This window comes from Eschrichtius robustus, chromosome 15 (assembly GCF_028021215.1).
Source record: "Eschrichtius robustus isolate mEscRob2 chromosome 15, mEscRob2.pri, whole genome shotgun sequence".
NCBI lineage: Eukaryota > Metazoa > Chordata > Mammalia > Artiodactyla > Eschrichtiidae > Eschrichtius > Eschrichtius robustus.
Window position 1 is genome coordinate 55620535 of NC_090838.1, and position 62465 is coordinate 55682999.

The 62465-nt window shown below is 44.2% G+C and overlaps 1 protein-coding gene across 1 annotated transcript; it reads left to right on the forward strand.

The window, feature by feature from the left end:
* The first annotated feature begins 35332 nt into the window (after positions 1 to 35332).
* On the forward strand, positions 35333 to 59591 carry SLC1A4 (solute carrier family 1 member 4). The gene is made up of 8 exons (XM_068564012.1): positions 35333 to 36154; positions 46329 to 46371; positions 48306 to 48368; positions 50055 to 50221; positions 52468 to 52701; positions 54244 to 54438; positions 54741 to 54875; positions 56706 to 59591. Exons 1-8 carry the CDS (start codon positions 35628 to 35630, stop codon positions 56932 to 56934), a joined length of 1593 nt encoding a protein of 530 aa, XP_068420113.1. The 5' UTR covers positions 35333 to 35627; the 3' UTR covers positions 56935 to 59591.
* The last annotated feature ends 2874 nt before the right edge of the window (positions 59592 to 62465 follow it).

Consider the following 62465-nt stretch of genomic DNA (forward strand, 5'->3'; position numbering starts at 1 on the left):
ATTCTGGAAAATGACACTTGGGTGAGAGAGGTGAGGATTCCTGACTCCTTGAGCAAATAAATGCTCTCTACCCTGCTCCATTTCTCCAAAATGTTTGAAACCCCGTTTGACATCCTAAAGCTGAAAATGGCTCTCTCTCATCTTTCTTTTCTTTCTCTCCTTTTCCCTGGCCTGGTGTTGACCCCAATGACACCAACCTGCATCCAGGCTGGGGCACTGATGCCTCCTCAGGCCCCATGGATGCATCCAATAGCTGAGCCAGGGACTCTAAATTGCCCAGTGGGGCTTTTATAAGGCACTTAATAACTTACCCATGGCTCTGGTTCCTCCAGCTCCAGGCTCCTGGCCAAGTTCTCCAAATTGTTTTCATTAGCAATGAAAGGCCTTCTTAGCCTTGCAGCAGAATGCAGTGGCTTTTCTCTCTTTTCCTTGCAGGGCTGTGGAGTCCCTTTCAGGCTGCTGTTCTCTCCCAGCCCAGGTCACCCAGCAGAAAGTGTCCATTCCCAAATGTGGGCCTGCTGGGCAAGAAGGTAGCTCCCAACAAATTCCCCAGGAGGCTGCAAGTTGGCAGCACAGGCATCGTGGATTATCTGAATGTATTCTGTTCCTAAAAATACGCTGGAGATTTTAGGGTAGCAAGTGTCTATATTTCATCATTCAGTTATATACATTCTTTTTCAAATTCTTTTCTATAATGGGATGATTTTTGATTCAGATAGTGAATTTTGAGTAAAAATGTTGCCAAGTCTTTATAGCAAACACTAGGAGAGTGAGAGTTCAGATGGTGATGGATATCTCAGGATGGAGAGAAACGATGGGTCTCCCTCTTTGAGGAAACCATCTCCATTGGATAGATGGATACTGGCCTCAATTCTGGACCTGCCCGTGTCCAGTGGGCTCATTTCAGGAGCTAACTCTATACTCCCTGAAAGGATTACAGACACTCCCCAACCATTTGTTCATGGAATTCCCCTGGCAGTTGTGTCCCCCGTCCTCATTTCAGACACAGACATCACAAGTGCACCCTCCCCACAGGTCCACAGGGAAGTGGTGGGCAAGGGTTTTATCTTTTATCTTCACTTGGGTGCTTAAATGAAAGAAGTCAATTCACTGAGTCATTACAGAGTCCTGTAGTGGTGTCTGAGTGTGGGAGGACAGAGGTGATTCAGACTGGGGACGCTGACTTTTGTGGGCTTACAGTTTAGAGGAGTTGGAATAGAAATTTTGAAAACTCAAGTCTTTTGTGTCCTGGGGAAGGCTGTGTGCACCATGTAATACCTCTCATTTGTTATGAGTTGAAACAAATACTAACTATGATTTAATACTTAACCATCATAGACAATGATTATAAAGAATGCACTGCATACTTAGGACACTTTGTCCAAAAATAACTCCCATGCTCACCACTTCGTGTAGGAAGCTGCATGGTGAGGGGGTCCTCACCCTGACACTGCTGCTGTCAGGTGACCGCTGCGGGTGAGGTACTCCGCGAGGGGGTCTCCTCATTCCCAGTCTGTGGTCTGGGATCTGGGATCTGGGTGGACGCCTTTCTCTGCTTTCTAGGGTGGGAAAACTGTGAGGGGCTGTGCAAATGAGTGGCACATTTCTTGGCAGCTTCTCTTGATGAAGAAATCAATAGTGTCCAGTTTCCAAGACTCATCAAAGAATAAATGGTACCCACGTTTCTGCCTGCCCACACCCCTATGGCTACATCCTGGAACTAGAAGCTTCTCTTGCCTTGTGAAACAATTAATAGGCCTTTGTTTTCTAAAGCTCAGGTTCGGGTCACAGGGGGGTGAGGTGAGGCTACAAAGCTTACAGGGTGGATCTGACCTGAACAGAGGAGAGACAAGCGCTCTGGAGATGGAGGACTGGGGGGAAGAAGGGGTGCCACAGTACTGAGGCCTGCATACACCCTCTCCAAAGCCCTGAGGGCCTTGAGACCTGCAGGAGGTTCCTTGTGAGCCCCGTAAGTCCTAAAGAGTTTCTCTGAGCCTACTCAGGTTAGCAAGGGTGGGACCAGCTTGGCAGCTGTGTCCTGCAGCGAAGTGGGTAACTGTACTGCCGACCGTTCCCCTGGACCAAGGATCAGGGTCCTCACAGCTTCTTGACGTCACATAAGCTCCAGGATCTCCATCTGGTCCCATGGAGATGGGGGCCAGCTCCAGTAATGGCTACATCAGACTTCTCATCAGTTGGCAGGCAGGTCTCACAGCTGGATGGATTAACTGGATTTTTTTAAAAAAGAAGAAATATGATGCTTTCACACTGGAGTGTTGCGAAGAAAATTTATACCTATGAGACTTTTTTTTCTCCCAGCTTTATTGAGATATAACATTTTGTAAGTTTAAGGTGCACAATGTAATGATTTAATATGCATATGTATGGCAAAATTATTACCACAGTAAGGTTAGTTAACACATTTATCACCTCACATAGTTACATTTGTATATGTTTGTGGTGAGAACATTTAAGGTCTACTCTCTTAGCAACTTTCAAATATGCAATACAGTACCGTTTGTTTTTTAATTAATTTTTACTGGAGTATAGTTGCTTTACAATGTTGTGTTAGTTTCTACTGTACAGCAAAATGAATCAGCTATACATACACACATATCCCCTCTTTTTTGGATTTCCTTCCCAGTCAGGTCACCACAGTGCAATAAGTAGAGTTCCCTGTGCTATACAGTATGTTCTCATTAGTTATCTATTTTATACATAGCATCAAGAGTGTATATGTGTCAATCCCAATCTCCCAATTCCTCCCACCCACCCACCCCCCTTTTCCCCCTTGGTATCCATACATACACCTATTAGACTTGACCATAGGTAAATGTGACCCTGTAACTTCCTGGCAACTCAGAGGCATTGCGGGAAGGGCCACAGGGAAGGAGCCCACAGAGACTCAGAGAACAAACCCCTCAGAGGAGGCAAAGAGACTCTCTCCTTGGCCAGGAACAAAGAGGGACACACACTGGGAACAGGCAAAATGGAAAGGATGCCCTTTACCACAGGAAAGTCTGTCAGTGCCGTGTGTGGTCTGTGAGATTCAGAGAAAGTAGGGCAAGCGGTCAGGGCTGTGGACCAATGACTTAGAACATGAGGGTCAAACAGGGAGCATCTGCTGTGCTCCCTCCGGGCTGGAGCTCGACAGAAGACTGGGCTGGAAACAAAACATTCCAAGACCATCCATGTCTTTGGCCGTGGTGAGTGAGGTAACAGGCTCTCCCAAGATGGAGGATTTGGCTGTAGAGGAGGAAGTGACCCTGACACATCTCCCAACCATGTAATTCATACCACTGTAGATTCTTCTATGTTCACTAAACTGAATGTAACTGTGTGCCAAGAGCTTGAGGGAAGAGCATTGTCTGGTTTAGTGGGATGGATATTCCCAAATGTTAAGACACTGTTTGAGGTATATGCTCAGCAGCTCCTCTCTCAGAACCGGCCATGTTTACATCACCCCTTGACCAGGGCTGATTGGACCAGGGGAGGTCACCTGACCCAGGATGTGCCAATCAGCTTCCCTTTCTTGGGAATAGGGAATTAGGAGTGAGAGACTGCAAGTTATTCTCAACACAGGAGTATAACAGGTCAAGTAAACTTGGGAGTCATGGAGAGAGGAAGGCAGTGAGCATATTCCATCCTGTGAGCCAGAGAGACAGAGAAACCAGGTTGTTGAGAGAATGAGGATGAAGTAGAATCACGGAGAAAAGCAGAGACAAGGAAGAGTCCCAATGGCCTACCAGTTCCTGACTCTAGTCCTCCGAGATCTCTTAGCATTCCTGCCCTTGGGTTCTGAGATATACCTCCTGCGTCCTTGCAATTCTCCTTTTTTCCCTCAAGCTAGCTGTTACTGGTTCTATAGCTTACAACCAAGGAGTCTTAACTGACCAACAGGAATAATACGTACCAAGCCAAAAAAGTCAGTGACTCACCATATTCTTTTTTTTTTTTTTTAAATGGTGGTCAAATATACATAACATAAAATTGATCATTTTAGCCATTTTTAAGTGTACAGTTCTGTAGCATTAAGTGCATTCACACTGTTCTACAATCATCTCCACCATACATCTCCAGAACTTCTTGCCTTTTCTTAATCAGGGTCCTTATGACGTAAGTGTTGATCATCGCAGTTGAGGAGCATGGGCTGAGGTGGTGACATACACCAGCACTGTGGGTTGGCTTTGGGGTTCATTTGTTTTAGTTATATTCCTAATTGAGTTTATTGTCAGGTGACTTGCTTTTTCCCATAATTTTAGCGTTTAGAAAAAAAATTGTGGTTACTTGAAGGTTCCAGTTAACACAGTGCTCATTATAAAAAATTTGTTGTTGATAAAATTCATTAACAATCACTTTGATTTAATAGCCTTTTGCTAAACATCACAAACAGTTTTACACCTAGATCTACACCCAAATGATCCCCATTTTATATAACAAAGAGTTTATAGGCAGTTCCTTAATTTTCTGCTCCTTAAAACTATGCTGAAATATACAAAATGTGTATATTTCCAGGAATTTCAAAATAATATACAAAAATAATATTTAAATATTCTCAGAGATTTAAGAAGTATAATATCCCTTGTCTTTTGAACATAATTTTGAGGATATATACCCACCATGTGTGATGGTTAATGTTATGTGTCAACTTGGCTGGGCCATGCGCCCGTGTAGGTGGTCAACATTATTCTGGATGTTTCTGTGAGGGTATTGTTGGATGAGATTAATATTGAAACCTGTGGATGTTAAGTAAAGCAGATTGCTCTTCCTAATGTAGGTGGGCCCCATCCAATCAGTTGAAGACCTGAATAGAACAAATGATTGAACTTCCTTGAGCAAGAAGAAATCCTGTCAGCAGATGGCCTTCGCATCTGAATGGCAGATTTTGGACTTGCCAGTCTCCATAATCTCATGAGCCATACCTTAAAATAAATCTCTCTTTATGTATGTGCATACATCCCATTGGTTCTGTTTCTCTGGAGAATGCTGATTAATATACCATGTTAAACATTTTTTTTCATTTTTTCTCTTTTCCTTCATAGTTTAACACACAAGTCAACTACCAGAAATAAAACAAATATCTACAACAAGGTTAACTCTTCCTAGCATTCAGTATACCTAACAATCTCCACCTTTGCCTTAACTGAGTCAAGTTTGAGCTCTTTATTTTTTTTATCAGCAGGATGAACATTTTCATTTTTCCCACTCTTTATATTAGTTTTATAAAATAAACACTGCAAATAAAATAAAATATTTAAGTAGTTGTCCCCAAACTGCCATGCTGACAAAAGTGATGAAACTGCAGAACAGAAAGATTGGCTGGGAAGCAACTCTGCCGTGTGACAGCTGGAGATGTTCGTTATTATCAGCTGAGGCAGGAGGGTCTGAATTTGGCATATAACCCTCAGTTTGGGAGTGTCAGTTAGCATGTAAAAAGAGCTTAGGTATTTTACAGCCCAACCGTTAACGTTGAGAACAACTTACGCTGTGTAGTGAAGTATAATAAGTACACAGCTAACTCTAAAGCCAAATTTGACAAGTAACTGAAAGGGAGACAAGGAAGGACAGCAAGAGGCTGGAGCAAGGTCAGCTCATGTCCGCTTTCAGGGGGAGGGGTTGTAGGGATGGCATTTGGTCTGGCCCTCACAGGATGCAGAAAACTTTGACACGTAGATAGGGATCATTAGGGTTTTAGGAAGTCAAAGAAATAATACCCCTCTCTTCTCCCTGTTAGACTTGAGTTCTAAACTATTTGAGATGCAGACACAGGAGCCTGGCAGATGAAAATGAAAATATCACTCTTATTATCCATAAAGCAACTAAGATAACATGGCTAGGGTCTGTGGCCAAGTGGGTTTACGAAGGCTTAACCTCTGAATTAGACGTATTCCCCAGTCCGGGGCCCAGCTGGGTGAGTGCTTGACACTGCACAGCAGAGATGTCAGCCAGAACACAGTCGTCCCCGAAAAGAGGACGGGAAGGGGCCAGCACGCCCAGAGCTTTCTCTCAGAGCCACCTACCAGATGTCACTTGTGAGAGGAAGACTGTGGGAGGAAGAAAGGCCGGCAGTGTGGCTCCAGGTGGATGCTTGCACAGGAAACTTGCAAGCCCCCATACTAAGATCTGGCGCTCTGTTCTCCCAATGCTTTGGGTTTCTCTATCAAGTCTGCCATCAACTAGGGATGTGACAAGCCCCTTCTTATGCAGGAAAGAAGAAACAGCAAACTAGCTAGATGCCCCACCTTCACGGTCCTCTGAGCATCCTTCCAGGGCTGCTGACAGGCAGTGTACATTTTACCCCCAAAGGCTCTGGGATGGGTCAGATGAATACGTTAAGTCAACCATGTTCCTGTTATCTGTTGCTGCCTGATAAGCCATTCCAAATTCAGTGTCGAAACCCAACAATCTAGTACTATTCTCTCCCACGGTTCTGAGCTGATGAGGCTTGGCAGGCAGGCGGTGCTCATTTGGGGTCCCTCTCAGGCAACAGCTGGGGCCAGAGTCATCTCAAAGCCTTCCTCACTCACGCGTCTGGCATCTGCGCTGGAAGGACTCACGCAGCTGGGGCTTCTTGGGCATCTGCGCTGGAAGGACTCACGCAGCTGGGGCTTCTTGGGCATCTCTCTCTATCTCTGTGCGACTCACTACGTGGTCTCTCCTGCAGTGTGGCTGCGGCAACACTTAGGGCTCCAAAGGTGCAGGTTGAAATACACAGAGAACTGGGCAGAGGCTGTAACCTCTTCTATGACTGAGTCTTGGAAGTTGCACAGCATCACTTCTGCTGTCTTCTGGCCAAGGCAGTCAAAAGAGCAGTCACAAGGCAGAACACAAAAAGTTCAAGGGGATGGCACGTATAAACTCCACCTCTGAATGGGAGAGTAGCAAGGTTCTGAAAGAGCACGTGGGACTGGAAGTAGTGTTATGGGACCATTTTCTTTCCCCCCTTTTTTTTTTATTGTGGTTAAATATACATAACATAAAATTTACCATTTTGACCACTTTCAAGTTTCCAATGAGCAGCATTAAGTACATTCACATTGTTGTGGAACCATAACTACCACCCGTATTCAGAACTTTTTCATCTTTTCCAAATTGAAACTCTGCACACGTTGAACAATAACTCTCCATGCCCTCCTCCTTCAGCCCCTGGTAACCTCTATTCTACTTATTTCCTGTATAAATTTAACTATTCTCAGTACCTCGTATAAGTGGAATCATACAATATTTGTCCTTTTGTATTTGGCTTACTTCACTGTGGGGTCATTTTTATAAAATATAATCTGCCACATGCTCCAAAGTCAAGTTGTACCCACGGCTTGAAAATTCACTCTTTATTCTATTCCCCGTCTAAAATTATGTCCAGCCATGCTGTCTAACACTGTCTATCATTGTTTCTGCAATGAGATTATATAATCACAAAAAGATGCTGCAATAATTACATGCCAAAAAATAGAGAGGGCCCAAATTTGAGTTAAACATTCCTGGCATTATCAATTTCTTGGGTAAAAATAATTCTCTTAAAAATTAATTCACTTAATTCAGTCCAATGAACCTAAGTCCAAAATTAAGTTAAATTCTAAAGGAATTAGAGTCTAAAATCAAATCATTATGCCATTGTGAATTAAAGTCCAAAATCCTGAAATGAAACCAAAGTTCAGATAAATCCCTCCTCACTTTTGGATTCTGCTCAGAGTCATTCAAAGAGGTCTTTGATGCCTGGATAAAGCTGGGGCCTTAGTCACTCCAGACTCAAGATGTCTCTCCCAAGGATGGACCTTAGAAGTTAATAAGACACAGGAGATTATTCTAGCACCACCTATAACGCTTTGGGCTTAAAAAATGTTCCCACGCAGAATGATGTTCCCAGAACCAAATATTTGGTAGAATTTAGACTCAACTACTTCGTCAAAGTCTAGAGCAGGAACTCAGGGTGTTCTGGGGGAGGAGAGTAAACAGGGAGAAGGCCTGGTAACACTCAGTCACCCCGGGCACTGATATTCCATGGCCTGCAGTGGCAAGACAGTTACGTAAAATTATTACCTTTAGATACCTGCAATCAAGTATCCATAGAAGGCGTAAATCAGCTTTACTTCAATTTAAAAAAATTAAATTAAAAAAAGTATCTATAGAAGGCAAGGCTCTCGGTGATGTAGTATTTGATGCCATAGAGTATTTTTAATGAAATAAGGAGTATAATTCTTCTAATTGGGTTGGAGAACATAGGAAAAGAAAATGATGAGCTTGGACTTCAAATCCCCAGCTCCAAGGTCCACGTAAAGAACCTGGAAGCTCCAATGACTGCCCTTAAAGAAGTCCTAATCTCCTATAGCCAGGAAACTAAAACCAAAGTCTAATCCTGTGGGTGGCTGAATTACAACACAGATTGAATTCCCAATAGTGTAGTACCTCTTTTGTTAAAGTTAGTCATTGATTGGGATGGAATGGGGCCCTGAGAACTGGGATGGGGGAATATGAGCAGATTCCAGTGAGGCTGGGGACTTTGAACCCCACATTCTGCAGAGCCTTCTTTGCTATAGAAGAAGCCTTTCCACCATCTGAGAGGTTACTCTCCTCTTGCCTGAAGACCTTGTAGTGAGCCTCCAAAAGACCTACCCCCATCACCATTCCATCTTAGATCTATAACTGAACTCAAGTCTCCAAAGCCCCAGAAGGTGAAATTATGATCCATGGGGAGGGGTGATAAACACCAACAGAACTGCATGATTTTACCAACTGGATCTGGTTGAATTTGTTGATAGGGGCTCAGTATATAGAGATTCTAGATTCAATGTTAGCTCAAGGGGCTAGAAATAGCTTTAACAATTTGCTTTGTTAGTTGACTGAAACCTGGACCAAAATGTTGCCCACAATCAATAAGGTGAAATGGCAGAACTTCCTTGATATGATTTAAAGCAGGGATAGGCACACTTTTTTGTAAAGGGCCAGATAGTAAATATTTAAGCTTTGGGGGCAAAGAAGCAAATTTGAGTATATTATGTAGGTACTTGTATAACAAGAGAGAAAATTCCTGTCCCACCCCTCCTGGTTTGCCTGGGCTGAGCCATCTCAGTGGTGAGCAGCTTTATGCCCATCTGCCCATTCAACAGAGACATTCTAGGGAAGGAGAGCTGCTGGCCTCGGGCAAGGAGTGTGGGGTTGCTGACCTGTCTGCCCCCATCCCTGCCTCCCGGAGAGCCTGGCTGTGGCACCTGGGGGCACCACACTGGAGATGAGACAACTTGCTGAGCCACCGCCTTCTGAACTGAAATTCTACTGCTTGTTGCCCAGCAGTTACCAGCAGTAGAGTCCCCAGTATATATAGGTGGTGATCAGCAGGCCCCAGAGCAGCAAGGTATGACCACCAGCCAGGGAGGCAGGCTCTGGGAGTAGACGGGGGAAGAGGAACAGATGGGGATGCAGTGCTAGCTGGCTCTAGCAGTCTCCACTGGTGAGGACTAGATTTGGCCCGTGGGCTTTGTTGGCTGTGACTTGAGCGAGTTAATTAATCTCTTCAAGGCTCAGTTTTCTCACCTGTAACATGATGATCATAAAGGTGTCTATCACATAGGATTGTTGAGAAAATTAAGTCGTATAAAACTTGATCCCTTGTACATTGTAAGGACCTGGTGAAAGCTAGTCATCATTATTCATAGCTTCGATATGTGGGCCATGTTGGAAAAATGGTTAAGGGTTTAAAGGTTTGCTGTTTTATGGGATACCATGTCAATATGAAATAACAAATGTGGTAAGATAACTAAGTAACAAAGAAAAATAGGTTAAGATGGATCTTTATTCAAATCTTCTTAAACTATGATGGCTAATAATTGGATAATAGTTGAAAAATATTTAAGAAATGGTTCAGTAGAGATTCCTCAGAGGGGCTAAGAACCAAAATATCAACGGTGGAATTCAGAAACGTATTGGCTAAAAATGCCATCAGCATTTTGCTGCTGCTGAGTAAGGAAATGTAAGTAAGTCCTGGTCGGCATAACACTCCACTTGGAATCACATCCCCTCCTCTGAGAGTCTGATATTATGATAACGCTCTATGTAAAAGGCACAAAACAGGAAGGTTTCTCTCCATTCCTGCACAAAGCCCCCCGTTACTGGGCAGGTTTCATTTGCCTGAACCAGGAAGCCACACAAGCATAGGGAAGGACCTCAGAGCACAGAGCACTGGGGCTGAAGCAAGAACTTGATAAGCCTTGAACCCCAAAGGAGTCTGAATTCACTGATGTGCTGAACCAAACCCCCTCCCCAACACCACCACCTCATTTGCCCCTCATCTGGAGGGGGATGTGATGTGAGACGCAATTTGCATGATCAAGTTTACTCCTCACAAAGCCCTAAAGCTTAAAAAGAAAATCCAGTCACTTTGGATGAATTTTTCCCCCTAAAATGTCTTGCCTATTTCCTCGCCATCTTAAACACGCCACAAGAAACTTACTCAATTTCTTGTTGATGTGGCTGCGTCATCACCTTGAACATCCATGCCATCAATACAGGAGGTGAGATTATTAAACTATCTCCCATACATGAAATGGGCCCAGAACAGTGCTGGTTCAGACATCCTTTTCCTTTGTTTATGCTTGTGATCATTTTACTGTGTCCTACTTTGTTGCCACCCACCAGTTACCATTTTCTAACTTAACCAATACCCTGGCATTCATTCTATCCTATTCCCATATTTCAATAAAATGGCGACATCTTGTTTTATTCCTCTTCATTGAAGATGTATTTTCAGGATCACAACAGACTCCTGGACCCTGGTGTAGGAGTGGGATTTTATTCCAACCCCCATTCCCATGGTAACAGCTGTGTGACATGCATTAGCTGTTTAGTGTTTGCCTTTTTGTTTGTCAAGGTTTGACATGAAGGGGTATCTGAGGCTCCCAAATGTCCTTTTTGCCTGAGTTGAAATGACATTCTTTCCCTGTATTAGTTTCCTATTGCTTGTTGTAACAAGTTACCAAAAATTTAGTGGCTTAAAATAACACAGATAAGATATCCTACAGTTCCGGAGGTCAGAAGTGCAAAATGGGTCTCAGTGGACTAAAATCAAGGTGTCGGCAGGGCCGCGATCCTTTCTGGAAGCTTAAGGGGAGAATCCATTTTCTTGCCTTTTGCAGCTTCTAGAGGCACCTGCATTTCTTGCCTTGTGACTCCTGTCCAGCTTCAGAGCCAGCAATGACCAGTCAAGTCCTTCTCACAGGATGTCACTCTGACACTGTGTCTTCTGCCTCCCTCTTCCACATGGAAGGACCCTTGTGATCACATTGCTCCCACCTGAATAATCCAAGATAATCTCCCTATTTTAAGGTGATCTGATTAGCAACCTAATCCCATCTGCTACAATTCCCCTTTGTCATGTAATAAAATATTCACAGGTTCTGAGGATTTGGATTCAGACATATTTGGGGGCCATTATTCAGCCTGCTACAGTCCCCTTATTTTATGATAAACATCCTAAGGTGAATCTTTTTTTTTTTTAATCGTTTATATTTTTAGAAAATATAGTGATGGCCCAGTGGAAGGGAACAATGATGCAACCCACATCAGACCCCAGTGGCACTCATTCTTTGTAACATCTGTGAAGTAAGTTTGATTTCCATGAGGTCCATTTGCCCACCATCTTTCAGAATGAACTTGAAAACAACAAGATGCCTATAAGTCCTTGTATACTTTCTAATTTGCTATTTTTATCTGATTTTGTACCGTTTTGGAAACCAGATAATTTATTTTGGAATTGTATCAAAAATGAGAATAACACATATTTACACAATGCTAAGTGCTAGGAGTTATTCTAAGTGCTTTCATGCATCATTTCCAGTCCTTCTAACAACCTTAGAGGGTAGGTTTGTTTGGCCCATTTTACAGACAAGGAAACCGAGGCTTTGAGAGATGCATCTTGATTGAAAGGGTTGAATAATAGCTTGAATTTCTTCAACAAAATGGGGTTGTTTAGAAAAGAACAAGAGTGGATGTGGTGTAGACGGTCAGCAATATCTTCTATCTGTACATTTTTACATATTAAAAATATACGTGCAAAAAAATATGAGCATTCAAAAACTGCAAGAATATAAATAATGTTAACAGTTATTTATGAGAGGGAACTTTGTGCTAGCTAAGATATAAATGTTTGTGATTTTTTTAATAATGAGCTTGTATTATTTAAAAATAATAGCAAGTATTATTTTTACATTTAAAAATGAAGTCATGACACTATAAATCAACTATACTTCAATAAAAAATTTTTTTAATGAAGTCATTCAGAACTGAGTGCAGGAAAGAGGATTTATTTCACTCAGGAAGTGGACCAGTGTCAGTAAAAAGAGTAAAAGAAGACTTTGTGACAGTGGCAGGGAGAGAATACCCAAACAAGCGGATACTAAAAAGATTCAGATTAACAAGTGCACATTACTGTTTCTAGAAGAGTTATCCAGGAAGTGTACAATGTGTTACTATTTATCCATTTGGAATTTGGAAATGAAAAATTGTAGACCTAAGTAGTATACAATAAGTTTTATGCTGAGATATATAAATAGATTTTTTTTTTAATTTATTTTATTTATTTTTGGCTGTGTTGGGTCTTCGTTTCTGTGCGAGGGCTTTCTCTAGCTGCGGCGAGCGGGGTCCACTCTTCATCACGGTGCGCGGGCCTCTCACTGTCGCGGCCTCTCTTGTTGCGGAGCACAGGCTCCAGATGCGGCTCAGTAGTTGTGGCTCACGGGCCCAGTTGCTTCGCGGCATGTGGGATCTTCCCAGACCAGGGCTCGAACCCGTGTGCCCTGCACTGGCAGGCAGATTCTCAACCACTGCGCCACCAGGGAAGCCCCATATAAATAGATTTTTAAATCTTAATTACATTAAGAATTTTTTTTTTTTAACTAAGAGAGGGTATGATTTAAAGAAAACTTGAGGGTTTTGGTTTTCTTAATGTAAAATATATCTGTCATTTGGAATGGGTGATTTCTATGACTTAAGGCCAGAATTTCCTAAACTGTGCTCTGAAATAATGTAACATGTGTTCCATGAAAATAATTGATGCTGATGCTATTTTTTTCTACAAAAATTTATTCTAGAAAAACATGTATGTAAAAAATCGACTAAATAAATATTATTTTAATTATGTAGTAAGCTGCCTTTAGCAGAAACAGCTGGAGCAATCCCTGGAAGACATTTGCTCTGTGCTTTGATGCAGAGGCAGCATTTACCACCAACTGATTTTTTTTTTTTTTTTTTTTTTTTTTTTTTTTTTTTTTTTGGCAGTGTTGGGTCTTCGTTTCTGTGCGAGGGCTTTCTCTAGTTGCGGCAAGCGGGGGCCACTCTTCATCGGGTGCGCGGGCCTCTCACTATCGCGGTCTCTCTTGTTGCGGAGCACAGGCTCCAGACGCGCAGGCTCAGTAGTTGTGGCTCACGGGCCTAGTTGCTCCGCGGCATGTGGGATCTTCCCAGACCAGGGCTCGAACCCGTGTCCCCTGCATTGGCAGGCAGATTCTCAACCACTGTGCCACCAGGGAAGCCCCCACCAACTGATTTTTAAGCTCCTGGTGGCCAACCCTGAAATTGCCTACACAATGTCCATGCTCCCTGCCTTCCTTACCAGTAGAAACCTGGTTTTGTTCAGGGTGCCCAAGGCCCAGGTACAAGACTTGATTTTTCTCAGCTTCTTCACAGCTAGTAGTGACCATGAGATGTAAGGTGATGTCTGCTAAATGGACTTCCAGAAATATGTTTTTCTGATGAAAGGGAAAGACTCAGCTGCCTTGTAAGACCTTTTGCCTTTTGTCTTTGTCCTCCTTTCTCCTACATGAGACACAGACTTGATATCTGGAGCTGCAGCAGCCAACTTGTGACCTAGAGGACAAAAGTCACATGCTAAAGATATTGACCCAAGGAGCCAGTCAAATTTGGGGTCCTTGATGACACCACAGAGTTACTGTACCAGTTCTGGTCTGCTCACCTCTAAATTCCTTGTCATAGAGGGAAAGAAATCTATTTAGTTAAGCCATTGTTGCCAGATTCCTGTTACCTGCCGCCAAATACAATCCTGTTGTATACCCATGTGCATCATCTTTTGATTGATTACCATAATGTTCCATACCTAGTCACATAATTTCAGCATATGTCCATGATATTAAGCAATGTTTATTCAGTATTAAACAATTATCCCACACTAACATGTTCTCTCCAGATCTATGGCTAAAGTAAGAAAGCTTTAAATGAAAAGAAGTTCTTGGGGTTCTAAATGGTATCTGAACCAACACAAATTTACTTAAAGTACTTTAAAGTAGAGATGAGTAATCTGAGCTTTAACTGAGCTTTAACTTTAAAAGAAAAAAAATCTAGGGGTCTTCTCTGGTCCAGTAGTTAAGACTCCAAGCTTCCACTGCAAGGGTCACGGGGATCCTGCATGTCGCCTCGTGGTACAGGAAAAAAAAAAGTCTAAATGTGTGTTGCCCAAGATGAAACAATGAACACTATTTGGAGTAGCCTAACTTAAGAGGACACAAATATCACACAGCATGTAGCTCACATCCTTTGCCCCTTTGCGCCAGTGTATCTGGGAAGTAGGACTTTTCACTGCACACCGCACTAAAAGTGCAAACTGGGGGCTGAATCTGATGTATCTCTCAGCCACAGCAAGGCTGTTTCCAATAGAGAGATAGGGGATTTTTAAAAGACACAAAAATATTTAAAACACAAATATCTGAAAGACACAAAATATACAAAAATTTTAAAACAAATATACAAAAGACATGAAATACATACAAACTACCTTAAAAGTTTTATAAGAACAGGTGAAGTAAAAAGATGTTTTGCTTTAATTTTTTTTCTGAAGGAAATTCATCTGTGAGACCCTTTACCCCTGTCTTCTTTCAAACCAGCTTTCGTTGTAGCGAATACACGCCTGCTAGTGTTCTGTCAATACACTATCATTTTTAATGTATTCCATGGTCAAAGTTAAGTAAGTTTGGGAAACACTATCCTAAACTGATCGATCTCTAATCTCACCAAAAAAAGGTTTAAAAATCGTAGTCCAAGAAGTTGAGGAGTTGATGTGGCCTGGGAAATCCAGGTTAACCTTTGTAAAGAGAGCCTACTACTTATTACTTTTATTCAACGTTCTGTTGTATCTTTTTAATTCATAGCACATCAGGTTATGAAAGTAGGTCACATCCGTTGAGAGAAATTCCAATTGTGTGCAAGTGCACGAAGTCCTTCCCTGGTGGACTGTAGACTCTGTGGGGCGAGTCATGCCCGTTTCATCTACCCCAGTCTCTCCAATCCCTAACCCTGCACACAGTAGGGGTTCAGCACCCCTTTCCATGGTTAACAGGCTAAGGTGTTGCCCAGCAGACCTCTCCTACACAAAGTTTTAAAAATAAACCTTTAATTTTAGAATAGTCTCAGATGTACAGAAAAATCGTGACGATAATACAGAGAGTTTCTATATACACACACCCACTTTCCCCTGTTTTTACAGGGGAAACATCTTACTCTAGTATGGTACATTTGTCACAATTAATAAACCAATATTGACACTTTATTCAGATTTCCTTAGTTTTTACCTAACGTCCTTTTCTGGTCAGGATCCCATCCAGGACACCACACAACATTTAGTCATCCTGTCTCTTTAGGTCCCTCTCGGCAGTGACAATTTCTCAGATTTTGCTTGTTTTTGATGATCTTGGCCGTGTTGAGGAGTGCTGATCAGGTATTCTGTAGAATACCCCTCTATTGGAATTTGTCTGACGTTCTTTTCATGACTAGACAGGTTTGTGAGTTTTTGAGAGGAAAACCATGGAAGTGAAGTGTCATCCACATCACATCACATTAAGGGTAAGTATCATCAATATGACTTATTGCTGTTGATATTAACCTTGGCTCCTCTGCAGATTTAACCATCCCTCACATACTGCTAACTGGAATCCCTCTGCCTTTCACATCAAGATGGGGATCTGATTCCAGTTCGTAACAGTCAGTTTCCCCGGTTAGCTTGGACCTGGGCAGCCTAAACACTGAAATGATTCAAAAGAGAAACATGTGACCTTCACACTGGCCCTGAGCATGGGAGGAGGGTGCAGGGTGGAGAGGATTTAGGATGACCTGCCCACTTCGACAACATGCCAAACCCACCAGGGAGGCTTGCCAAGGGCCAAGGTCAGCTGCCAAGTAGGGCCAAGTGCCCAGTCCTTTTCCTGTCCACCAGTGTTGACCTTTCATAGTGCAGCTTCTGCAAGTGCCTTCTGTGGGTGGTGACTCACCCCCCAGCACTCTCAGAGGCAGTAAGAGTCCAGAAGAGCTGGGCCAGAATACGAAGGGAAGAGGAAAGAACAAAAGGAATTAGATCTGACAAGTTCACCAGAAAATGTCTAACCTGCCCCCTCTGTTACACTGGGTAGTTTTGCTGGACTCTCCCTTACATTATTCAAGCATAACATGAACAAGAATTCGAATTCTTTTTTTCCCACTTTATAAATTCTTGTTTAAAAATGTTTATTGAAGTATAGTTGATTTACAATGTGCTAATTTCTTCTGTACAGCAAAGTGATTCAGTTATACGTAAATTCTTTTTCACATTTTTTTCCGTTATGGTTTATCACAGAATATTGTATACAGTGCCCTGAGCTATACAGTAGGACCTTGTTATTTATCTATCCTATATATAATAGTGTGCATCTGCTAATACCAAACTCCCATGTCTTCCCTCCCTACCCCCCTTGGCAACCACAGGTCTGTTCTCTATGTCTGTGTGTTGGTTTCTGCCTCGAAGATATGTTCATTTGTGTTGTCTTTTAGATTCCACACATAAGTGATATCATATGGTATTTTGTCTTTCTCTGTCTTACTTCACTTAGTATGATAATCTCTAGGTCCATCCACGTTGCTGCAAATGGCATTGTTTCATTCTTTTTTTATGGCTGAGTAATATTCCATTGTATATAGATACCACATCTTTATCCATTCATCTGTCAGTGAAAATTTATGTTGTTTCCATGTCTTGGCTATTGTAAATAGCACTGCTATGAACATAAGGGTGTATGTGTCTTTTTGAATTAGAGTCTGGATATGTGCCCAGGAGTGGGATTGCTGGATCATATGGCAACTCTTTTTTTAGTTTTTTGAGGAACTGTCATATTGTTTTCCATAGTGGCTGCACCAATTTACATTCTCACCAACAGTGTAGGAGGGTGCCTCTTCTCTACACCCTCTCTAGCATTTGTTATTTGTAGACTTTTTAATGATGGCTGTTCTGACTGGTGTGAGGTGGTACCTTATTGTAGTTTTGATTTGCATTTCTCTAATAATTAGTGATGTTGAGCAACTTTTTATGTGCCTATTGGCCATCTGTATGTCTTCTTTGTAGAAATGTCTATTTAGGCCTTCTGCCCATTTTTTGATTGGGTTCTTTGGGGTTTTTTTGTTACTGAGTTGTATGAGCTGTTTGTATATTTTGGAAATTAAGCCCTTGTCTGTTGCATCTTTTGCAAATATTTTCTCCCAGTCCATAGGTTGTCTTTTTGTTTTGTTTATGGTTTCCTTTGCTGTGCAAAAGCTTGTAAGTTTGATTAGGTCCCATTCATTTATTTTTGCTTTATTTCTATTGCCTTGGAAAACTGACCTAAGAAACCATTGGTATGATTTATGTCAGAGAATGTTTTGCCTATGTTCTCTTCTGGAAGTTTTATGGTGTCATGTCTTATATTTAAGTCTTTAAGCCATTTTGAGTTTACTTTTGTGTGTGGTGAGAGGGTGTGTTCTAACTTCATTGATTTGCATGTGGCTGTCCAACTTTCCAAACACTACTTGCTGAAGAGACTGTCTTTTTCCCATCGTATATTCTTGCCTCCTTTGTTGAAGATTAACTGACCATAATTGTGTGGGTTTACTTCTGGGCTCTCTATTCTGTTCCATTGATCCATATGTCTGTGTTTGTGCCAATACCATGCTGTTTTGAATACTGTAGCTTTGTAGTATTGTCTGAAGTCTGGGATGGTTATGCCTCTTGCTTTGTTCTTTTTCCTCAGGATTGCTTTGGCAATTCTGGGTCTTTTACAGTTCCATATAAATTTTAGGATAATTTGTTCTAGTTCTGTGAAAAGTGTCATGGGTAATTTGATAGGGATCACCATAAATCTGTCTCTTGCTTTGGGTAGCATGGCCATTTTAACAATGTTAATTCTTCCAATCCAAGAGCATGGGATATCTTTCCATTTCTTCAATTTCCTTTATTAATGTTTTGTAGTTCTCAGGATATAATTCTTTCACCTCCTTGGTGAGGTTTATTCTAACTTTTTTTTATTCTATTTTAAAAGGGATTGTTTGTTTACATTCCCTTTCTGATATTCCATTGTTAGTGTAAAGAAATGCAACCGATTTCTGTATGTTAATCTTGTATCCTGCTACCTTGCTGAATACCTTTATCAGTTCTAGTAGTTTTTGTGTGGAGTCTTTAGGGTTTTCTATATATAGTATCATCAAATTGTTTTTCATTGGTACAGTTAGGATTTGGAGCATTGTTTGTCTTCCGCCTCTTTATTCTGACACATTAACTAGTTCAAGTAACTGAACTAGATCACACAAAATAATAATAAAAGTATGTTGTATAACTATTATTTTAGTTAATGTTTATTAAGCATTTTACAATGCATCAGGAATTGTGCTAATTATTTTATGTACATACCTCATTTAATTCTCAGCAACCTGATGAGTTTGTTAGCCCTATTTTCTAGAGGATAAAATGAGACACAGAAAGGTTAAGTAACTTGCCCAAGATCACACAGCTAATAAGTGACCAGGAAGGTTATAAATATAGTCTGACTTCTCACTCAATACTGCTACACAGTTGAACAAATCACTACACAATATTACTATACTATTCAAAAACAGCTACACCACTGCTACACGGTTCAACTAACCACCCACCATACTGCTACCCTGCTCAGCAAGCCCCTATACTATACAGTAGTGTCTACAATGCTCCCAGCAACTTGCGAAGTGCCAAGAGTAGGAAGATGAATAAAACAGGGTCCTGGCCAAAAGGATCTCACTGTTGGTTCACTTATCCCCAGAAGTGCAGTGGATCCAGAAGTTCCCACATGCCCATGAGCCGACTCAGTAGTACTAGGAGAGTTGGCTATCTAGAGGAGACCTCGAATCAGGATACAGAATTTCAGCGTGTGATGATTTGGGGACCAAAGGAAATGGCATGGAACATGACCATGGTCCCAAATAACTAACAGTATTCAAAATGTTGAAAGTTAGTTCAGTGCCAGCCCATCAGAAAAGACATACACCCATCATGATGGAAGACAGGCCAGACAGAACACTGTCAGTTGTGGAGGGGCTGGGATGGGCTGGACATTAGCCTTGAGACAACCCCTAGAGACAGAGAAGCGGGGGCCTTTTGGGCGCTCTCAGTCACCTAGGAGCCCCTCAATGCCATCATGAGGAACGCTAGAAGGAGGAGGAGGGTTGATTAGGTTTTCAGCATCCGCAGAGTATTATTGTGTGTGGAAAAGAACACCAGCTGTTACTCATGTTTTCATTAATATTGTATTAGCTTATAAACCTGTGAGCCTATGTTTTTCCTAAAGCCTCTAAGCTCAACATACAGATTTTATTTATTTATAAATCTAGCAATTTTTGTGTTGAAATAAAAATACTCTTTAAAATTTTTTATTATTTACAATGTTGCATTAGTGTACAGCAAAGTGATTCAGTTATATATATGTATGTATATATACATACACATGTATATATATATATTCTTTTCCATTATAGTTTATTACAAGATATTGAATATAGTTCCCTGTCCTATACAATCTTTGTTATTTATCTATTTTATATATAGTACTTTGTATCTGCTAATCCCAAACTCCTAATTTATCCCTCCCCTCCTTTCCCCTTTGGTAACCGTAAATTGGCTTTCTGTCTGTGAGTCTGCTTCTGTTTTGTAAATAAATTCATTTGTATCATATTTTAGATTCCATATATAAGTGATATCATATGCTATTTGCCTTTCCCTGACTTATTCATACTTCACTTAATATGATAATCTCTAGGTCCACCTATGTTGTCGAATATGGCATTATTTCATCCTTTTTTTATGGCTAATCATCACATATATATACCGCACATCTTCTTTATCCATTCACCTGATGATGGACATTTAGGTTGCTTCCATGTTTTGGCTACTGTAAATAGTGCTGCTATGAATATTGGGGTGCATGTATCTTTTCAAATTAGAGTTTTCTCTGGATATGTGCCCAGGAACACTTACTCTCTCTTTCTGTTTGATTTAATCTCAGTAAGCTTATTCATTTGACATTACTTTCTCCCTAAACATTTACAAACTTGACTAATTAAAGTCATTTACAGATTTCAAACCACAGTCACCAATATGACATATCTGATTCTCTCAACAACTTCAAACATCAAACGCCAGACTTATAAATTTAAAACGTAAAATCTTCATAAGGACTCAAGTTACTCTTATAAATCAAAATAGATTTACAAATTTAATTTAAAAAATCAGATTAACTTAATCACTTAGAGCATCATAAAGAACAAGCAGCACAAAATTTTTAAAACTTGCTATTATACTTAAGCACAATTGGACACTAAAGTATCAATGCTGTTGATTCATTACTTCACCCTGGAGTTACAGATTACTCACATAATGAAGGCGAACACAATTGCCATCTTAGGCTTGTTATAGCAACTGAGGTCATGGACTCTGGATGTTGGAGGTCCCCAGGGCTCAGCGCTGGGACTTCTCATTTTCTCTCTCTGCACTCACTCGTCATCTCATCCAGTCCTGTGGCTTTGACTGCCATCTACATACTGATGACTCCCAACTATACTTCTCCAGCTCTGATAGGCATTAATGTTGCTCACCCATTATTTCTGGTTCTTCTCTTTCTAGAAACACAGGAGAATTGTACTTCTTTACCCTCACCTTGAGGTTAACTGTGGCCATGGGACTTGCCTTGGCCAAGGCAATGTGAGTGGAGTTATGGGCCACTTCAAGGTAGAAGCATTTCATTGCTGGTATGAGACTCTGCAGCTCTTTTCTTCCTCTTGCCACAGCAAGAGGAAGTAGAGCCTCTATCAGTCTGACTTTCAGAGTGAAAATGACATGGGGCAGAGCCCTACACATAAGACATCAACTTTTGTTGAGTTGATCCAGTGAGATTTTGGAGTTTTGTTACTGCAGCCTAGCCTTGCCCATCCTCATATTTATCAGCCCACACCTCTCTCCTGAATGCCAGACACAGATTCCAGATACTGACTCAACAGCTGCACTGGGATGTCGAGACAGATATTTCAAACCTAATAGGCCCACAACTGAATTTCTTAACTTCCCCCCTAAAAACCATGCTGCATTCAGCGTTCCCCACCTCAGTGGGAGGTCGGTTCCGTCCTTCTAGTTGCTTAGGCCAGAACCCTCAGAGCTATCCTTGTCTCTTCTCTTTCTCTCACATCCTATGTCCAATTCATTAGCAAACACCTTCGGCCCTACCTTCAAAGTATATTCAGAACTGAACCATTTCTCATCACCTCCTGTGCCACCACCCTGACCTAAGTCAGCATCACCTCTCAACTTGGATAATTACAACAGCCTCCCAACAGGTCTCGCCTCTTCTATTCTAGCGCCTCCTTACAGTCTTTTTTTTTTTTTTTTTTTGATATTTATTTATTTATTTGGCTGCATTGGGTCTTTTGTTGCAGCACGCAGGATCTTCGTTGCGGCATGTGGGATTATTCGTTGCGGCATGCAGGCTTTTCGTTGCGGTGCACGGCCTTCTCTCTAGTTGTGGCGTGCGGGTTTTCTCTTCTCTAGTTGTGGCGCGGGTTCCAGGGTGCACGGGCTCTGTAGTTTGCGGCACACGGCTCTCTAGTTGAGGAGCGCGAGCTCAGTAGTTATGGCGCGTGGGCTTTGTTGCCCCATGGCATGTGGGATCTTAGTTCCCCGACCAGGGATCGCACCCACGTCCCTTGCATTGGAAGGCGGATTCTTTACCACTGGACGACCAGGGAAGTCCACCTTACAGTCTTATTCTTAACGCAGCAGATCATTTTAAACGATTCAAATCATGCCCCAAACCCTGCAGCAGCACTCCATTTCACTCAAGATAAAAGCCAAAGTCTTTATCATGACCTGCAAGGCCCTGCTCTTTCCACACCTCTCTGAACACAGCTTCCATCAGTCTCCCCTTTATTCATTTCACTCCAGGCACACTGGCCTCCTTGCTGTTCCTTGAACACACTAGGTAAATTTCCAAGTTAGGGCTTCTGCTCTAGCTATTCTCCTGGCCCAGAATATTCTTTCCCCATCTCATCTCCTCCAAGTTTTTATCATATCTCACTTTCACAGTGAGGCCTACCTGTTTCATACTGCAAACTCCCCACCTCAGGGTCTCCTCATCCTTTTTACCCTGTTCTACTTTTTCTTTTCTCCATAGCATTTCCCACCCTCTAACCTATTACGTAGTCTATTTCTTTATTAGGCTTATTGCATACAGATCTCGCTCACTGAAAATGTAAAACCTCTTGAGGACAGATATTTTTGTGTTGTTTTCACTGTTGTACCCCAGGTTCCTGGCATAGTGCACATAACATTTGCCCAATAAATGTTTATTAAAATAATAGTCGAATACTAAATATATGAATTACTGTTTGGGACTGGAACACAGGATCAGAGTTCTCTTTCCAGGATAATCTTGTCCAAGCATTTTTTGGCTGAGCTGAATTGTTAACTTCCTGGATTTTACTGGTACTACTTAAGTGCTAACTAAATCTGACTGTGACGTGCGTATGTTTGCATTAGCCTAAAGAGCTTTTTCTGCAAACACTACCTGAAACTCAGAATTGCCTTTCTTTGAATGTACTATATTTCAGCTGCTCCTTTTGAGTATCATTATGTACTCATGTTTTGCACAGAATTTTGTTTTTCCTTTTCAATGTTCAGGTTGTCACAATCTGACCAATGGGAGTCCCAGAGATCTTTGCAAGCATTTTTGCTTTTTCAAAACAGTAAGATTTTCTAACCCACTTCTGCTTTCTCTGCCCCAAACAAAGAATAATAGACTCAGCTACTCTCCAAGGAGCCCTGGTTCCTTTTAGCAGCAGGTCATACTAGAGACCATAATCTGGGTGCTTTAGGGATGGATACCAGCTTGCTCCCTAGGAACACAGGTGGAGACAGCATCACTACTAGACCACTTTATTGACAGGTGGATTTGGTGTATCTTTAAAAGATTTCATTAGTCAGCAACCAGTCAGGAAAACAGAAATCACACTAGGAATTTCCAGTAGGAGAGATATAAGATAGACGATTAATTACAAAAGTGTTAGGTAGCTGGGGGGAAAAAGGAAAGAAGGACTGCTGAGGTAAACCAGAGATTAATAACTGAGGGCACAGCTGCCACTGGGCTGGGGATCAGAAGGGAAGGGGTGGTGTTACCAGAAACCAGAATTGCAGAGGAGGGCTGGGCAGGCCTGACACCCAGACCTCTCCCCACAGGTGTGCGCTGGGTCCTGCATGAAGGCATAGGTGGGTGGGGCTCCGAGTGATGAGGAAGACGTGGCCCCGCTGACGGGGGCACCTCCAAGGGGCTGCGCGAGACTGGTGCTGGGACGGCGGAAAGAAGCTAGAAGCGGAGCTGGAGCTGTCCAGGACTGCTAGCCATCTCCCGACAGGAGGCAGGAACAAGAAAACAGCCTTCTTTTCCTTTCTTCCAGCCTCCCCGTCCCCACCAGAACCACAGGAAGCCGGCTGGCCAGGGAAACTGGGAAGTGTGGTTCAGCCCGAACATCACAGAGAGGACGGTGGCCTGGACTGGGGCACAATAGTGGATAACCAGCACAAAGGTCATGAGGTCACCTGGACCTTCCAATTAAGCTCCAACTTCTTTTTTTAAAAATTGAATTATAGTTGATTTACAAGGTTGTGTTAGTTTCTGGCATATAGCAAAGTGATTCAGGTATATTCTTTTTCATATTCTTTTACATTATGCTTTATTACAAGATATTGAATACAGTTCCTTGTGCTATTATCTATTTTATATATAGTAATGTGTATCTGTTAATCCCAAGCTCCTAATTTATCCCTCCCACTCACCCCTTTCCCCTTTGGTAACCATAAGTTTGTTTTCTATATCTGTGTAAACTCCAACTTCTTCAAGTCCTCTTTTCTAAAAAAAAAGTCTTGTTTTGGTATAAAATATTTCCTGAGTTACTAGTTGCTCCAAATTTCATATCATTTCTTATCAATTTTAATATATCAAATATATACGTACACACTGTCATATAAACCTATGTACTTAAATATCAATATAACATTAATGGACACTATTACTTACTAGTATCCATTTATATTTTACTCAGAGTCTGACCTAGGCTGGAATTACATTCCTTTCCTCTCTCTCTCTCTCTCTCTCTCTCTTTTATTGTGATAAAATATACATCATATAAAATTTACCATCTTGGGACTTCCCTGGTGGTCCAGTGGGTAAGACTCCATGCTCCCACTGCAGGAGGCCCAGGTTCTACCCCTGGTGGGAGAACTAGATCCCGCATGCATGACGCAACTGAGAGTCCGCATGCCACAACTAAGACCCGGCACAACCAAAACAAATAAATTTAATTAATTAATTAATTTAAAAAATAAATAAATAAAATAAAATTTACCGTCTTAACCATTTTTAAGGGTACAGTTCAATAGTGTTAGGTATATTCACACTGTTGTGCAACCAATCTCCAGAACTCTTTTCATCCTGCAAAACTGAAACTCTGTACTCTCTAAACAATAATTCACAATCCCCCCTCCTCCCAGCCCCTGGCAACCACCCTTCTACTTTCTGTCTCTCCAAATTTGCCTACTCTAGGTGCCTCATAGAAGTGGAATCATACGATATTTGTCCTTTTGTGACTGGCTTATTTCACTTAGCATAATGTCTTCAGCGTTCATCCATGTCGTAGCACAGGTCAGAACTGCCTTCCTTTTTAAGGCTTTTTAATATTTTGTTATATTATATATGTATACACACCCACACCATTTTGTTTATCCATTCATTTGTCAATGGACATTGGTCACTTCCTCCTTTTTGGCTATTGTGAGTAAAGCTGCTATGAACATGGGTGTACGTTTCCCTCCTCTTCTGTAATCTTTTTATAGACCCTGATTCTATAGGAGTGGCTCTTAACATGTCAGACCTAGCACTTTCTCTCATTCTAAAATGAAGTTCATAAGTAATATAGCCTGTCTACCATATAATTTCAGGAAAATCAATATAATAAAGTATCTATTTCATTGTGAGTAAATACCTGAGAACAGTCACACAGAGCACATAACAAAATAGTCAAATGTTTGCACGTTGCTCGCGGTGGACACAGCCACGAACGTTCAATGTCTCAGGAGCATTGCATTGGAGATTTGAATACCACAAGTACCGTTGCTTGGTGGCATGATTTCCTAATAGGGGTAACCAACACAGTAAAGTTTGAAACAAAGCAATCTTTTTTCAATGTCATGGCAATTGTAATCATAGAAAGGCAGTGCATATTTATATTGGACAAAGAATACTTGATGTTTCTGTGTAAAACAGAATTAGGTTCTTGGCTCAGATCATTTTAAACAGATTATTCCCCATATAGGGCATTGAAAATTGGTGAAGAACACACAGGATGATTTGTCATGCAGGATGGTCCAGTGATTTGCAAGACATCTAGCATCTTTAGCCCATGCCACTAAATGCCAGTAGTACCCGCTCAGTCATGAGGACAGTCAAGGAATGCCCCTAGACATTTCCTAAATGTCCTCTAGGAGGCAGCACCACACACATTAAGAACTGCTGCTCTAACTTAGGTGTCCATCAACAGACGAATGGATAAAGAAGATGTGGCATATATATACAATGGAATATTACTCAGCCATAAAAAGAAATGAAATTGAGTTATTTGTAGTGAGGTGGATGGACCTAGAGACTGGCATACAGAGTGAAGTCAGAAAGAGAAAAACAAATACCATATGCTAACACAAATATATGGAATCTAAAAAAAAGAAAAAGGTTCTGAAGAACCTAGGGGCAGGACAGGAATAAAGACGCAGACATAGAGAATGGACTTGAGGACACGGGGAGGGGGAAGGGTAAGCTGGGACGAAGTGAGAGAGTGGCATTGACATATATACACTACCAAATGTAAAATAGATAGCTAGTGGGAAGCAGCCGCATAGCACAGGGAGATCAGCTCGGTGCTTTGTGACCACCTAGAGGGGTGGGGTAAGGAGGGTAGGAGGGAGACGCAAGAGGGAGGAGATATGGGGATATATGTATATGTATAGCTGATTCACTTTGTTATAAAGCAGAAACTAACACACCATTGTAAAGCAATTATACTCCAATAAAGATGTTAAAAAGAAAAAAAAAAGAACTGCTGCTCTATAAGTAACTAGAGTCTCTGTGTCTCTATTAAAGTCTTAACCAATAAAGCTGTGTAACCGTGGCAAGCATGAGGAAAAAAACCTTGCAGACTTATTGGGCTCTTTGGCCAATTAGTGTGCTCTGAAATCCACTGCCAAGTTTATGCCAAGGCCATGCGTCCCACAGGTTGCTCCAGCTAATGGCTGAGCACAGTGGGATACTAAGGCCAACCTGTTCCTGGAAGGCTTGAGACTCCTCTGACAGCTGACTTTGCCTTGAGGTTCCCCGGTAGCCTTGCTGACCTTTCTTGGCTGCACAACAGGCTAGGATGTTTCCACCCAACCTTCCTTCCCTCTTTCCTTCACTTGGGGTCAGACTTGCATCGCTCTCTGACAGCTCTGCTAGTTCCGCTCCCTCTCTATTTTCTCTCAGAAGCGTCTCCACAATAAAATCCTTGTACATTTTATCCTAGCTTGGCATATGCTTCTTAGAGGACTTGGAGTAACATAGTAACAAAGAACCACAAAACCCCCATGGCACACAACAATGGGAGTTTATTGTTTGTGTTTCTGGGGGCAGGGTTGGGGGCTGCTGACTAGACAGCTCTGATGATCTTGGCTGGGCTTGCTCCCATATCCGGGGTTGACGGGCTGGTAGTTGATCTAGGATGACCTCCCGTATGATGACTGGGGACTCAGCTGGACTCCACACATCTCTCACCCTCCAGCAGGCTAGCCCAGGTGTGTTCTGATGGCAAGGGCGCAGGCACAAGAGAAAAGCCCAATGTATAAACCTATTTCAAATTTGTGCTTGCCTAGGGTCAGCTATACCCACTGTTTAAAGGAAATCATATAGTTGAGCCCAGATGGAGTTGTAGGACCCTGAAAAGTAACATGACAAAGGGTCGGGATATAAGGAGAGGTGAAGAATGGGACTATTTCTGTAATCTACCACAGTGTCCATGCATTTTTCTTATTAATGAAGTACCACTCTTCAGTTTTTTTAAAAAATGGTAACCCCTCTTAAAATAATCACATCATTGTAGAGTCACTTACTGGTAGAAAGGAAGCCTGAAATTTCTGAGTATTTACCAAAAGACTCTGAGTTATCCACACAAGGCTGTTTAAACTGGATAAGATTGCCATTACATTCATTGTCAAGTTAAAGCCATTTTCTCCTCCCTGCAATGACCCGATGCTGTGACTGCCCGTGACAAAGATTAGATCAGTTATAGATAGCAAATAATCTACATTTTCTTTGTACTTCAGAGTGATTTATTGAATTTTCAAACACCTTCCACACAAAAGTAGAGAAGTTCAGACATTATTTTTAAAATAAATTTGAGTAATTCAAAATTATCCCTAGGATAATATCACTTACTTGCATTCTTTCTTAAGTAGGAAAATCTGTTGTGTTACAGGTTGGTAGCCAGGAACTACATCTAAGCCGAGGTGCACCTGTGGCTGTGGGCATTGTGTATAAGCATCATTCGTCATGTGTGTGGCAGCAGAGAATGAGTGGAGAACCACAGTGCTAGCCCACAGTGACCTCTCTGCTCCAAGCCCCTGTAACCCATACCTTCCTACTAGGGTTGCTCAATCTGTTGTGCAACAAAGTGAAGGATGGAGGCTTTCCTTTCCGTTGTTTATTCTCTCTTGCAAAAAAAAAAAAAAAATGAACGTTTCGTAAATTTGAAAAAAATTTGAGCCTACAGAAAAGTTTCAAGAACAAAACAGTGAATCCATATGCTCCTCACCTAGTTTTACCAGCTGTTAACCTCTTGCCTCCCATACTATCGATACGTTCTCTCTTTATATTCACGTTTCCCCTCTACCAAGCCATCCAAGAGTGGTGTGCGGGCACCATGGCACTTCACCCCTAAATAACTCTCCATCCTTTCCCAAGAATGAGGCCATTGTCCCAGTAATGAGAACACTGTTGCCACACCTGACAAACTCAACATTAAGCTCAACATACAGTTTACATGAAATTTGCCTAATTGTCTGAAAATTATCTTTCAATCCAGATCCCACTGCATTTAGTTGTTATATCTCATTAATCTATTAACAGGAAGAATAAAAAATAGATGCCTGGGTCTTACCCTAGAGCTACAAAAACAGAATTTCCAGGGTTGGAGCCCAGGAATCTATCCTTTTAAAACTCTTTCTGATGACTCTGATGAGAGTCGCGTTTGGGGATCACTGAGTTCTACCTGGAAGGTTCATTATCTTTTCACCTGTCTATGGCTGTTTTCCCAAACAGATTTCAGTGGATTCTTGTGCCAGGAGTAATAAATTGCTGGGAGAACTATAACTCATTCTAACTGTACCCTAACCATTGCCCCTCCCCTCTAATCCCACCTGCTTCTTACCCCTTAACATTATACTCAGAAGAACTTGAGTGGCTGGTTTTGAAGCCCCAGCCCTAGACCTTATCTTGGACTTCTCTTTAATTCCAAATTCTGTTAATTCAATGACCTTATACATACTTTGAATTGAATAATCTGGGGTGGGGGTAGGGGGTGTGGGAGGGAAGGATGGGCTTGTGGAAATGCAGATTTCTAGGCCCTCCTCTGGGCTCAGGAATATGCATTTTAGTCAGCTCCCTAAGTAGTCCATACTCCCTTTTTTTGTATGTCATTCTAAGGGCCTTTCAGGGTGATTTACTCTTAGCAACTCAGTAAACCTCTGGTTGTGTCGTTGAAATAAACCTCTATGCTTAGAACCCTTGCCCACAAAACAGACAGCAAAAGAACTTTTCTTCCCGTCTTTTAACTCATCTCTTTCAATGCTCCTATTTGACCAATTCTCTCACAAGAAAATGTCCTTCACAGAGCCTTAGCTTTTCTCTAAAACCATAGAAACAGGAATCTTATTTCTGCCTCACCCTGCCTTTTACTCCCACTCTGACCAAATTCCCTTTTAGTGTTGACTCAAATTGTTTATCTGAGTCTGTGCCTGACCTTTTGGTTCTAGTGACATCTTTATGGCCCCTTTTTCCCTTTTTTTTCTTTTTGGTAGGTAGAGATGATATGGAGGGGAACCCAGAGGATTACAGATTGTAAAGTCACCCACACTTTGATTCCAGTATGCCGCTTTGAACTGAGCTGTCCATCATGGGAGAAAAAGAACTTATTTATTATTTTGGATTTTCACCTTGCTTGCTCTGTTTGCTAGGTAATCTGATCTATGTGAAAAGCAAATATTCTTTTTTTGAAAATCACATTGCATTTTCTGCAAAGCTGTGTTTTTCTAACATAGAAAGAATTGAGCTGAAGTTTAACCTTTTTAATATAGTCGTTAGTTAAAATATCTGGTGTCTCTTAGTAAAGGTAAAGAAGCACTCTAGAATCCAAATTTGCCTGTGATGAAGGATACAATTTTCCTTTTTCAGCCCATTCATTGGCAGAAAATAATTCATGCCGGATGCTTGATGCCACTAGCAATTCTAGCGGAATAATGTGGAAAATACGAAACTGTCATCAGATACAAAGTTAGAACAGAGATAATCTCTTTACCAGAAGAAGCCAGCATGTGCGTATGATGCCGAATCCAGCCTCTGTACCCCGACACTGAGTTAAATCTTGGAGACAGAGTTTTGGGTGACGTAGAAAAGAATAGGTTTATTACTTTGCCAGGCAAAGGGGGCCGCGGCAGGCTAATGCCCTCAAAACTGTGAGTACTGACCTGGAGGGGGTAGTGAGGAGTTTTATAGTAATGGCTCAAAGAGGGCGTGATCAGCTCGTGGACATTCTTCTGATCGGTTGGTGGTGAGGTAAGTGGGAGTCAGCAACATCAACCTTCTGGTGCCAACCGGTCTGGGTCTACCTGCCTGTGGGCAGCATACTGTTAACTTTTCCCACCTGGTGGAGGTTTCAGTATCTGTAAAGCAGCTCAAAGATATTGTTATGTGTATCCCTTGAGGGGGAACCAGGACCCTGTCCCAAGGCTACTCTGTAGTTTCTTGACTATTCCTCCCTTGTCTCCACATCCCCTCCCTTCCCTAATTAGCAACTGTTTAAACCTGCCCTAATTAGCAACTGTTTAAACCTGCCCGTTGGAACACAGGGAAGGTCATGGAGGCTGAATGAAGCCTATTTCCTGTTATCAAGAAATGGGGGACACAGAAAGGCTTTTGTGCCCAGGAGCCCCACAGGGTCCTGCTCGGTTTCATGTATAATATTCATCGATACACGAGTATATTGGGAGTGATAAACAGTCACTTTGACAAGGTAGGAAAAACACCATTCTTATCACCGCGTAAGTAAAAAATCCATATCATTGCTTTAATGAGGGAAACTGATTCTTCTTCACGAAGAATGAGATATCCAGCCAGCCCCAGCTGTTCTAACCACACTAGCCTAGGTGCCAGGAGTGTGAATGAAAGAGTCATTTTGGACAGTCCAGCCTCAGTAGATGCAATGTGTAAAAGAACCAAGGATCCCAGTGAATAGCCAGAACTGAGGCCACAGGCATATGGCCCCAGTTGAGCCATCCCAGCCATCTCCAGGCATTAAGCCACCCCAGCTGAGGCTGCAGTCAGCATGGAGCAGAGATGAGAACCTCTGCTATGTTCTCTCTGAATTTCTGGCCTACAAAATTATGATCATAGGGCTTCCCTGGTGGCGCAGTGGTTAGGAATCCACCTGCCAATGCAGGGTCATGGGTTCGAGCCCTGGTCCAGGAAGATCCCACATGCTGCAGAGCAACTAAGCCTGTGCGCCACAACTACTGAGCCTGTGCTCTAGAGGCCATGAGCCACAACTACTGAAGCTCGCGCGCCTAGAGCCCGTGCTCCGCAACAAGAGAAGACACTGCAACGAGAAGCCCGCGCACCGCAACAAAGAGTAGCCCCCGCTCACTGCAACTAGAGAGAGCCCACACGCAGCAACGAAGACCCAAGGCACCCAAAAAATAATAAATAAATAAATTAAATAAATAAATTTTAAAAAAATATATAAGAAACTGGTTGTTATTTTATGCCACAACATTTGGAGTGGTTTGTTATGGTAATAGATAACTGGAATAGATGTTGAAGAGAGGATTGGTATTACTTGGCTCTTGCCACAGTAATGCATGACTCCAAAACTCGGTGGGTTTCAACAACAGTATTTATTTTTCTGACTCATGGGGCTGTGCATTGTCTGGGGTGCTCTCCTTTTGGCTGTGAGGGGGCTGGGCAAGCTCAAGGCTGTGGGCTGGTTTGAGACACACCCTTCTGTCTTTGTTCTGGTGTCAGGATGAAGGTGGAGCATCTACCTGGGGCACGCTGGGTGATGGGTATTCAGGAGTCCAAGTGCAACTCTGCAAAAACATTTTACTCCTCTGCTTATTTTATTGGCCAAGTAGGTCACATGGTCAAGCTCAAAGTCAAAGGGGTAAGTACACTCCCATCCAAATGGGAGGAAGAAGAAAGGAGATACTTGCTGAACTGTACTCCAACCTATTGAGAGATTCAAGCATCAGATGATGGTGGTGGTGATAGTGAGTGGTGTCAGACTGGCCCAGTTTTAAGGTATTTCTGTAATTTGGTAGTTATACATCTAGAACCCAGAGAGAACACTTGTGAGTGTAGTGGGGGAAGGTGTCTAAATACAGGGATCAATAATTATTTATTTTATTTATTATTTCATAAATAATGTTTCTATTAATAATATAAATATTATTTATTTATCAATTTATATGACTTATTGATACTAAATCCCTACAAGCAGGAGGCATGTAAAATTATGAAAAGACAAAGAAAATGTAATAGAAGAACAAAAGGAGAGGGATTTAAAAAAAGAAAGGAGAGAAAAAGAAGGCAGAAAATGAAACCCTTTACCAGCTGTTGGGGAGGCCAGGAGCAGACACCTGTTTCTTGGTTTGCCTCATACGTAGGCGGAACTGCTACAGGGCAGCCAGTGCCTGAAAGAAGTCCCAAGAGACCAGCTCCTCCTTAAGGAGAGGTTTTGCTAATTCAATGACAGATGCATCCGGCATGGCATAAGGCACCTCCAAACACCGCTCTCCCACTCAGCACCATACTTACAGCCAATGAAAGTGCCAAAAGTGCAGGGAGTTCCCTACTGCCAGTTGAGGGTTAACTATTAACGCAGCTGTGAAGTGTGTGGGACCAGCCCAAAAAGCTATGGGCAGCAGGCAGAGTTAGAGAAAAGAGGCGTTAAGGAAGGCTTTGGGAGAGAAGTGGTATCTGAACTGGAACTGGGTGCAGAGGCCAGAAAATGTGGAAGCAGCACAGTCTCATTTTTGTTGCATGTATAGAAGGCTGGAGAGTGAGCTGATCATGGTAAATCTTGAATGCCATGTTGAAGAGCATATTCTTAGTTCAGTGGGAACCCTGAGAACTTTTGAACAAGAAGTAATCTGGGGCTTCCCTGGTGGCGCAGTGGTTGAGAATCCGCTTGCCAAGGCAGGGGACACGTGTTCGAGCCCTGGTCCGGGAAGATCCCACATGCCGCAGAGCAACTAAGCCCGTGCGCCGCAACTACTGAGCCTGCGCTCTAGAGCCCGCGAGGCACAACTACTAAAGGCTGCGGTCCACAGCTACTGAAGCCCATGCACCTAGAGCCCGTGCTCCGCAACAAGAGAAGCCACCACAATGTGACGCCCGCGCACCACAACAAAGAGGAGTCCCCACTCGAGACAACTAAAGAAAGCCCGAGCCAATCAACGAAGACCCAACGCAGCCAAAAATTAATTAATTAATTAATTAATTAATTTTTTAAAAAAAGAAGTGATCTGAAGGAGTTGTCCTCCAATATCATTCTTTCCTACTTCTGTGGTAACAGAAGCCCCAGTTTTTAACCGGGTTTATGCCTGTGCAAATTAAGATTAGCTTTCCTAACTTCTCTTGCAGCTAGGTGTGGTCATGTGACTGAATTCTGGTGAATGAAATATAAAGGAAATAGTGTGTGCAACTTTTAAGAAGTGTTCTCAAAGGGAGAAGGCATTGTTCCTTTTTTTTTTTTTTTTTTTTCCTGCTGGATGGAAGCCCAACCTAATCCTAACAAGCATATTATTCATGAGGAAGATTGGCCTGGGGCAAGGCAAAATATAGGATGAACACTGGAGGTGGGAAGATCTTGATAGTTGAGGTAAGAAGTGTGGAAATAAGAACTGAGCCAGTATGGCAGCTTTGGGAACAGATGGGAGGGGAGTATGGGATAAATATTGCGCAAGGAGTGTCTGTGGGACTTGGCAATTGGTCAGGTGAGAGGAGACACCAGGAAGAATCAAAGGTCATTCTGAGGTTTCAAGCAGAGTTGACTGGGAAGTCAATGATGCTGGTAACAGAAATAGGGGAATCAGCAGGATGAGCAGGCATGAGGAAGGCCACCAGGAGTTCAGTCTTGGACATGTTGAGTTGGGATGCCTGCAGGATACCCAGGTGGAGATGTAAAGCAGGCAATTGGAAATGGCAAATCCTTTGCATAAAAGTGGTAGTCAAAGTGAAGGGAGGGGCTGGTTGGCAAAACAGAGAGTGTGTCTGTAGAAATTCCTCTTTCTTCAGTGCACACAGAAATAAACTTTGCTCTGCAAAACCAGATAAAAATATGTAAGCTCTTCACCTGATTTGTACCCCCCTCCCTCAGAAAAACCCTACAAACTCCAGTCAACAGCTGGCTGGCTGGCTTCAAGCGATGAAATCCTCACTGTCTCAAAATGTGGACATCTCCTTAAAGTTCTTTACTAAGGCATATTGATTTGCATAAATATCTGTGCTGACATGTTTTAAGATGACTCCTTTTCAGCAAGAGATCTGTAGTAAATTGTCTTCCTCCTTAATTCAGGTTGGCCACACATAAGAAGGCTTCCCTTTCACAAAAGTCTTAAAAGAACAATTCCTTTCAAAAGCAGAATGAAAAAAATACGAAAATCTAATAAATGTGACAGTAAAACGACTCTGCAGAGGTTTCTCTCATATCTGCCGTGACCAGAGCAGATGTTAAAATAAATAAAATTTGAAATAAAAAATAAAAGAATCTAATGTGAATATTAAGGAACTTTTTTTTTTGGCCAAGACACGCGGCTTGTGGGATCTTAGTTCCCCGACCAAACCCAAGCCCTCAGCAGTGAAAGCTCGGAGTCCTAACCACTGGACCGTCAGGGAATTTTCTAAGGAACCATCTTTTCAGGCTGGCTAAACCGCTGTCTGCACTATTTTCATACGATGGCTGGGGCCCAGGGGATGGAAAACGTTAAAACCCAGTGGCTTGTGTGTTTCAGCTGAGGTTACAAGGTAGAAACGCGACTGGAAGTGGTGGTAAGAGCTCTGTTCCTTCTCGAAGAGTTTTGGTCTTCAGCTCACATACCGCATACAGCTGCTTGGCGACCCAGGGCCTATCCCGACGGCCCCAAGCCACGCGCCTAGGAGCGCGCCCAGGATCCCCTCTCGCGAGGACCCTTCCTGGGAGAGGCGGGCGGGCGGGCTCTGCGGCGGAAAACGGGCCGCGCGGGGGCGACAGCACCAACCTTGTTGACAACCTCTCCCCTCCCCCAACCCCCAGGACAGGGAACGCCACCGCGTTCCGCATTCTCCCCGACCCTCTGACCCAGAGGGCCCAGACACCGGCCGGCCCGAGCGGCCCCGGCAGGTGCCAAAGAGTCCTGGCTGTACCTCAGGCCCCGCCCCCCCCCCCCCCCCGCGGTCGTCGGGAGCGGGCCTCGGTTAGCGGGGCCTCCTAGGCTGCGGGCGCCGGGACTGGCCGGCTACACCCGCGCCCCAGCGGCCTCAGTAGGCGTCCCCGGCCGGGCCGCCCCTCCCCCAGCGCCGGTGGCCAGGAGCCGGGCGAGGGGCTCGCGGAGGAGACTCGCGGGCGCTGATTGGCCGGAGCCGAGGGGGCGGGGCGGTGGGTGTGAAGGGGGCCGGCCCAGGTCTCACAGAGCTCCCCCTCTCCTCCGCATCTGCGAGCTCCCTCATTACATCATCTTCAGCCCGTGGTCGCCGTGCAGGACTGGGCGCGGCGCGATCCACTCAACCCGGGGCTCCAGCCCGCTCTCCCGCGTCTCTCCTGGCCCTCCCCGCACCTGCTCCAGGGCCAAGACCGGGAGAGCCCCGCGGGCTAGCTCCCAGAACCCGCTAGGCACAGCTAGCGGACCTCGGCAGCTCCGCCTGATCCATTCATTGAGAGCCGCGTATTTTCCCGGAGCCCCAGTCCCCCGCCTCCTCCAGCTCGGAGCCGCGGGTAGCGCCATGGAGAAGAGCAGCGAGACCAACGGCTACCTAGACAGCGCCCAGGCGGGGCCTGCAGCGGGGCCTGGCGCGCCGGGGAGCACGGCCCGACGCGCGCGGCGCTGCGCTGGCTTCCTACGGCGCCACGCGCTGGTGCTGCTCACAGTGTCCGGAGTGGTGGCGGGCGCCGGCCTGGGCGCGGCGCTGCGTGGGCTCAAGCTGAGCCGCACACAGGTCACCTACCTGGCCTTTCCTGGAGACATGCTGCTCCGCATGCTGCGCATGATCATCCTGCCGCTGGTGGTCTGCAGCCTGGTATCGGGCGCCGCCTCCCTTGACGCCAGCTCTCTCGGGCGCCTGGGCGGCATCGCCATAGCCTACTTCGTCCTCACCACGCTAGGCGCCTCGGCTCTCGCAGTCGCTTTGGCGTTCATCATCAAGCCTGGATCTGGCGCGCAGACCCTTCAGTCCAGCGACCTGGGTCTGGAGGAGACGGGGCCCCCACCGGTCCCCAAAGAGACAGTGGACTCATTCCTCGACCTGGCCAGGTAACGCCCTCCCTCCCCCGCCCGCCAACACCTCGCCAAGTGCTCAGTGGGAGACGCCAGCTCTCTACTGCACTCTAGTTCAGACTCATACACCCTCATATACTCCTAAGAGTTCATTCTTAACTGGCTGCTGGTGGCCTTTAACATTTTTTAAGTATCAAAATAACGTCTGGAGGCTTTGCATATTGACCACACCTTTGCAAACGTCAGCTGGGGCGCACCTGACATTCTCAAGGATCGGTACTGCATCTTTTAGCAAGAACCAGTCCCACCGTTGGGTGGGAATGTGTTAGGGAAGAGGCAGCGGTCTCACCTGTACTTTACTCCTTACATTCTCTGGCTGCCCACACTAGGAAAAATGTTCCAGCCACGCCCCAATATCCTCACCCAATTTTCTCCCCCAACGGTGCCCAAAAGCTTCTGGGAGCATTGGTTAAATTTTGCCTGTTGGACCATTCTCGCCTGTAATCTATGGCCTCTGTTTCAGCCCTTTGGCTGGTAGGAAGCTGGCAATTTTTTGAAGAGTTGTCAGCGGACCCAAGGATAACAAGGCTGGAGTTAGTTGTGCAGGGCTCGTTGCCCAGAAACATGCCTCTCCTGGGAACTTGGGACAGGTTGCTGTCAATCCCCTTAGTCAGGACCATGGTAGAGTATTGTGAGTTTTAAGGGGCTTTATTTGTGGGAAGATGTGAATTCTAGAGAGGAGAGAGAAAGAAGCATCTTCACTTAGCTTTGCCTGCTTTTTGTGACTCTTAGAAGTTGCATTTCATCCCTTGAGATGTAATGTAGTTTTTGTGGATTGGCCAAAGCCTCAGCCTCTTTTGGTTTCTCCATTAGCCCAGAGTTCGCAGATGGGAAAACTGCAACCTAGAGGCATTTACTGACATGGCCAGGTTCAGCTGAGTGAGGAGCTCAGCTGGCTCCCCCTCCAGATTTCCAATAATTCTGGATTCAGAGCCTTGGACATATGTTTTGTCTTGAGCCACCAGAGCAAAGCTCCTCATTGCTGAGGCTGTGAAAAACAGCAAACTCTGGGCAAAGTGACTTGACTCCCTGCTGTTTCTATTTCTCCTTCTGGAAAATGTGATGACTGTCTGCCACTTAAGAGTGTTCATTTAATTACAACAGGAATTCCCTGGCGGTCCAGTGGTTAGGGCTCTGCGCTTCCACTGCAGGGGGCACGGGTTCGATTCCTGGTCAGGGAACTAAGATCCCACATGCTGTGTGGTGCAGCCAAATAAATAAATAAATAAAATTACAACAACAACAACAAAAAATCAAAGGAATTTACTTTGAAAAAAGCAAAAAGCAAAACCTCTCTGATGAGGGGGACCAAAAAGTTCTTGTCAAAACTTCTTACCAAAAAGACAGGTGGAGGTGGCCTATTAGAACTTTGATGAGCTACAGCGTTTGTCTAGTGTCTGGCAGCTTGATATTTGGAGGCTTTAAAGATCCTTAAGGTTTGCGGACTAACTTTTAAGTGGGTACTGAAAAAGTCTACTGAGGGTGAGAGTACCTTTGGCTTATTACCTTCAGCGTATCAGTCAGGGAGGGAGATTGTGGGGTTAAGGGAGTCTTTTTTGCAGGGATTAGTGGCTCGGAGTGTGGATGCTCTGACCTGCTGGTGGTACCCCATAGAGACTCTAGTAGCATTCTTTTATCTCCGAGAGAGGCAATGGCCAAGAAACAGGGGGCAGGGGGTGGGGGTGAAGGAGGGGTTACCTTATTCCACCAGCCCCAGAAGGGACTTATTTCCTGATCATGGTTTTCTAGTTTTAGATACAAGCCCCTTTAGCTCCTGCTTCTGAAGTGAATGACCCATCCTTATGGCTTAGCGGTCAGTGTAAGTACAGACTTTCGGTGACTCGGGCCACAAATACAGGGAAGGACCAAGAGAACATTTGTCGTAGCTTGTTGTGGGTAGGTAGTGTTTCATAATGCTTCCAACGGCCAAACTTCTTTAATTCAGCAGCTCACGGTTAAAGGTAGGGCAGGTGGTATGAGGAAACTGAGACAGAGATTAAGTGATTTGCTCAAGGACACAGAGTGGTTTGTCAAAAGAGAGATTAGAAGAACTATGGGTCTCATGCCCCCTGGTTCAGGGCTCTATTTCTCCCACTCTTCCCTTTCCCAAGTCAACATGCCATAGAAATGAGGCCATGCTGGTGGCCCAGTCCCATCTCAGAAATGTTTGCTCTGATGCGGATGTAAGGGTACCAGGTAAGGGTATAGTCGGCTCGGGGCAGACGCTCACTTCTTGTAAGCAGAGGAGTTGAGCCTCTTCAGTGAAGGAAAGCGAACGTGCAGGTTGGATTTGACTTTCTCACTGAGCAGCTTTTGAGGGGAAATGGAGTCCTGAGCCATGTGGAAATGCTTCCTGGGTCTGGGGACTCTCAGGGTAAACATTTTAAAATTGCTTCCATCAAAGAAACCTCACGGATGCCAATTTTGTGTGACTCCAGGCATGTTCCCTGGCAAAGGCAGGGCGCAGTCCTTTCTGCCTTTGGGCAAGTGAGTGAATATGAGATTCTGTGGGCAAACACCTCAATGATCCCGCAGGCCTGCCCCTGGTAACTGCCTAGAACTTAAACGCCTGGAAGGAGTGGGGAAAGTCTCAGGTGACTGATTGCAGCTGCCACCAAGGCTTTGCTCAAGTCCACGACCTTTCCAGATCGTGGAGTGCCCCCAAACTCCCACTGCGTCTCTCTGCCATGATTTCTAATTTAGTTTTTCAAGATGGAACTACAAGTCAGAGAGACATGACGCTAATAGACACTGATTATGCCTTTTAGGAAATTCAGAATGCCGTTGCCAAGTGGTTTGATTTCCCAACACAGTGTATTAGAAATAGCATAGCAGACTGGGGCATGGGGGTGAGGCTAGAACAGGCCCTTTGAGAGCTGAGAAAGGACAGTGGACGGCAACTGGCGGGTGGGAAAGTCATGGTCTCCTCTTGAGCAGCCCGAGCGCCACGCTTTGGAACCTGGAAGAGTACGGGACTCAGTACTGGGTGTGACCCAAAGTGGCTTCTAAGCAGGTCTTCAGGAACCCAGTCATTGTGGAACTTCTTGGTCCCTAACAACGCTTACTGATTGTGGGTCCTAGGACATGTCCATACCTTTCTGTGCCTTGGCTTCCTCATCTTCATAATGGGGATCATGAGAGTGCCTGCCTCCCAGGATCGTGGTGAGGGTTAAATGAGTTATGTCTGTAAAGCTCTAAGAATAGGGCTGACCCAACAGATGCTTGCTCGTGTTATAAATGGGGCAAGATTACAGAGCAATTGTGTTTTTTTGGTTCACATGAGTTAATGGGGATGGCTCTCTCTTCATAGTCTGAAATAAATGAGAGTGAGTGGGAAGAAAAGGATGTTTGGGACCTCAAGATGACTTGAAGCTAATGTACCTTTAGGTATATTGGGAATCACATGCAGCCTGGAGAAAAAGGTTAACAGTGACTATGGTTTGGACTAATATAATCAACACTGTAGGAAATTTGGAAAATGGAGAAAATCAAAACTAAACACAGAAGAGCCTTCCATTCTGAAATGGGGCAGAAATCCTCACATATTCTCCCCAACATCTCAGTTTCTTTTTCCCCTGCATGACACGTGTCTGGTCTCCAAAGTTGACCTCAGTTTTCTTCACCTGTCAATGGAAAGGATTCAGGCAACTGACCTCAGACATTCCTCTGAGTGATAATATTTGTGGTTTTCAAATGGAAAACCAGAGGCTTATCTGCCAACAAGGCAGGTAGCTCCTGGGCCCGGGACACTGTCTACACTAGCAGCCAGAAGAATGGTCCTGGGCCACTGTCTTGCAGAAGGGGCTACCATGTGCCTGGTAAAGACTATTGAGATTTTACCTGTCGCCCAGTTTTCTAGACTTTATTGCTTTTCTTGTGCTCATTTTCTCAACAGTGGACAATGTTTGGAGCCTTTCCCTTCACACAGCGGGGCACTAGGGACTTACTTTCCTTCCCAAGAACTGGGTGAATATGATGCTTCTCAGGCTGCAAAGAACACATTTCTTCAGTAGGCGCGAAGAAACCTGTAGGCAAGATGAAGACTCTTAGCGAATCTAACGTGGATCCAAATTAATGGAGGTTTCTCAGCCTAACTAGTCACTAAAAATGGCAGCTTATAATATTAAAAAAATTTTTTTCAGCTCGACACCATGCCTGAATAGTTCAGAAAAGAACATAAACCCAGAGAGGTAGTGTGGATAGTGATGAAGAACAGACACTGAAGTCAGCTACCCGGTTTTGAATCCAGCTCTACCACTTACTAGTTGTATGGACAAGTCATTTAGCCTCTCTGTACCTCAGTTGCCTTATCTGTTAAATGAGGTTAATAATAGCGTAGCTACTACCTAGACTTGTTACGAGGATTAAACGAGTTAATATTTGAGTGTGTTGCTAATATTCTAGTGTGTCCCAGCCTCTCAGGGACAGCTGAGGGCTACTTGACACAGGCTACTCTTAGCCTTATTTCCTCGAATGTCCCCCACCCCAGGGTCCCAGCATTAGCCTTTCAGGCTGGAATCTAAAACTGGATGTGGGCCTCAGAAAGAGGATAGGTTACTCCCCTACCCCCCACTGTCTCCATAGTGTGAGCCCGTCACCCCCAGCCCTTCCTCTGCTCCCGGCCTTGTAGGGGGTACCAAGATCTGAAGGGGCACATCCCTGTTAACTGAACCTGTAACAATAAGCACTAGGGATAATAAATATTTATCAGGTGTGCATAGAGTGTCGTATCCTGTTCCGAAGAGTCTTTGAAATTTTCATAAATTCGGTAAAGAATTTTTGAACTTAAATGAAAGGAAATACTTTTGGAACAAAAAAAATACACGAAGCCAAAGTAAATTGTTTTACAGTCTTCTCATATGGAACAGGGAAATGCATACCACCCTTGACAATAGGATCAGAAGAACAGCACCAGATGTATGAAGAAGGAACATTTCTGAAGTTTTTCATGGTGTGAGCTGCACGAGTCTGTACAGTACCACTAACAGAAGTTCTGCTTTCAAAACTTCAGCCTGAGCTCATACCAGTTTTTCTGCCTGCTTTACGTAATGTGTCCAGAGGTTCCTAAAGCACCGGAAAGGCTCGTCCATTCATTCTCTCCCAGTTTGGTCTGACTTGGGTCTCTGGATTTAGTAGTACAGTCTTGGCATTTTTTGCAAATGTTTCTGACTTAGACCCACTATGAGAAATACATTTTAAATAATGACCTATCCACATACAGACACCTTCACTCCCACATATACAATCTGAAACACAGGTCCTACAAAACAACGTTTTAAGTGTGATACATGCTGATCTTTTCTACTCTGTCCAATGTATTACATCTTTTATAAAATGCTGGTTAGAGCCAGGAAATTGATTCCATGGCCAACTAATGTTTGAAAAACTTTGGCCTAATGTATATCTGGTATTATGTAATTCAAGGAAATTTCTCAGGGTCAAATAACAGAAAAATGACATATTTGAGAATTTAAATAAAATGAAGAGCCTCAATGGTTAGAAGCACCCTAATACCCAGTGAAACTGAGTTCTGTGCAGAGGTAAGCTTGAGAAGACCATTTGATCCTTCTGATTTCCAGACCGTGGATCTCACAACTCCAGATCTCTACTATCTAATATGATAGACACTAGCCACAAGTGACTATTTAAATTTAGCTAGTTTAAATGTAAATAAAATTTAAAATTCAGGGACTTCCCCGGTGGCACAGTGGATGAGAATCCGCCTGCCAGTGCAGGGGACATGGGTTGGATCCCTGGTCTGGGAAAATCCCACATGCCACAGAGCAACTAAGCCCATGTGCCACAACTAGTGAGCCCGTGTGCCACAACTACTGAAGCCCACACACCTAGAGCCCGTGCTCCACAACAAGAGAAGCCACTGCAATGAGAACTCTCCTGAATACAGGAGAGCTCAGGAGTAAGAAAAAGCCCGAGTTCACAGCAGCATCTTGCTTAAAAGTCAAAGGAAAGAGGGATAAGCAGAGAGAAGAACAAAGTCAGAGGACTGACACACCTGACTATAAGACTTGCTACCAAGCTACAGTAATCAAGACAGTGCGGTGTTGGCAAAAGAATAGACAAATATGTCAACGAAACAGAAGAGAGCCCAGAAATAGACCCACGTAAATATGGTCAACTGATCTTTGACAGAAGAACAAAGGTGATACAGTGGCACAAGAATAATCTTTTCAACAAATGGTGTTGGAACAGCTGGACATCCACACGTAAAAAAAACGAATCTAGACACAGCCCTTGCACCATTCACAGAAATTAACTCAAAATGGATCACAGATCAGGGCTTCCCTGGGGGCGCAGTGGTTGAGAATCCGCCTGCCAATGCAGGGGACATGGGTTCGAGCCCTGGTCCGGGAAGATCCCACATGCTGCAGAGCAACTAAGCCCGTGCACCACAACTACTGAAGCCTGCGCACCTAGACCCCATGCTCAGCAACAAGAGAAGCCACCGCAATGAGAAGCCTGCGCATCGCAACTCAGAAAGCCCGCTCGCCGCAACTAGAGAAAGCCCCCGTGCAGCAACAAAGACCCAATGCAGCCAAAAATAATAAATTTAAAAAAAAATGCTTCTTAAAAAAGAAAAAAAAGTGGATCACAGATCTAAATGTAAAACACAAAACTGTAAAACTCCTGAAAGATAACATAAAATGACCTCTGGTATGGCAATGACTTTTAAAATACAACACCAAAGGCACAAACCATGAAGAGTAGAGAAAAATGTTTTGCCTTACTCCTGCAGCCTTGCAGCCTTGCCCCTTGGCGGGGACAGGGGTGTACTCCTGCCCCTGCTCCTGGCCTGTGGCGACCAGGGGAACTGAAGGAAAGGAGTATGATTCTGTGGGTTCAACTCACTGCCTGCAGGCGATTCCTTCCAAGGGATCAATATTTGAGAGCTGAGTTATGTAATCTAAAAAGAGTTCAGTCATCCCATTGAATGTACGTATTCTTTTTGGTTGTCAAATCTCCTTTGCAGTTAGCACTGTATCTTTTGTCCTAACTTTTTAAGCAATTTTGAGATATGATTTACATACAAAAGATGCATCCATTTCAGGGGTACAGTTCAATGAGTTCTGACAAATAGATAAACCATTTAATCACTACCACAATCCAGACACTGAACATTTTTGTCTCCCATGACCCTTCTCAGCAATTCCCACTCTTCACTCCTGGCCCCAGGCGGTTTTGGATAGAAAGTTTTGCTTTCTATCACTATGGATTAGTTTTGCTTTTTCTAGAGTTTCATGGTGATGGAATCACTCAGCATGTACTTTTCTTTGTCTGGCTTCTTTTGCTCAGCACGATGTTGTTGAGATTATCCACGTTGTGTATATTAGCGGTTGATTCCTTTTTATTGCCAGGTAGGATTCCATTGTATGGATTTATCATAATGTTATTTGTCCATTCATCAGTTGATGGACAATTCAGTTTTGAGCTATTATGAATAATGCTGTTATTCATTCAGGTCCTTTTTGCAGACATATATTTTCATTTCTCTTGGGTAAATGTCTAGGAGTAGAATTGCTGGTTCATATGGTAAGTGTCTGTTTAACTGTATAAGAAACTGCCAGAACACATCATGTTCTTAGGAACTTGATTTTTGGCAGGAGTCACTGTTTTGACTCTAGTATTGAATATACCCCTCTGTTCCCATTGGATTTTGTTGACTAGATATTGTAGACTGTCTGAAAACAGGTTGACCAAACAGTGGCTATTTGGTCTAGAAGTTTGGGGTTAGGGTCCATTCTGGGTGAGACAGTATTGGGTTATTGCTTATGCTGAAGACACCAGGCAGGTCAACAACTCATTCCTGAAGGATGCGAAGTATTTGCAGGGGAAATTGTCCCCCATGGAGAAGACAGAGGCCTTCTAACCCAGCTCTTTCCTTAACTTCCCTGTCTTCTTAGGGAGAGAAGCAGGTGGCCAGCTCAGTCTGAGAACTACTGTGGTGGATGCAGAATGGGCGAAACCTTGGCTCAGGGCCTGTTTCTGCTTCTAACTAGTATAGCAAATGGAAATGAGATACCAAACGTACCCCTACAAGACTGAGAAGGGTGCTTTGTAATGGAAATAAGAGGCAAATGTAAGTTGCTATTCATCTACACACTAAAGAATAGTCAATACAAATGCCTAGTCTGTTTCTGCCTTTCTTTTAAAGTAAATATGCTTGTAATAGGAATCAAACTTCAGATCACCATTTTGCAATGGTTAATTCAACGGAAGATCACATTTTGTCTGCTTAAATACAGGCGTGTACTTTCCGGTATTCTCTAAGTATGTTAAAAGCAATTCAGGTTTCATAGACAAGCAAGATGGGAAAGGCTGAGCTGCAGTCTCTAGATGCTGGCTGTCTATGGAAGCTTCCTGAGTGTTCTAATGAAGTCATTTTTGTGTCTCGTTAACCCTTTTGGTGGGTGTATTCATTATCTATTGTTGTGTAACAAATTGCCACCAATTTAGCAGCTTAAAATCACACATATTTATTATGCCATAGTATCTGTGGTATCAGGAATCCTGGCACGGCTTAGCTGGGTCTTCTGCTTCAGAGTCTCTTATAAGGCTGCAATCAAAGTGTTGGCTGCAGCTAGGGTCTCATCTGAAGGCTCAACTGGGGAAGGAGTCACTTCTGAGGACTTGTGGTTGTTGGCAGAATTCAGTTCCTTGAGGTTCAGACTGGGAGCCTCAGTTCCTAGTAGGCTGTTGGCCAGAGGCCACCCTCCATGTCTTGTCATACGGGTCTTTCCAATATGGCAGCTTGTTTCATCAAATATGCAAGCCCAGAAAGCAATAAAGAGTGTCTTCTAGCAAGATGGAGGCCACAAGTTTATGTAACCAAATCACAAAAGTGACATCCCATCACCTTTGCTGTATTCTGTTGGCTAGAAGCAAGTCATACCCATCCCCCACGCCCCATGACACACACACTGAAGGGGAGGGTATTACACAAAGGTGTGACTACCAGGAGGCCTCTTAGACTTTGCTTGCCAAGCTGGGCTACAGTCAGACCTGCCTACCTCTGAAACCGAGCACATGCAAATAGTTGCCTAGAGATTCTAGTGCTATGAACAACTCAAGCACAGAAGTAAGAATTAGTGGATAAGGTTGGCACAAATTGTAAAGGATGGTCTTCTACTTTTCTAGACTTATTCTTATAGGAAGTGGGTAGAACAAACGGATTATCAGTAGGATTTTCTTGTATATCATGACCAGCATCTGTACAATATATGACCCAAAGGAGGCCCTCAATAAAAACTGTGTGCATGAATAGATTTTGGTTTCAAAATCTAGCTTAACTGGATCAGTTCTATTGCTCTCCTTTTATAACAAGTATTTTATACTATCCTTCATCCTGAAATGAAATCCATAAATAGAATTTACCTACACACATAATTTCAAACATCAATATGACCTGGCTGTAATATAAAAAACCCACCAGCTTGGTGGTTGCCAGAGGCGGGGGTGGAGAGTGGGATAAATAGGTAGAAGGGGGTATTATATCTTTTTAAAAATAGAAATAATAATGTAAGTATGCTATAAAATTTTTAAAAAGAAAAAATACTAATGGAGAGTAATTTATAATAAAAATAATGTCAGGATGTGAATGCTCTAAACCAAAATGGTTAGGTGCTTGCTTCTGAGTTTAGAGTCACCATTAATGGGACAGCTTTACATTCAGACTGATATTTAGCAGAACAAATGGCTGGGACCTGGCACTTCCCCCTGAACACACTCCCCCAGTTCCAGGAGTGCCCCCCAGTTATTACAACAACAAAACACTCCTTTGGATTTCACTAGTGGGCAGTGCCACTCCCCTTTGAAAACCACTGCACTAGGGCTTAGCCTCTAGGGGAAAGGAAAGTGATGCAATTATTCCGGTTTCCTTGGACACAGCTTACCTAAATATCCAGGGGCACCACGAGGGAGATGAGGATAAAGCTCAGTGCACTCAAAGTATCTATTGGGGTCCTGCAGCCGAAACACAGTTGGGTGCTTGGATCAAGCAGAAGATGGCAGTAAATACTGGACATGGGGAAAGAGGGAACCCTGTGTGTCAGGCTGTCAGGAATGGGCATCTTAAAGTGGACACTTTGAATGCCGAATTTTAAGAATACTGACAAAATGCTTTCTTTTCCAACAGAAACCTGTTTCCCTCAAATCTTGTGGTTGCAGCTTTCCGTACGGTAAGCTTGATGCTTTGCTAAAAATATGAAACTTTGGGGAGGGGTGGGTTACGTATAAATTACTGCTATAGAGTTAGGTAAGGTGGAACAAGGAGGGTTGAGTTGTTAACAACACTTAGTATCATTGGCCTAAAATTTATAGATATACCCCTGGAGTGAAAACAAACAAAACAACAAGAAACCAAAAATTTTTCCAAAATATCCCACTAGTTCCAGCATCTTTTCGTATCACCTAATACTCTCAAATCACATTTTTGGGAGCTCTTAAATATTTTAGATTTTTTTTTTTTTTTTTTTTTTTTGGCTGTACTGTGTGGCTTATGGGACCTTAGTTCCTTGACCAGGGATTGAACTTGTGCCCCCTGCAGTGGAAGCACCAAATCCTAACCACTGGACTACCAAGGAATTCCCTAGAATTTTTTAAAAATACATTTTAATCTTTTTTTTCTGATTATAGGGATAACGTATGCTCCTTGCAAAAAATAAAAATAAAGTGCAAAAAAGTAGAAGAAAATAAAAATCACCCATAATCACTACCTAGAGCTACCCATTAACATTTTGGTATACATCCTTCCAGTATGTTTTTTCTATACATGTGCACATTCACATGATTTTAAAATAATTATACTACATAACATTGTTAGTATGTACACGTGCTACACGTATTGTTCTGTAACCTGCTCTTACTGTTAATATTTTCTCATGTCGGTAAATACCCTTCTGCATAAGTTATTGGCTGTATTCCACTGTATGAGAGTATCATAATTTTACTCAACCAGTCCCTTGTTGATGGTTGTTTCCAGTTTTTCACTAATTTTAGCAATTCTTCAAGTAACTCCCCTGCAGCCATGCTTTATATAGAGAAAGAATATAAAGGTCTAGATTAGATGGACTAAACTGCCTTTTTCAAGCCAAGACTTTTCTGTTTCTACTTACAGCCTCTCTTTAAAACAAACAAACAAAAACCCTGCATATAAACATAGCTGTGGCTTGTATGTATAATGTGAGCTAGGAGTAAAATACAAGGTTTGCGGGGCTTTCAGTGCCTGGCACAGAAGGTGTGGGGTGGGTTTTGTTTGCCCTTCCATCCTTAATCATGGGACAGCTGAACATCTCTGCCCATCTGAAAGCTTGATAAGTCAAAGCTGAGAGAGAGCAGAGCTCTTTAAAGGCCAGTTCAAAGCAAACCTCTGGGTCTGAACCCTCTAAGGGGCTCCTCTTAACAGTTCAGAAGCCAAGTGTCCTTAGAAGGGTCAGGAAGGGTGTCTTATAACAGAGTCCCCTCTACGATAATGCATACTGCCCAAGGGAGACAACTGCATGCGTCGGGCAGAAGTGTGTGAAGTCAACTGCAGAACCAAAGTTGGAGGGACGTTTCACCTCTGATGAGTGGTCTCCCAGAAGACTCAGCCCGAAAATGCTGTCTTGCCTTCCAGCCTTTGCTTTGGGGAGTGGAGGCTGAAGGCAGATTAGAAACAGATGCTGAAAAGCAGTCAGGCTCAAATAAGTTCTGGAACGTAGTGGAGCATAAATAAATGAATGAAAATAAAATAACGCATCGAAAAGTGTACTTCGGCATTGTGGAATGAATTCCAAGTTTCCCCAAATAATATGAACTCTAAGTTGTTTGAGATATCAAACCATCAGCTTGAAAGTGTGCAGACCTTCTCCAAACCAGTGACCAGGGGACATAGGAAATTCTCCCCATTTCCTTGGCTTCCTAAATAACCAGAAGTCTGGAGTGCACGCTGCCTTGGTCTTAAGTAACTTTTGTACAGTCCTCAGAGGACCTTGTCAGGCCAGCCAAGTGAGGAATGCCCAGAAGACCTGGAATGAAGAAGGACAGAGTAGCAAGAGGCCCAGCAGTCCTCTCGGTTCCTCCAGGTGGTCTTCAGCTGTGAACTGACAGGACTTTTTCTTTCTCTTGTTCACAGTATGCAACCGACTATAGAGAGGTGACCCACAACACGAGCACTGGAAACATAACCCGTGAAAAGGTAAAACTTTTTGTGAGATCACTTGTGGCAAATACTTATAACACAAATAATGCTTCATAACGGAAGGAGCATACACGATGCCTGTTTTTCTCAGCCGGACTGAAGACTTTGGGGTTTGAATGGGCTGTTTGAATCACACGGGTTAGGTTTGCTCCTTTGGCCATTTACCATCTTTAGTGGATCCATTTCATTGAATTGGAGCTACTGCCCCCTTTCTTAAAAAAAATAATTTTATAACACCCCTTCTGCTATTCTGAAATATAATTAATAGGTGATTTAACCTACCCCTGCACGTAGAATTTGTCTTGGGGGTTTAACTCACTATAACCATCATTCATTCACAAGTATTTTTGAGTACCTGTTGTTTACCAGACACTGAGCTAAGTCCCAGCCTTCATGCTATATAGCTGGAAGGGACAAGGGACCTCAAGAATTATTCAGTCCAGCCACGGAGCTGTCATGGGGAGAAGGAGGGACTTTGCCCTTCCCCACCCCCTAGTACACCTCCCTAGGGCTTGAGTGGCTCTGAGTTCTACCAGACTTTCTTTTTTTTTTTTTTTAATTTAATTAATTTATTTATTTATTTATGGCTGTGTTGGGTCTTCGTTTCTGTGCGAGGGCTTTCTCTAGTTGCGGCGAGCGGGGGCCACTCTTCATCGCAGTGCGCGGGCCTCATCGCGGCCTCTCTTGTTGCGGAGCACAGGCTCCAGGCGCGCAGGCTCAGTAGTTGTGGCTCACGGGCTTAGCTGCTCCGCGGCATGTGGGATCTTCCCAGACCAGGGGTCGAACCCGTGTCCCCTGCATTGGCAGGCAGATTCTCAACCACTGCGCCACCAGGGAAGCCCCAGCCAGCCTTTCTTTGATTGAAAGAAAAGTTCTACTTTTTTAAAAAAGTCGGAAGCTATTAGTTTAGTCCATTTCACTTCATCTTGCAGATGAAGCACCTGAAGCTCAGAGAAGTTATTTAGTATCACAGCTGGGACTAGGATTCAGACTAGAAAGCTGGTAAAAATGCTCTTTTGGTTTTTACTACGCTGACATGTTTCCTGTTCAGAATTTCATAATGTGTTGTGATGGAATAAAATGTTCCTCTAACATATGCTTAGAGTATGAGATTCAGCACTGCTGGAGAAAAAGAATACATTATACCTGTACATTTTCAGTCAGTGATTTAGGAAAGAATATCCTGAAAATAGCCATGTTGATTCTGAACATCTTTTTTGAAATGCCTCAGTGAGGAGACTATGGTAAGAGGTAGCAACAAAGAATTTGTTGACATTTAGGAGGCAAAGTTACAATCACTGACTCTTGATCTGAAGGACCTTTTCACCAATCAGCTCTTCTTTTAAAAGCAACCCTTTGAAGTGATTTTCCAGCCTCTAGTTGAATATATCCAGTGATGATGAGCTCTCTACTTTCTGCTTCAACCTATGCCCATTTTGAACAGCTTTCAGAGTTAACAACTAGGTGAAGATTTTGTTTGTTGACTTCCATATCCTCAGACTCCATCTCCCCTTGAGTTTCCTGCCCCTTGATTTGTGAAATCGCTGAGGGTTAAAGAGAATATGAGCCTTTCCTCCTTCCGGGCACAGTGTTTCAGTCTGGCAGAGACAACGAGCAAATGCATTCTTTAATTCTCACTCATCCGTTGTAAACTTAGACCCTTTGTCCCCTCTGATCCTACAGATCCCCATTGGCACCGAAGTTGAAGGTATGAACATTTTAGGATTGGTCCTTTTTGCCCTGGTGTTAGGAGTGGCCCTGAAGAAACTCGGCTCTGAAGGAGAAGAGCTCATTCGTTTTTTCAATGCCCTCAATGAGGCGACGATGGTGCTGGTGTCATGGATTATGTGGTGAGTGTCACCCTGCCACCTGCTCTCTCTCTCTCATTTCTCCTGCCATCCAGAAAAGAACCTGACTTAGCTGTTCTAGGTCACCCCTATGGGACCACCTGGCCCAGTTCTCTGTATGTGGTTGATGTACCACAGGCCAGTCTTGGTACAAGGGGTGAAGGACCTCAGAGAACCAGGCATGTGTCATGGTTACCAATCACTCCCTCATCACCCACAGTGACCCCTGGGTTTTATCATTGGAGATTTATCTGTGAGTCCCACCACCATCCCATATCACATGGGATGCCCATATCATCTTGTGGGGCAATGAATTCCATAAATTTGCTATCTGCTGTATAAAACAAGGCTCATTTCACTTTAAAGGATAGACTTCAAGCTTCAGAAGGGCCCCTTCCTATAGTATTTTACAACATGGAGGGTAAATCCATCTTCACTCCATACATGTATGTAAACTTGGAATGGTCTTTCCTTTATATGAATGTTTCTTTATGTAATATCAATGAAAGGGTAATTGTTTAATAAAAACCATCAGCTTGATTTCTGGCTAACAAGGAAAAAGTTGACAAGGTCTCTCAAAGTAACTTCTCAGAAATCATACCGATTTCAGTGCCAATGCCTCATAAGCTTTATCCTGCTGTTTTACTCAAGCCAAACTTTGTGGGTTTTAGCTTCTACCCATTCGTTGCTGAGAAACTAGTTTATCCTTTCGTGCGCAAAGCATTTTCCTTATTGTCAACCCTTAAATATCCCAGAACGTCTCTCTCTTAGATGGCATTGGGATGGCAGCTGCACTAATGTTAGGAGAGAAGCCTGGAATTTGGTAAGAAAGTTTGAGATTTGGTGGGAAGCTAAGTTCGGAGCTTCCCCTGGTGGTGTTTATCTTGCTTAACCAAATTTTCTTGCTCACCACAAAATTCCAGAGTCTGACTCTATCTTGCAAACATGACACTTCATATGACTGCTGTTGTTCAGGGGAGATAAATATTTTCAGAAAGGAAAAAATGTTTTCATCACGTCGAGTTCTTTTCCTGGCTTATTTTTTTAGTCTAAAATCCTCCCAAAGGTTGGATTAAAGGAAACTGTGCAAGAAAGTGATGTTCGTATGTTAAGACATTTGTTTTCAATCTGGAAACCAATTTACAGGCATTCCTTCAATGTGATGTATTAGTTACAGAAACAGATATTTGGAAGGGCAGACCCAGCTGAGTGTCTTAACCGCAATGAGAGACCCGTTGCCCAAAAAGTGCCTATGCATGCATAGGAAGTGGGAGTGGTTATCAGAGGAGGGGGCTGGCTTGAGGATGGTCCCTAAAGATTTTGGCCTAATCTATAATGTTTTAATTTTTTGAAAGGAGAATGTTTTCATGTATTACTATGGGATTTTAAAATAATAATACTGCTTAGAATATCTCTGGGAAGAAAACTCAAGAAACCAGTGACATTGGCTGTCTCCTTGGAAGGAAGATGGGTGCTTGGGTACAGAGGTGGGAGGCAGACTTCACCCTTTTGTACCCTTTAAAATTTGAACCGTGTGACATTATTATGTATATAATTAAAATTTACAAATAAAGTCGATAGTTATAAAATTCTTCCTCAATTTATATTAAATTCAAAACAGCAGACTTTTGTTCTTTGTAGCGCCCATAGTTCATTTCTTCCCTTCCTTCGTCCCATCCTGCCATTAAAAAATTCTTCACGCTCCAAGAGTGTTCCCAGCGGGTCATTGTTAATGACTTTTTCCCACAGAATCATGTTTTCCAAACCACAAAGAATTTAAAACTTCACAAAAGGCCCAGCTTTGGCTCAATTCTGTATCACAGCAATTCTGCAAAATAGGTGTCTTTTGTGTTTTCTAAGTTCTCAGAACAATCCTGAGCAAAGCTGAAAGTCAAGCTCACAGCCCCAGAGGCTTTGCTCTTGAAGAGTTCCTTGCCTTTCCACTTGGGAGCCCATATGGTTGGTTGCATCCAGCTGTTAAGGACATACAATATCCAAGGGGAAAGAAGTCTGTGTCCTAGTCCTGACTCCATCACCCACAATGAGCAATCATGTTAACTTTACTCAGTTTCATGGCCTGTAAAATGGGCACGATATACCCCCAACCTTTTCTGTTCCTTGGGGTCATCCTAGGGAGAGGTGAAGACCACCTAGTTGAGAGTCCCTGCGTTCTGTGACAGGAAAGGCGTACATCTCTCAGCCCCAGCATCACCACCCTTACTGACCAGTGCCCTTTGCTCGTGTCCTAGGTACGTACCTGTGGGCATCATGTTCCTGGTTGGAAGCAAGATTGTGGAAATGAAGGACATCATCGTGCTGGTGACCAGCCTGGGGAAATATATCTTCACATCTATATTGGGCCATTTTATTCACGGAGGAATTGTTCTGCCACTTATTTATTTTGTCTTCACAAGAAAAAACCCATTCAGGTTCCTCCTGGGCCTCCTTACACCATTTGCAACAGCATTTGCCACCTGCTCCAGGTGAGTGGGTTTCAGGTGCCCTTGGCTGCTCTGAGCTGTATTAATATGGAACCAGATGAGCCTGTGGTGGATGCACAACCATCATCTTGACATATTTTAATTTCTTGAAGACTCTAAATTGGTGTCATCTGATTTTTTTGTACTACCAGCCCCACAGCTCTTATGGAAGTGGATTTTTAGCATTGCCAGAATGAGGGATTGCCTCGTTCCCTTCTCCTATTGCTGCTTAGAGGTCAACTGGACCATTACTTAGTCCAACTGTGGGTCTTCACCCTAATTAGACCTCTGCCTAAGTGAAAGAAGGCAGCTACTTAAAACGCATTGCACGGGAATAAAGATGCAGACCTACTAGAGAATGGACTTGAGGATACGGGGAGGGGGAAGGGTAAGCTGGGACAAAGTGAGAGAGTGGCATGGACATATATACACTACCAAATGTAAAATAGATAGCTAGTGGGAAGCAGCCGCATAGCACAGGGAGATCAGCTCGGTACTTTGTGACCACCTAGAGGGGTGGGATAGGGAGGGTGGGAGGGAGGGAGATGCAAGAGGGAAGAGATATGGGGACATATGTATATGTATAACTGATTCACTTAGTTATAAAGCAGAAACTAACACACCATTGTAAAGCAATTATACTCCAATAAAGATGTTAAAAAAAAAAAACGCATTGCAGGGAAGTTTTAGAATGATACCTGCCCAATTCTTTCTCCCTTTGGTTGGGTGAATTATTTCCTACATATGACCAAGGCATTCTAGTGAGGGATGCATGCTCAGCTCTCTAGGAGTCCACAGTATTGTGGGATTATCTCATTTAGCAGAAAAGATGGACCTTGTCATTATTAGAAATCCTTCACAAAAAAATTCGGCTTTCCAAATACATTAAAGGAAACTTTCAAGGGATGGCAGCACATCGTTTCACTCACACATTCAGTTTTTGCCTCCCTACTGCATGTTTCCTCCCATCCTGACTGGCTTTGTATATGACAAGGTCGTGGGGGGAAAGAATGAAGGAGGTAAGTTTCTCCAGCTTAGGCAGAAACAAGCCTACTCTCAGCTGTGCCAGCCACACCCTGCAGAATCTGCAGAGCCCACTGGAGAGAGCGGCTCTTATTCTTTGTAATCTAGGAAGACAGTTACTCTTTCCAAACTCTCAGAGCCATCTCGGCTTCTTGGTCTAAAAGAAAAAAAAAAAAAAATCATAGTTTGCCTTTTACTTTTTGCGAGGAAAAACATTCAAGAGAGGAGACGCACATTTTGTACCATGAGACAATGTGTGGTTCTTGAGAAATTTGGAACAGGGGTATCCAGGTAAAAAAAAAAAAACAGGTAAATCTAAGGAGTCCAATTTTGAATACTTTGGGAGTTAACAAAACCCCACGTGTGACAGAAACTGCAACAATTCTGATATTTCTCTTATTTCAAGGGGAGAGTGCCATAAACTAGGATGGCGCTAATTGCTCTGTTCCCAGGTCTGAGCTGAGGAATATGTTGGCCTGGCCAGGAAGGACTGTTCTCATGGTTGGTTGTTTGCGTTTCCAGCTCTGCAACCCTCCCCTCTATGATGAAGTGCATTGAAGAAAACAATGGTGTCGACAAGAGGATCGGCAGGTTCATCCTTCCCATCGGGGCCACTGTGAACATGGACGGGGCAGCCATCTTCCAGTGTGTGGCCGCAGTGTTCATTGCCCAGCTCAACAACGTGGAGCTGAAAGCAGGCCAGATTTTCACCATTCTGTAAGTTCTGTAGTCTTTCCTTCATCATTAGGCCTGGTTCAAAACTTGAGGTCTTTTTCTTGCGATTTCCTTTGAAAAACTTCATGAATACCAACCTCACCGTGATTCGGGTGTCTCATGTGTAAACTGAGAACAGTGTGAATTCATTACTTGGAGAGAGTGAAACCTCTCTCAAGGGCACAGCTGACAGACTCTAGGGTTGTGTGGTTCTCAGTTTCCAAGCCATGGCTGCCACGTTCTGCATGTCTCTGTGCCCCCTCATACTCTGGGCTAATGGCTGATCCTGCTGTCCCATCCCCTAGAGTGACAGCCACAGCGTCCAGTGTTGGAGCAGCAGGTGTGCCAGCTGGAGGGGTCCTCACCATCGCCATTATCCTGGAGGCCATTGGGCTGCCCACTCATGACCTGTCTCTCATCCTGGCTGTGGACTGGATTGTGTAAGTAGCAAGTCCTAAGGGCACCGAATAAAAGAAAGTCTGTATTGAGCTCGCTAGAAGCTTGGCACTCCGCTGGCCTGGGGCATGCAGAGAAACTTAAAACATGTCATTACTGAGAACTTGCTCAGAACCTTCAGGAAAGCCAGGGGCCCAAGGGTCTATGGAGATTGTTGGCTGCATAGGGGTCATAGCCATTGGAGCAGCGAGCCTTCGGGAATATTGTCCTTGGCCTGGAACATCCAAGGAGTGATTTCTGCAAGGGGAGAAAAGATGAGCCCAGCTAATGCGAATGCCATGGCTTGGGCTCAGGAGCGGAGTTGGGAAGGATCTGTGATCCAGATGACCATTACCAGGGCTCCCATAAAGGCACAGAACAGTTTCTGAGTGTTGCTTCCTTGAGTCCCATGATACCTTTCTCAGATACAAACAATACCTGTTTTATAGGGAAGGTCCACTGAGGTACTGATGTTGGACAGTAGAGCATGCGAATAAGAAAATGAACACTGGAGCCCAGGTACCTGGGTTCAAATCCAAGCTTTGCCATCTACTAGTTGTATGATATGAACCATCCTTGCTTTGGTCTGCCCATCCGTCAAATGGGGATAAGAACAGAACCTACACCAGAGTTATGGTGGAGACTAAATGCATTAACACATGCACAGCACATAGAAGAGTTCTAGGCACATGGAAGAGCATTCAGTCAACACTGGGGAAGAAAGACACTCCTGGCCAGGCTAGTCAGAGCTGGGCATGGGATACCCTAAACACTGGAGCCTGGCCCTGGGCTCGTGGCTCTACCCCTGGTGGTTGGGAATGGTGGTTTCCAATCTTGTGTTTAAGCCCTGGAGACTTAAAGGGGCTTCTCAGAATCCCTACAGCTCCTCGGGAGTGAAATGTGACATGTGTCTTGGAGACCTGCCTTGTCCAGAGAGCACTTGGGAGGGAACTCAGTCCCTGCGATGGTACGTTGCAGTGAGCTGGACGGGACCAGAGCTGCGTGTCAGAGGCCCTGCCTCCTTCCTCACCCTGCTGTTTCCTCTACGTGGGGAGTGCAGGCACGAAGGGGCACTTAGCCAGGACGAGGGACGCAGGGCGCCAAGCGGGCTGCCCAGGCGAGACCTGCAGTCACAGGAGCCCTGTACCACCGCGACCTCTGATTCCACAGCCCTCAGCTTCTCCAGTGCTGCGGGCAAGGTCACATTTTCCCCCTTTCTTCAGAATGGGCACAATACTTCCTCTGAGCCCCAGGGATGGGGGATGATTATGGGGGTCCGGGAAGACAAGCTTCTGGAAAGGACAGCGCTGTTCTCTGTGAGATGGTGTTTGCCACCAGCCAGGGAAAGCATGTGGAGGTTACAATTCAGTAGAGATGCAATGTCAAAGTGAGACCAAGAAGGCAGGTTCCCACAGCGCAGCCGTGAGTGGGAGAGAAGCTGGACCCAGGACGGAATCTATGCTATCATCCCAGCTGTCTGTAACTTTTATACGATGGTGTCTCACACATGAAATGCATACATAGAAAGATTTCTGGAAGGAAACAGATCCAGAGGTCAATACTGGTTCACTCAGGGTTGCGGAGTATGGGGGGGCGGGGTGACTTTTGTTTTCTCCTTTGTACTTTTCTTTTTCCCAAGTTTTCTTGAGGATCTGTTAGTTTCATAAAAAGTGTTTGGAGAAAATCCCTTTAGCATCCAGTGAGGCCCTGTGCCCTTACTAGCTTGCTCTCCCTCAGTGTCACAGCTTCCTGGCGGCTCAGCCCAAGGTGACATCCGCCCCCTGGTGGCTGCAGGCAGCATTTACGGTAATGCCTGCCTGTTCTCTTCCCCCCAGGGACCGCACCACCACCGTGGTGAACGTGGAGGGCGATGCCCTGGGTGCAGGCATCCTCCACCACCTGAATCAGAAGGCGATGAAGAGAGGCGAGCAGGAGCTGAGCGAGGTCAAAGTGGAGGCCGTCCCCAACTGCAAGTCGGAGGAGGAGACGTCACCCCTGGTGACACACCCAAACCCCACCGGCCTTGCGGCCAGCACCCCCGAGTCCAAGGAGTCAGTTCTGTGATGGGGCTGGGCTTCCAGCTTGCCCGCTGGGGATGCCCGCCCCATCGGTCCGGTCGGCAGACCCGGGCACCGCCTTCACTGACTTATAGCCTCCCGTGCAATGCTTTGGCCCAGTCACCGGTTTGAGGATTATGTCCCAGCACAGGCATTGGGCTTCCCAGTGGGAACTGGTTCCCAAGGACCAGGACACTCTGCCATTTGGCTTACCATGTCTAGGTGCAACTGTGTACACCCCAGCTCTGTTTGGAAACACACCCTCGAGCTGCCGGGCGTGGGGCATAACAGGCTCACAGGACCTGGTGGTTAAAGCTTGGAAAATGCACATGTTACTTCACTGCACCCAGGAAAGCTCAGCATTGGGTGCTTTCCGGGCAGACCTGGACGGGTGGCAGTCATCTGTCGCATTGCCTCGTGAGCCATAGTAATTGGAAAAATTCCCAAATTCATAGCTGTGGCTGGAATTCGTTGAGCTGGGCCTCAGGTGTTGAGAGTCTACACATCGGCGTGACTGGCTTCTGGGTCACTAGGCTGGAGGCGCTGCACGTCGTCGAGTTAGAAATACTCCATGGTGTTAGCACTGCTAGGGTCTCTGGTCAGTGGCACTAAGTAAACAGTTACATTCTGAAGTCCAAGAAAGGAGGGTGATTACAGGCTGCAGGGGGAAGGGAAGCAGCCTTATCAGGCCAGGACACACACATACACACACACACGCACACACACACGCACACACACACATATACTAATGTCCCCATTCTGGCCCCAGCCCTGGGGAGGTTTTCTGCTTTCATGACCTGGGCCTGTGTCAACACTGTGGCTCTATACCCATCCACTCTGATTTGGCAACAGGCCAGAGAGGGGCCCCCTCCTCTGGGGAGGTGTGATGTGGTCATCACATTCAGGACCCTGGCTGGTCTAGCAATAGATTTTAATCCAACTAGACCCTCCCTAAAATGCTGCATTGCAGCAAAAACAAATATTTAAAAAACCCCACAAACCCACCCCTTCACTGGAGTGAGGTACCCCTGTTCCCAGATGCCCTAGCTTTGGCTGATTTCCATAGGCTTGGTTTCCTTTCCCTCCAGGACATCAAAGTTTAAATTTATAAGCGAAATGGTCCACCTGATACTTACTGACTTGAGCTGAACCTAGGGGAGGGGGCTTTACGGAGAGAACAAGCATTGCCGGGGACAGGGAAGGAAAACCTAAAAGGCACTAGACTGCTATTTCTCTGTGGCTGTTGGTGTGTGTCTGTGGGGTAACCTGCAGCAAGTCCTGGAGCCTCACTTTACCCCATTAGTACAATGGGGCTGATGTCACCTGCCTCTTACCTACCTCAGAGGGATTTGGTGAGGCAAACTGAGTGAATCCGCGAAAAACGACCATTTCGCATTTTGCTTCTTGGATATCAAGTGCTAACACCCCCGTGCCCTCCTTACTGTTACCTAAGTGATACCTAAGTTCTCCAGGAGGCTCCTTCTTCTGGGGAGGACAGCTTTTATGAGCAGGGCTTTGTTCTGTGTGCAGGAGCAACTTTCATCACCTCACTTGTTCTCTTAGTAGTTTCTTGTTAGCATCAAATGCATCCTCTTCCTGATGTCCTTCATCTTTTAGTGAATTAACTACCCCACCTCCCAGCACACTTCTGGGTACCTGACCTCCCGGGGACTCCCAGACCCAGGCACCATTTCTGTCACCGCACACTGGCCATTGAAACTCCCAAATGTTCAGCCTCGCTCATTCCCTTGTTACAACTGGAATGGGGGGAGGGGGTACAGAGAGAGTGAAGCTCCCCTGTATTAAGACTGGGGGGCATGGGCCTGAGCGGAATGGGTGGGGAAGAGCCAAGGGGCACAGAGCAGACCTGGCCAGTGGGTAGGCCCTTTTCCCTTCAGCCCTCTTTAAACCAGCTAAGTCATTCCCGTCTCCTATGAAGCAGGAGTGACCAAGAGCTGGGCTGAGAGGTGCCTGGAAGCCTTGACCCTCTGGCTTGTTGCTGATGCCTTCTGTTTTCAAAGGGGAAACAATCACATTGATGGATCCCAAACTGCAAATGAACATTCACTATTTTTCAGGTGTCACTAGATCTCATCTTTCCTTCTTCCACATATATACATGGCTATGTACGTACACATACATATATGCAGCATGTATGTGGGAGGTATACATGCGTGTAACATCTATATGTATGTGTGTGTGTATATTTTAGCTCCAGTCCGGGCAAGTTTGAATTTGGACAGAGGTGGACTAACTGCAAGTTGCATGTCTTTGGCATCCTGATTTTCCTGTCCCTAAAGGTGAATTTTACAAAACATGGACAGTAGAGCTGGACAATCATACCCAGGGACTGCGCATCCTCTATCCTGGACCCGGGATTGCGGTGAGGGGAGCGCCGTGCCTGGGGAAGGGTGCTTCCTTGTAAAATCCAGATGGTGATTGCTCCCCTTCCCTTGGCTTTCTCCCTGTTTTTCTGTCTGCAACAGGAATCAGACCAGGAGTGACCCGGCTGGGGAAAATGCCACTTTCTCATTGTCTGAAGATGTCTCCCCTGCTCTTCTAACATGTTGTCGTAAATACTGTTCATCTCTGACTGTTTTGTATGTGTGACACTTGCCTTAAAACATAGCAGTCCTCAAAAATGAATACAGCCTTTCTACTAGGCTCTGCATGTTCCTTTATTCCTTCCTTGTGTTTTGAAGTGGTATTTACTGGTGGAGCTCTTCTAGGGGAGGTCCTGGGGGTGACTGAATTGATTTTTTTTTTTCTAGGAGCGTTTAGCCAGCACGACCCCCTGAGGCATGGCAGGCCACTCAGGTGGCAGAGCTGCTGCAGGACAGTCACTGATGTGACTTGCCGTGGTGAGTGTCCAGGCTCCTGGGCACCTCCCACTCAGCACTAGCAGGGATCCTGAAACAGTGAGTGGTTTTGCCGCATACCTCCATAAAGTCAAGTCTCGTTAGGACAAGTAGGTCAACAGGCCTTAATTGACCATCTACTGTAAGCCTAGAGCCAAGCTGGAAGAATGCCCCAGTCTGTAGAATTACTGAGAAAGTCCCTGCCTAAAACAGTTGCCCATGCCTACCATCCTTGCCACCACACCCAGCCCATTCTTTTATATCATCTCATTTTCAGTGACACAGCATTCCAGCACAATTAGGGAATTTAGAAACCTCTTATAATACGATTATCCTACAAGCTCCCACTAGCAGCCTTAGTTTTCAGACCCTGGGGCCTTTGAAGGAAGAGATCTCCGTTCTTACCTGGACATTTCCAGCCCTTCATATAATATGGAAACCGGTTTTATTTTCTGGGCAAGGCCCAAAGGGGTGAGGAGAGAGTCTGCACAGATCAAGGGCCTGATGGGGCCTGTTGCTAATGACAATTTAGATTCCCACCTTGGAGTGTGGCTGCCTTGATTCTCTGTTGTGCAGAGTGTTTGGAGGCTGATTAGTACTCAGTGATTCAGCTTTTCAATGAAGTCAAATCAAGAGGAGCAATTCCACAAGCCACCTCTTCCCAGGGGAGCAGAAAGGGCACTGATCTGTTTGTTGGGTCACCTGAGCCTGCTCAGAGGAACTTCCCATGACATCGTGAACGGCATAAACGATGGAGCAAGGAAGAGCGTGCACCGTCCGGGTACAGTCCCAGCTCTGCCGCTTGCTTGCTGTGTAACCCTGGGCACGATAACCTCTCTGTGCCTCAGTCTCCTTGTCTTTAAAATGGGAATAATAATCCTGCCAATGGCATAGGCTTGTGAAGAGTAGAGGAGCTGATATACGTAAAATGCTCAGAAGACTGCCTAGCACAGGGAAGGTCCTCTGTTAGTGCTGGCTCTCAAATCAGACACAGAGTGGCAGGAAAGCTTCCCAGCCAGTCTGTGGCCCTTTGCATCAGGCCCAACAAATGGCATGTCCTTGTTTGACCCTTTTCCCCTTGGAGAGACAGAAAGGAAGATCTATTTCAACTAGTAGGCCCCTCTGCCGATCCGTGCCTATGTGGTATGAGAACATGCCCATTTTGAACATTTGTCCTAAAAATATTTGGATAACTGCTTAAAGGGAGCCAGGCTTTATAAACAGGTGTCAAGATGCACTTGAATGTCCCTTATACACAACTGAAGCCCTCTTCTGGAACACTCAGGCTTTCCTTTCTTCAGCTATATCCTCCCAAGTTGCAACTCCGAATGCAGACAGCTGCTCCCAGCAGCACCCTGCCTTCTCCACAGGAATTTGCTCTCCTGGCCTAAGCTCATTCCCTTTTCCTCATGCTCAGGAGAGGCAAAGGCAGGCTTCTGGTCTGCCTCCCAATCTCAGGGCCCTTGACCTGCAGGCTCCCTTACTTGGGTCTCTCAGTGAGTGAGTGAGCACATAGCAAGAGGGAAATCTTGCCATTTGAAAGAAAATCTTCCCACCTCAAGGGAAGACCGCCATGAATCCCCACTGGTTTTTCATCTTTTCAAAGAGTTGGAACTGAGTAACCTAAAATTTCTTAAATCAGTGTCTCAAACCTACATTATTTCCTAGGAGCAATATATAAAAGAGTGGTGGGCTAGATTTTTTAGCAGATTTAGGATTATTTGGAGCTAGACACGAGACTGAGATGATAGTCTTGGGATTCTTAGGGTGGTTTGTACAGCTGAACTTCCCCAGGTGTCCCCTAGCTCCACCTTTAGAGGGAAAAGAAAACCATGCATCAATTTCAGGAGTGTTCCTTCTTTGAAAAAAATTTTTCAGCGAGTGTCCTGAGGTCAGTAGAGATTCAGTGTCTCTTCACTTTTGTAAAAAATAATACCTTTACTGAGATATAACACACCATAAAATTCACCCCTTTAAAGTATACAATTCAGTGGTTTTTAGTATATTCACAGAGTTGTATAACCATCACCACAATCTAATTCCAGATTTTCATCAGCCCAAAAAATAAACCCAGGACCTCTGACAACCACTTACCTACTTTCTGTCTCTATGGATTTGCCTATTCTGGACATTTTGTACATGTAGATGCAAAATGTTTCTTTTATAGATACATCCCAGATAAAGAGAATTGGTGTTCAAAATGTAAACACTGCCCACCTCCCCGCTACTTCCATTCTCCCCCCACACACCCACAGGAGAGCCTGTAAGATCTTGTTAATCATCAAATACAGATTCAATCATTTTAGCCTATTGGGGCAAAAAAAGGGGGGGGTGGATTCCTGGATTAATAATGGATTAACGGACTTCCCTGGTGGCACAGTGGTTAAGAATCAGCCTGCCAATGCTCGACATGGGTTCGAGCCCTGGTCTGGGACGATCCCACATGCCACGGAGCAACTAAGCCCGTGCGCCACAACTACTGAGCCTGCGCTCTAGAGCCCTCAAGCCACAACTACTGAAGCCCGAGGTCCTAGAGCCCGTGCTCCACAACAAGAGAAGCCACCGCGATGAGAAGCCCGTGCACCACAACAAAGAGTAGCCCCCGCTCACCACAACTAGAGAAAGCCCGCACACAGCAACGAAGACCCAACACAGCCAAAAACAAATTAATTAATTAATT

Excerpts from the sequence above, each read along its gene's own strand:
- SLC1A4 (XM_068564012.1), top strand. The coding sequence starts at position 35,628 with ATGGAGAAGAGCAGCGAGACCAACGGCTACCTAGACAGCGCCCAGGCG. Across the intron at positions 52,702-54,243 it reads GCATTTGCCACCTGCTCCAG|CTCTGCAACCCTCCCCTCTA; the intron begins GTGAGTGGGTTT and ends TTGCGTTTCCAG. Across the intron at positions 54,876-56,705 it reads CTGGCTGTGGACTGGATTGT|GGACCGCACCACCACCGTGG; the intron begins GTAAGTAGCAAG and ends TCTTCCCCCCAG.